Source organism: Solanum stenotomum, chromosome 7 (genome assembly GCF_019186545.1).
Source record: "Solanum stenotomum isolate F172 chromosome 7, ASM1918654v1, whole genome shotgun sequence".
Lineage (NCBI taxonomy): Eukaryota > Viridiplantae > Streptophyta > Magnoliopsida > Solanales > Solanaceae > Solanum > Solanum stenotomum.
Window position 1 is genome coordinate 3472038 of NC_064288.1, and position 72089 is coordinate 3544126.

Sequence of the window (72089 nt, forward strand, 5' to 3'; positions counted from 1 at the left end):
CAAGAGTTGAGTCCAAAGCTCCACAAAAAGAAACACCTCCCTTCAACTAATAAGAACTCTCTTTTTGACAAACCTTATGCACTCTATATTTCTTGTTGTATTGTGTGTCCCAAACCAAATGAAGACCACCACTATTTATACTAGAAGAAGTCTTCCTAGCAATGAATAGGAAGATAATGGTGTGGTAAATAGTGAAGATAAATGACCTAGGAGTTACATAGGTTACAAGGTATAATGGAGGAATAAAGAATGAGATTTCAATATGGAGGAGTAATGGTCATAGTTGACCACTACTAGTTCTGCCAGAATAATACAACGGCAATAACAATATTGTAACCATCACATAATGGCCAATAATGCCTATGAAAATTGATTAACAGAAATGAGTAATTAGGCACTAATGCCTAACGTTCAAGCAATGATAATTGTCCACTTACTGCTGAAACATTCATCATTCTTTCTAACTCCAAAATAAAGCAAATTAATATATTAAAAATATTAATATTAAAATGCTAATAAACCACAATCCCCCACTCATTTTAATATTAGATAAGAGAGTCCATTAGCTGAAGGAAGACTACTATGCATAATGAAGGTGTGCTCTGCATTGAACCTCCACTTAGTGAAACAGTAACTTTTACTCCAGAGTCGTAGTGGTCTCAGACTTGAACTATGACTGCTTAAGGGAAATAAAATATCACTGCTCACACATAATAATCAAGGTGGTGACATGAGCTTTAAAGCCAGCACGTTATGGCCATGTGCTATCCCGGTCTCATGAGTGCTTTTGAGAATAAGCCCAATTCTCATAGGAAGCGACCTACGTCCACACATCACATAGGTGAAATCTGTCGAGAGTGCTCCTGTAAGCTTAACACTCCACCCATACGGGCTATAGAAATTCATTAAGAGTTTTATCAACTTAACCTTCACAAACTACAGGAAACAATGCACTCACATCATAGGGAGGGAATAAAAAGATAGTGCATTTTTCACAACAAGTCATCATATGATTAGTTTTTCCCTTTGAACCTGGTTATAGGATCTCTAGTCCCCAGGTTGGGTTTCCTCATATATGACTCAATGGTTTATAGGCTTCAATCACATCCCCCTCGATGTGCTCCAGACCTTTTCTCTTGTTAAGGCCTTAGTAAGAGGATCTGCAAGATTATCACAAGATTTGACATAATCAACATTAATGGTACCATTTGTCAAATATGATCTTACATTACTGTGTTTCCTCCTTATAGGTCTGGATTTACCGTTGTAATAACGGTTTTGAACTCTACCAATCGCAGCGGTGCTATCACAATGAATTAAAATAGGAGGAATTGGTCTTTCAAAATAAGGTATTTGAAATAATAAATCTCTTAACCAATTTTCTTCCTCACTAACTGAAGCTAAAGCAATTAGTTCAGCCTCCATGGTAGAGTTAGCAATTATAGTTTGGTTTTTTTATCTCCAAAAAACAGCACCACCACCTAAAGTAAAGACATAACCAGTGGTAGAACATGAATCACCTGATAAAGTGTTCCAATCTGCATCACAAAAGCCTTCAAGTACAGCGGGATATTTTTTATAGAACAAACCACAATTTTTTGTTTCAAGTAAATATCTCATAACTCTTGTTATAGCATGCCAATGTTCATTACCTGGCCTGCTTGTAAACCTGCCAAGTACTCCTACTGCATATGCAAATCAGACCTAGTGCAATCAGTCACATACCTCAAACTTTCGATTATGCTAGCATATTCCTTTTGATTTATTACATCATTTTCATTTTCAACAGGAAATAAGTGAACACTTGAATCAAAAGGAATAGCAACATGCTTGCAATCAAGAAAGCTATATTTTTTCAAAATTTTCTCAACATAATGTGACTGGTCCTGGAAAATTCCATCACATGTTCTTGTTATTTTTATTCCAAGAATAACATTTGCCTCACCAAGATCTTTCATATCAAAATGACTTCTAAGAATATTCTTAGCATCATCAATAACATTCATGTTAGAGCCAAAGATCAACAAATCATCAACATATAGGCAAATAATCACATGTGAATTATTCCAAGACTTATGATATATACACTTATCACACTCATTTGTTTTAAAATCATTTTCAATCATGCAAGAATCAAACTTTTCATGTCATTGCTTAGGTGCCTGTTTCAAGCCATATAGGGATTTAGTAAGTTTACATACTTTGCTTTCTTGGCCTGCTTCAACAAAAGACTCGGGTTGATCCATATAAATTTTCTCATTTAGGTCTCCATTTAAAAAAGTAGTTTTTACATCCATTTGATGAATTTGCAAATCAAAAATTGCAGTCATAGCAATTAAAAGTCTTATGGATGTAATTCTTGTTACCGGTGAAAAAGTATCAAAAAATTCTAGGCCTTCTAGTTGTTTAAAACCTTTTGTAACTAGCCTAGCCTTGTATTTATCAATAGATCCATCCGGTTTCAATTTTTTTTCTTAAGACCCATTTGCAACCAATAGTTTTACAACCCGGTGGTAAATCAACTAACTTCCAAGTTTTATTAGAAATCAGTAATTCCATTTTATCATTTACAACCTCTTTCCAAAATATAGAATCATGTGAAGATAATGCTTCTTTCAAAGTGAGAGGGTCATCTTCAACATTAAACACATAAAAATCAGGACCAAAATCTTTTTCTACTCTAGTTCTTTTACTTCTTATTAACTCAAAATCATCAATTTCTTTATTTTTTAAAGTAGAAGTAGAAGGACTAGGTAGTGACATAATATTTTGTTTAATCTTTTGACCCCCACTATATTTATAATCAAAAGGAAACTTATTTTCATGAAAAACAACATTACCTGATTCTATCACAATATTATCTTCAAGATTAAAAAATCTATAGGTTGTACTATTTGAAACATAACCAAGAAAAGCCCAAGTAGTAACTTTCTTATCCAATTTTGTAATCTTGGGATCCATTAGCCTCACAAAGGCTAGACAACCCAAACTCTTAGATATCCCAAACTTGGCTTGTAACCTTTCCACAATTCAAAAGGTGTCAATTTAGACATTTTATGAGGCACACGATTCAACACATAACAAGCAGTTAAAACAGCTTCACCCCAAAAATTTAAAGGTGCATGTGACTCAATAAGCATGTCATTAGTCAATTCAACCAAAGTTCTATTTTTCCTTTCCGCTACTCCATTAGATGAAGGAGAGTAAGGAGGAGTAGTTTCATGAATTATTCCCAATGATCTAACAAAAGAATTAAACTCACTTGGCTCATATTCACGACCTCTATCACTTCTAATTCTTTTTATTTTTCTTCCAAACTGATTTTCAACCTCATGGAGATAAGTTTTGAAATTTTCAAAAACATCACTTTTATTTTTCATCAAGTAAACATATGTAACCTTAGAAAAATCATCAATGAAAGTGATAAAATATCTATAACCTCCACGAGTTAAAATTCCACTAAGTTCACAAATATCAGTATGAACTAATTCTAACAAATCAGTTTTTCTTTCAACTTGAAAATGAGGCATTTTAGTGATTTTGGCTTTACTACAAGCCTCACGCTTTTCAAAATTCTTTTTAATCATTGGAATTAATCCTAAACTACTCATGATTCCAACATAACGATCATTAATATGACACAAACGAGCATGCCAAAAATTGGTAGAAGAAAGCATATAAACAGAAGTAGAAACTTTATTCATTTCAACATTCAGTTTAAACATCCCATCACAAGCATACCCCTTCCCCACAAAAATACCCTTCTTCACTATTACATATTGATCAGATTCAATAATTTGTTTAAAGCCTGCTTTATTAAGAAGAAAACTAGACATCAAATTTTTCCTCATAAAAGGAGTATAAAGTACATCTTTCAAAGTTAATACCCTTCCAGAAGTAAAACACAATTCGACATCTCCCTTTCCAAGCACTTGAGTAGTGTGAGCATCACCAAGCATGATGGTTTTGGGCTCCTCAAAATGAGTATATTTCTTAAACCAGTCTTTGTCATAACAGACATGACGGTTTGCACTAGAATCAGCCCACCATCCATCAACATTCTCAACCATGTTTATGTTGGTAATCACCGCCACAAAATGTTCTTCGGTAACGTTTACCTGAGGGTTAGGATCACGTTTTCAGAATCTGCAAAATCGAGCAATATGCCCACTCTTGCCACAAACAAAGCATGGTCCCTTGTCTTGACCTTGTTGATTTTGTGCTTGGTTATTTTCACCATTATTTTTCTTGGGAGGTCTACCATTATTTTTCTTGAATTTTTTCTTCTTAGGCTTCAAAGAAGTATTTTTGTGAGATTTAGGAGTAGCATTATTTGAAGTAATTAAATTTATCTTCGTTGTGATGTTGTTCTCTTCTGTTTGTAAAAGTGCATCTTGGCCCCTTGCCTCTTCTTCCATTCGAATTTTCATTATCAAGGTTTCAAGAGAGGTTTCCTTTTGTTTGTGGCGCATAGTTTTTTGAAATTCCTTCTAAGAAGGTGGAAGTTTATCCACTATGCCACAAACAATAAGGTTATCTCCAATTTTAACCTCCTCGGACCTAAGCTCTCCAACAATCATTATAAAGTCTTGAGCTTGGTCTACCACTGATTTGTTGCCCACCATTTGGAAACAAAAAAATCTACTAACCGCATATTTTTCGCTCCAGCCTCTTCGGTATCATACTTACTCTGCAATGCTTTCCAAATTTTCTTTGCACTAGAGTAAGTTCTATCATAATAATCATAAAAATTATCAGATAGACAATTAAGAATATAATACCGACACTTAGAGGAATCACCATCGTACTTTTCCACTTTCTCTAGATGAGAAATAGTTTCATCATCATTCATAGAGGTGATGTCTACTTTATTAGGATTCTTCTCAGTTAACACATAAGAAACATTGAGAAGACTTAAGTATAAAAGTACTTTACCCTTCCGTCTCTTAAAATGGATACCATTGAACCGAAATGGCTTGTTAAGGTCTCCCATCTTGACATTCGCGTTTTTTTTCAATTGTAGCCATGGTTAATCTCCTTAAAATTGTTAGTGAAAACTTACAAGATAACAAAAACACAAGATTACAATTGAAAATAAATATGAAGAAAATAAAACTCTTCAAGCTAAGGTGCGGATATCTCGCTCTCTTTAATGAGATTCAAGCCCACTGCAGCAAATGTTTTCACCGGTCCAACAATAGTCCTTCTTGACTTGTCTCCTCCAGGATACAACTGCCTTAACACAAAGTATAACTCAACAACTCTGGACAAGAGTTGAGTCCAAAGCTCCACAAAAAGAAACACCTCCCTTCAACTAATAAGAACTCTCTTTTTGACAAACCTTATGCACTCTATATTTCTTGTTGTATTGTGTGTCCCAAACCAAATGAAGACCACCACTATTTATACTAGAAGAAGTCTTCCTAGCAATGAATAGGAAGATAATGGTGTGATAAATAGTAAAGATAAATGGCCTAGGAGTTACATCAGTTACAAGGTATAATGGAGGAATAAAGAATGAGATTTCAATATGGAGGAGTAATGGTCATAGTTGACCACTACTAGTTCTGCCAGAATAATACAACGGAAATAACAATATTGTAACCATCACATAATGGCCAATAATGCCTATGCAAATTGATTAACAGAAATGAGTAATTAGGCACTAATGCCTAACGTTCCAGTAATGATAATTGTCCACTAACTGCTGAAACATTCATCATTCTTTCTAACTCCAAAATAAAGCAAATTAATATATTAAAAATATTAATATTAAAATGCTAATAAATCAACAATTTTGTATTAATAATGTTTGCATTAGTAATGCTTGTAGTAGTTATGCTTGCATTGATTATGCATAGATAAAGTGTATAACTTATGCTGGTATTAGTTATACATAGATTGAAAATTGCACCAAATAAGGTACTAACTAATACATCAAAGGTAGTGCATATATTATTTCTTCTAATACATTCTATCAAATGACCCCTAAATTACTTAATCATTATAAGTTGAAATGTTTGTCAAAGGTGGTAGAGTCAGCCGGTCAAGATCAAGGCCTTAACATTTAGTGGTAGAGTCAAAAATTTTGTCAAAAGTGTTCAAATTTTAAAGGTGCATAATTTTTTTCAACTCACAATTCTTTTGAACAAAAGCAAGCAATAAAAAGTAAAAAAAAAAAAAAAAAAGAATCTAGGTGTGTTTGGTATGGAGAAAAATGTTTTGCTATTTTCATGTTAGTTGGTCAATATATTTTAGAAAATATTTTTTCTAAAAAAACAAGCTCCTTAAAAATGAGAAAAATTATTTTCCTAACGAAAGTAAAAAAAAACAAGTTCCAAAGTAATTAAATTATATTAACATATATAATTATAAACATAATAATCTATCATGTAAATCACTATTGACATAAAAAAAAAAAGTCAACAAAATTAACTTTAGCTAATAATTAAATTATATATAAATAATAACACATATATCAAAATAAATGTGATAAAATAATAATAATACTTTTTTTTAATCATGAAACATTAAAAAAGTTATTGATAATCTCAAAAAGAATAATAGTTGAAAGGAAAAAAATGTGCTTTTTTTCATTTTTATTGACCGAGGTAAAACTTAGAAATAAGGAGAACAATATAGACGTATTTAGTTGATGCGCATGTAGTTAACATAAGAAAATAAAAATAGAAAGATAGTAAAAGAATATGTTAATGTGTCTAAAGTTATTTAAAAGAATAATTTGTAGTGTCTAATAAAAAACCCAAAAATAAATACTTATGTAGTATGAGTAAAATATGGGGCCAACAATAAAGCGAAAAAAACAAAAGATAAGAGAATAGATGGTATTTGCCTAGCAGGGATTGAATAGCAAACCTCCAAGTTTCAACTAAACACCCTTACCACTGGACTATCACCCTCAATTTGTTAACGTGTGTTCAATTATTTAATTAACAAAAAAATACATAACATTTTATTTGTATACATAATGTAATTTTTTGACGAAAGGTGTTCAATTGATCACTCTTTGTTGGTTGTGGCTCCGCTCCTGTTACCATCATGTCAAAAGTTATAGCTGATAGCAAAAACATAACTTTATTTCTTAACTAAGAGCATGTTTGACATTGTTATTGGAATGCCATTAACACTTATTTTGAGAAAAAAACATTTTTTTTTTAAATAAAGGCATTTGGCAAATCACTAAAATTGTGCTTAAATGGAAGCAAAAACAGTTTTCATACTATTGAGAAGAAGCTAAAATTTTCTGCTTCTTTAAAAAACCAGAAGTAGAAAATTATTTTTTTCAAGACCAAAATATCCCTTCCGTATTTACATATTTACCACTATATGCATTATTAATTAATTAGCATATCTCATAAGTTTGGTTAAGTTTCATTTAAGAATTTTATTTTTATATAATAATTTTTTAATTTTATTTTACATTCATCACTATTATTTATATTTGATATTTTTAATTATATTTAAATCATCATGTTATTATTATATCAATATTTGATTTTTTTTATTTATCTATGCATAATATTGATTAAAAAAATTAAATATGTACTTTTAAATTTAATAAAAAATTTATTTTATTTTATTTTTTTATAATAACTATTTAAAATATTTTCTCTGTATAAAATTAAGAATATATTGATACTTGTCTTTTTTTGAAATTTGACTCTTAAAGGCATTTTTTAAAAAAAGATTAGTCATGAGATGTCCAACGGATTCCTGGGCCTTGATGAACACAATTTGCTTATCAGAAATATTTTTCAAATGAATTAACCAAACACAAATTGCTTTTTTTCAAAAGCATTTTTCTGAAAAACTATTTTAAAAAAGTGCTTCTAGAAATAAGCAGTCTTTAGCAGCAACGTCAAACACGCTCTAAGTCCCCCCAAGCAAGTGACATGTTTGATCATGACGCCGACCCGGACCACCCAACCTCTCGTGGGTCTTGCCATAGACAAGATGCTGACATTACCCAACAATCTTCAACCCCCAACACATGCCTCATGCAAAATGTTGCTCTTGTAAATTGAACTCACGACCTTGACGACTCTGATACCACTTGTTAGGATCAAGCGCTTACCGTCTTGATAGCAAAATCATAATTTTATTTCTTAACTAAGTCCACCAAGCAAGCGTCATGTTCAATCATGACTTCAACCAGGACCATCCAACCCCTCGTGCGCCTTTCCATAGACATGATTCGATGTTGGCATTATCCAACAACTTGGGAACCATGATAGGTGAAGGTCTCTCTTTGATTATTCCCAACAATATAATGTTATTAATAAGGCCAACATCGTTAAGTTACATGAAAATAACACTAACATATATAATGTATTGGTCTTCTCCAATCTAATGGCGTGTTCTTTATCAAATACATGATTGATTCCCCTTCAAAAGCCTCTAGCAAAAGAGATATAAAAATATGTTGGTTCCCCCCAACCACTAATGGTTTTATGTTAAATATTGATGGAACTTTCATTCAAAATAACCTGCAGATGGATGAAATTGGTGGTGTTATCAGAGACTCACACATTGGAGCCAGGAATTTCGTTAAGGATATTCAAGTAAATAATTTTTTTTCAGCAGACTAGGTGGACAAACCATTTTTTACTCATGAGTACTGAGTTCACCCAGATTTAAAATTAAATTACATTTCATTTATCTAAATCATATGAAAATTTAAAATTATAAAACTATAAATGGTATAAATCTAAACTAACAGAGAAAGGTCAACAAAAATAATTTTAGCTACTAGTTAAATTATACTCTCTCTAAGTCATTTTATGTGAATTGTTGAAATTTTTTTTTCCTTCATATTTACCATTCCTTTAATGAGATTCTTAATTATTTTACATTTTATAAGAAAATAGTTTAAAAATAATTAAACGTATAATAATGAAAAGTAACCTTTATTTTTTGTTCTTAAATGTAATTCTTAAAGAGTGTGTCATATCATAACAGTTCACTTGATATGAACTAGAAGTATAAAGAAATAATAATTTTTCTCAAAGCATTTAATGAGTTTGGAGCATTTGAATAACTTGAATAAAGAGGTGTGAATCTTACTTATCAAGTTAATAAATACATTAAATGAAGTGTAATCAAAAGTGTATGGCTAGAAAAATACTGGGCGGGCGGGGGAGGGGGGGTGGGAGGGGGGACTTTCTGTTTATTTCCTTTATTTTTGAAAAAAAAAGTTACAAAAGATTGTGTTATTAATGGAAGCATTGAGGATCAAACTCCAGACCCCAAAGACTTAACTGAGAAAGCTTACCGCTGGAGTGTGAACACCTGTTGTGACTAAATGTGTACATTTATTTATTAATATATGCAAATAGCAGTGAATATTTTATCTATATAAACAATCTAATTTTCCGATGAAGGGTGTTCAGCTGATCACCCTTGCTTGGCTATAGCTCCACCTCGGACTCACAAGGTAATTGTTCTTAGCAGAAAGATTTATGCCTTTAGTCACGTAATGACAAAATTGCGAGCTCTTGAAACTGGACTGAAACTTGCTCTCGAAAAACATATAATGTCAATTGAAATAAAAACTGACTCCACTGAGGTAATTGAAATCTGCCATCATACACATCCTAATTATCAGTTTAACGAGGAATATTACATGTTACTATTGAAGAGGTTGGGGAATCCAGTGGTAAACCATAACTCTCAACATAGGAATAAGTTAGCTTACTTTTTGGCAAATGAAGGAAGCAAATTAGGTACAACTAATGAAACCTCTATCCTAATAGCAACTTTAGTAGGTGTCAGACCTATTTTGCAAGCAGACAAAGACATAGTAATAATTAATAAACAAATTTCAGTATCTACGTGTACTAAACTAGCAATGTTTGAGAATCTAAATGTTATTACTAATGATGAAACTAGTAGATATGCTAATATTATAGCTAACAAAAGACACTAATATTGTAACTATAACTTATTTGTAATGCTCTAAGATATATAAAAATATCTCTGTTTGAAAATCATTGAATTTGACTCTAATACGTTAAAGACGTCTTTGATTTTTTTTGTTGAAGAAATATGAGTCTTTAACTCACAATTATTAATGACTCATAAACTAAAAGTTAAAAGTCATAAGTTGCTGATATTCAATTTTTAGTTTTGAACTTATTTTTGTATTTTTGCCTAAAAGCAGGAAAGGAACCAATTTGCAGTCATGGGTCACCTAAACCCCATTTAGTAGAAAATTATATTATTTATATATGATTAAAATTAGAGCAACTTTCACATATAGCAAACTCAAAATTCATATTTATATGTTAGAGCAAAGTTTGCATAATTACGCTCCATAGCAAACATAAATATGTATATTTCGCTATACATATACAAAAGAAAACAGTTGTATAATCTGCTTTGATATAAATATACAACAAGATCAATTGTATAAAGTGAGAGAGGCGAGTAAGCGAGAGAGATCTGGGAGAGTGGCGAGCGAGATCTGAGAGAGGGGAGAGAGGGAAACGAAAATATGTGTATATATATAATTTTCACGCATTTTATACATTTGCGTTTTTGTATAAAGTGGGAGAGGCGAGTGAGAGAGCGAGATCTGGGAGAGTGGCGAGTGAGATCTGGGAGAGGGGAGAGAGGGGAACGAAAATATATGTATATATACAATTTTCTCTCGCTTTATACAAACACAAACGCATTTTATACACTTGTGTTTGTATAAAAAATGAGAGAGGTGAGGGAGAGAACGAGAGTGGCGAGCGAGATTCACCAGGAGAGAGGTGAAATAGCAACAGTTTGCTATGAGGTACAATTAAATCAAACTATATTTATAGCATTTAATTTGAATTAATAGTTTGCTATTATATACAATTTTTCCTTAAAATTATTATTTTTATATATATATAGTAGATGTCAAACTCCCTTCATCTAGTTAATATGTTTATTTCTTTAGATTTTAAACTCCCTTTGAAAATCCTGTTCCCTCGAAATAAAAAGAATTAGATTATTAAAATCCAAAAAATATTTAAAAAACCACACGTGCACCGCACGAGAAACTCACCTTACAAACCAATAACATTGCTTTCTTGGTCAAATGGGACCCACCACATGATAGTCACCAACTTCTCCTCATATTCTCTCAAATCTCCTCACGCGCTCTACATAAGCGCTAAGCGCGTGTAGTCAACCTCCATCTCTGCAAGTAGGCACTGTACTACTAGAATACAAAATTCTCAGCCAACCAAAAAAATCAACGTTCATCGTTCAAATTCTTTCGATTTCGCCGGCGATGATATGAAATCCTCCAAAATCTGCAAAAACGATTTATCTGTTTATACATACAGGTAATTTCATATAGTGATGTTTATATGCTCTATGATTGGCCGGTTTTTCGGGTTCTAATGGAGCTGTTTTGATGTTCAACTTGAACTTTTTCTTTTGTGGGTGTGTTTTTAGGTAATAGTTTCGTATACCCTTTTCGTTTCTTTCAATAATTTTGATGTTTTTGGATGAAAATGGATAATCTTTTCCCAAAAGAAGTGATTTTTGATGTTATCTTTTCTTTTTGCTGAGTTTGATTGTAGCTCTAATTGGATATCTCTTGTGTGGGATAGGGTGGGGTGGGGTGGAGTGGGGTAAGTTGTCTTAGAAGACCTGTACTTTCTCTTATTAAACCTGTTCTTAGAGTCTTAGACAAGGGTAAACAGACAAAAAGCAAAGATTTCTTATAGGCATGCATACCAACTAGGTGGTATCAACTTAGGAGGGTTCCTTTGGTAGTGCTAGTAATGAGTTAACTTATTCAAGTGTTGATTTTGTGTATGTTAAACAACTTTTGGGCTGGTTAAGAAGTAAGTTATTCATGTATATTGATAAGATGTTTGGTTTGCAATTTAAAACCCGAATAAATAATGTGTTTATAAGTTATGAAGGAATTGGTGTATTATCTTATGTAGGGTAGAAGATGGAATAACTTATACCTGCATTACCAATTGACTCCTTAGTTGATAAAACTTGCCCAAGGACAGGATTTTGCTCGGAGCATTGCTAATCTAGTTAGTGACTAGGACTAAGTGTGAGATTTTTAGAGATCCTCTACTTTTAGAATTTAGAGAATCCCTAATTTGCCTTAAAAAGACAAATTATTCACCAATATTAGGATGGAATAAGTTCGTGACGAGCAAAATGAATATTAGAGGATTCAGAGAGCCCATTCAGATTAATTTGGGCTTGAGACATAGTTAATTGGTTACTTTTGCCGGGTTTTATTTAGATTAAGTTGGTTGAGATTGAAAATTTCAACATTGACTCTGTGTGTGGACTTCTTGCAACTTTATATTCAGTTTATCTGGTTGGGGTACTGAGATAAAAGCGGAAGCTTTAGGTTATAGCTGATGTCAGTGCTAAATTAACTTGACATGATCAATTCTATTCTGAGCAAAAGGAAAAGATGAATATAAGAGGTTAGCCTTGTATAAACATGGTTTAACAGCAGGTGGGTTCTTCTTGCATTCTGAAATTTATTAATCTCTTATCCCGATTTGATAGTACTACTCGACTTTTAGCCCTATCCAGTTCAGAGCTACATTAGCTTGGTAGTGTCATTCAAGTCCTATTCTCTTTTGTCATTACCAAAGATGTTATTCAAGCTTTTTTTTGGCCAACACAAGCTATGCTCACTCTTTGTGCAAAAATTGCTCCGTTTTGGCATGTAATCTCCACTCTAATAACTTTGCTCTTGTATAGTTGAATCCTTGCTATACATGTAAGACTATGAAAGCCTTGATGTCAACCTAATACCTTTCCTTCTGAATTCACAGAAGAAATCATTAATCTTTCTTGTTTTTTCAAATAGCCTTGGTGTCTAGACAACTTTCTTGCACCTCCACTAATTCAATGGGTCACCTGCTACCTCCACAGACACAGGTACCGGGTACTTAGAAAGAAATCACCCAGTGTTTTTGCCTTCACTAGGATTTGAACCTGAGTAATGAAATCATAAATCTTCTGGTTTGACTTCTCAAAGAAATAATTCTGTTGGGATTTCTAGATAAAGCTAAAAAAATGGAAGCTTGGTGCATGAAGCATCCCCGTTCTTGTGGGGTCTTGGAAAGAGTCGCACCACAAGGGGATGTGATGTTGCCATGTAGGCAGCCATCCTGACACACACATAAATGGCTAATTCTGTTGGGATTTCTAATGTGGATGTATCTGAAAAATGCATAGTATTTCCATGTGTACTGCAATGATGCGATTCATTTTTAGTTTATTTAACATTTCTTCAACTTAAAATTGTGAATATGATGTGTATCTTTGGTTGGCAAGGTTGCAATATTAGTGATAATTTACATCGAATTACTGTGGTTACAAAAATGATTCCAGTTGTACAATGTGTTCTACTTGGCAGTGCCGGGGTCTTGCATCATCTTACTGGCAAGTCATGCTTGATTTCTTTGCTTGGTTGTAAGTTAGCTGTCACAATGACATATAACTTTCATTTGTGGGGTTTAGCATGTATCTATCATGCAGTTTCTGTGTTTGCTGAATTTCACCATTGACAGAACTATGTTTAACCATCTAAATATTCCTATAATAAGGCAAGAAATATCTCGTATACTCCTTTTTAGTTGTAGTACGCTTGTTGTTTCTGTTCATAATAATCCATGTTGCTAAGCACTTAATTTTTAAAATGGTTATTTTTTCTTTTATATTTTTCCTTGGAATTGTGTCCAGTCATGAGTACCATGTGTGTTTAATAATCCTACATGCAAGGTATGTTATGTTTTGTCTTTGAGGTTCTTGGTGTTTTGATTTTGATGTCCTGCTGATGATGCAGGAATCAATCTTGGACACTGGTTACTAAGAAATTAGAAGATACTAATTGAGGAGAATATAGTAGTGTGCTGTACTCATCCACAAAGTTCAAATGGAAGCACGCCCTGCTGTGTCTGTGGTTGCAAGTCAACCCAGTAATTGTGGTGCATCAGGGGCACTTTCTTCTTCCTTCTCTATGTTTCCAACAGCCCTAGGAGAAAAGTACCCTAAGTTTCCAGACTTGCAGCAGGCTTTGATGGAGAAGGAGCTCAAGCAACATCCTGGAACTGTTGTCTCTTCTTTGCCTTCCAACAGTGGGGCTGTTGGTCTTATGTTCTCATCATCATCAGGATTTTCTGCAGATCTTCAGTTCTCATCTGTTTCACCCCAGGAAAAGCATTCAGGACCTGCACCTTTCATTTCTCCGTCAACATATAGTGAGACATCGATTCAATTACCTCATTCGGGAGTTCTTCAGTCCACAGCATCAAGCCAATATTTGAATGAAAACCATGAACCCTGGTGTATAGATCCATTGCCTAATTTCCTTGATTATTCGATGAATAACCCTGTCCAGAATAGTCAGGTAGCTTGTAGCAATAAACAAAGTGATTGGCAGGAGTGGGCCGACCTTGTACTCAATGATGAAGATGCTCTGCCTTCTAATTGGAACGACATCATTGCTGATACAAGTATTGGTGACTCGGAGCTGAAGGTCAGTTTTATTCTGCACTGACTGCTGAATTTCTATTCCTCATTCATTTACTTCTTTTTCATACGCATCTTATTGGTGTTGAAAGAACAGAAGGAGACCCATTCTTATCTTGTTGTGTGTTCAAAGATGCAATTTCAGGAGGAAAAACAACATTTGAATTTCCCAATGCAGCAAGTCCAAGCATCACAGCAAATCCCAGCTGTGCCTGTAGAAACTTCGGCAATTGCTCCTGTATCATCCCCTGCAAGTAGTGCTGCAACAAAGCAACGCATGCGTTGGACTCCAGAACTTCATGAAGCCTTTGTTGAAGCAGTCAACAAGCTTGGTGGAAGTGAAAGTGATTACTCTCCTTGCTGTGCATCACTTTTTATAAAGCTCTCCTTGTTGTGCATCATAAACCAAGTTTTAGTATTAGACTGTTGTCTGACTCAGTGATTTTACATGAGCTGCAGGAGCTACTCCCAAAGGGGTGCTAAAAATGATGAAAGTTGAGGGTTTGACCATCTATCACGTTAAAAGCCATTTGCAGGTTTGTGCTATCTCATGTCCTCAAGTTGATTCCCTTTGGAGATGGACCTGTTGTATTTCTTTATTGATCTTTTTGAACCATTTTTCTGAAATGCAGAAATATCGAACAGCTAGATATAAACCAGAAGCATCAGAAGGTATGTAGACATTTCTCACTCTTATGTGTTTGTTTACGTGTCTATCTTTTCATTCATTTTGTTTTTTTCTCTTTTCTCAAGCAATTTTAAAGAAGTGTTTTGTTCTTATTCTTGAATTAACTTTGATTGTTGTAAAGCTGTGAAAATCTTTTGAGCCAGTAGATGTCTAATTTTTGTTAAGTACTTGAGATCTGAAAGGTTCTTCTTCACAACCGCGTGCATGCGCATGTATGTGTGTTTGCATGTTTTAACTATTTATTCACATGTCAACTTATTGTTTTTGTATTTAATCTCATGTGAATTCCTCAATCCTTATATGCATGGTAGCAGATGATGAAATTATGCTTCGACAGCTATTCATATGGTAGCTTTTTAGTGCATAATAGATGAGCTTTCTCTAATGCCCAAGAAGAAATTCTATGTTGGATCTGAAAGATATGGACATATGAGTTATCAACTAGGTTTTGAAGCAATGAGTCTAGGATCAGATCTTTGTTGGTACTGTCTGTCTCAGGAACATGAACTTGTGCTCTGTTTGAGAACTTCATGTGATGTGGTATTTTTTTCCATGTTAGGGACATAATTGAATGAGATAATACTGTGCGGAAGCTATAGTGTAGGAAACTTAAAAAGTTTGGGACTACTTAAGGAAAACTGTAAATTTTGTACACAATTTCCAACATCTTGTACTTTGTTTTGTAACATCACTTCTCATAGCCTAGCTCACTACCTTAAGGTACTTCTTTTGTATGTTTCTCTTATTTAAACCTCCCTTCTCTCTCTCTCCCTCCCTCTCCTTCCTTAGCTGAATGTGTTTGCCTAACTTACACTGCATGCAGTATTTTCTTCTTAACTCCTATTTTTCTTTGATAAGACGTAATTTTATTAATATAACCCCAAGATGGTACTGCACTAGTAAAAAACAGTTTGCTGGGTATGAGTCTCTTAAAACTTCAGGGATTCCAAAAACTCCAACATTACATCAATGTCATTAGCAAAAGAAGCACTACACTGAAAATTTGAAATTCCGGATACATCTATTTTAGGTTCTTACATTTCTTTTTCAAAATAACTTCTCATACCAGAAAGTGGCAGAAACTGCTCCTCCATCTCTTCTTTTCCTGCATCCAGTTGCGGATTCAGGATTTCTGTGAAGGGGGTTCGAAATATAAACAAGTAAACATGTGAAAATTACAAGATGAAAAACTGAGCGACATAGGAGGAAACTAGTAATCTGAATCCAATAAGTTTAACTTGCCTTGTCATGCTGCGTTTGTTTTTTTTTTACTTTTATCCTATTTCATCGAGCTTTTTTAAAAAGTATTTCTTGTGTTTTTTTCTCTTTTATATTGCAGTGTTCTACTCTATTTTTTGAATTTTTTTTAAATTCAACCACTAAGATATTATAATATATATATTCATAAGATAAATAATTGACATTGTAGATTTTTTAGTCATTTAATTCAATTTACTAGGTTCGTCATTCATGAAAAAAACAAATGATGAATAGAACAAATAAGTTTAGTTTAGTTTTCATCTTTTTAAAATCGAACTGAAAAAAATAAGAAAGAAATACTATAAAATTAAGGGGGGGGGGGGATCAATTAATTATATTTTATTAAATAAAAGATTATTCACGACTTTTAAATTTCTTCATTCGATTAACTTTAATTCAATTTATTTTATATAATATTTTTTGTAAATCAATTTCAAATTTAATAATAATTCATCGTTAGTACATGGAAAGAGACTTGTGTAGAAATAAAATGAGAAGTATAAATAAGAAGAATAAAAGACAAAAGTATCTAAAATATGTCTAATAAATTTAAACAAAGATAAATTGAGAAAAAGAAAAAGCATAGAGAGAAAAATAATGATAACAAAATAATAAAGCTTTACATTGAACCAAAAACAATGAGGCATTTCATTGAGTTGGGATTTGAGCCCGAAACCAGAGCCCATTTAGCCTTCCAAAAACAATGAAATGAAGTTGGATTTGAGCCCAAAACAAGAGCCCATTCGGCCTTTTTTTTTTTTTTGAAAAGGTAACTTGTATTATAAACACAGGAATACCCAGGACGTACTCCAGTAATACTTACAATCAGAAATACAAAAGTGTTACTGTTTTCATATGAACTCATTAAGGACTCTAACATACTAGGTATATCCTCATCTTCATGAGGATATTCATGTTTACACCAAAAATAGAAAAGAGCTAAACATTTCAGCTTCATCTTCTCCATAGAGCTGCTCTTGTTCTCAAAACATCTCTGATTCCTTTCCAGCCAAATAGTTCACCAAATGCAGGCTGGGACAATCTTCCATCTCTCCCTGTTCCCCGACTGATTTCCATCCCGATTCCAACATGCCAAAGCTTCCTTTATGTTTCCTGGCATAGACCAACTGATGCCCCTTTTATTGATGAAAATTTGCCCAAGTTTCACTGTCTCCTTACGGTGTAAAAAGAGATGATTTATTGTCGCTGTCTCACATTCACAAAAAAAACATCTGGAGCACAAATCGAGGCCCTTCATACGGTTATCCTGCGTGAGAACAACCTGTTTTGCTAAGAGCCAAGTAAAACAGGCCACCTTGAAGGGCACCTTAACTTTCCAGATCATTTTCCATGGCCAGTAGCTTGATTGAGTGTGTGTCCTCTGTGAGCCCATTCGGCCTTTCAAAGCTGAAAAAAAAACAAGTGGAAAAATGTTGCAAGCGGGAATCGAACCCCAACTATCTCGGTCAACGTTGAACCCCTTTGCCGCTAAGCCATGCTTCTCTTTTGTTTTGAGGGGGTTCATTTTAATATATGTACTCATAACATCAGAAATAGACCTTATATATACAGTGTAATTTTTCGACCAGGGGGTTCAGGTGAACCCCCTGACCTCCACGTGGTACGCCCCTGCCTGCATCTGTTACTTTTTCACTCAGTGTAAATACTAAAATAGTTTCCACGGCCCCTCCCCCCTCAATTATACCCACTTCAATTGAAAATCTGTACATATTTTGTCTAAGGCTAATTTTGGGGATGAGAAAATCTTATCTGGAAGGGCATCAGTATGTTGAACATCCCTGACAGGAAATAGTGACAACTATTTTAGGATAGAAGAGTATTATGAACTTTATATTGTCTTGTAAAAAAATTCGAGCCTATCTTTTTCTGACCTGAATCAGATACTCTTCAACTTAATGGTTAATCAGCATAAAATATTTGATTGCTAAATATCCTGTGTTTCCAGGTTGTGACTAATTAATTTCTCCATCCATTCTTATCTTCTGATGATTTTGGTTGCTGACATTCGTTTCTTTTATCTCATAGCTGGGTGTTCAGAGAAGAAACAATCTTCACTAGATGATTTGGCATCTCTGGACTTAAAGACGTAAGTTGCTATTCCATGTCCACACCTCTATTGATATAATTATTACAAGTCACTTTATTATTCTATGCATAAGAGAACTTCCACATTATATCTTTTATGAAGTTATAACGTAAGTGTTCCCCTTCTCTCCTCCGTTTCACCTTCTATCCTGACCCTAACCCCCACCCCAAATGGAACAAAAGAATATCTCTGGTTGGCACAGTATATAGGAAGAGTGACTTCTTCTTTCCTCTCGCCAGAATTCTATCTTTTACAGAAGACCCTGGCACTGAATCTTAACTGCTTCTTTGTTTTCCAGCATAAAACTTTCTTCCACAGGCAGCATTTTCTCTCTATCCTCTAGCTACTATTGAAAAATTACCAGTTTTCTCTTCCTCACCTAAAATAACAGATTATCAAATTTGGTGCAAGGGCCAACTTGAGTTTCCAGTAATCAGGGGTTGGCCCATCATCATTCCAGAATCTCCTCTTCATTGTCATCTTTTATTTTCTGGCTCTGCTGGATTCTTCCTTCTCAAAATTCATCTTTGAATATGTTATCCACAACCTCTGAAGAACAGAGGCTGGCATCCATGGCAGCTTTAGTGGTGTCGCTGTCTTTTTTTGATGAAGTGATGTCTCTGTCTTCTGCGATGAGCCAATTCTTTGACATGCAGAATTGTTTTCTCTTGGGCTTGGGATTGGGCTATTGATTATGTAATTTGAGTCTTGGAGATATCTGTTTCTTGGTCTTGGGATATGGGCTAGTTTTGGTGATAGAAGTTTCAGTTTCTGGTTTTGTGGTCTGGGGCATTGGTTCAGATAAGGATTTTGGGATTTTAATCTTTCTTGTTTTGTGTTTGACCCCTGTCTGTATTAATGTTTTTAGATTGTGGGAGTGGTTTAACCTGTTAGATTTTGGGTGTAGGCATTGTAGGTTTTGATGTTTTTAGAGGGATGGGTGTTGTCTTTTTCTTTTTCCTGTGATATTGTACTTTGTTATTAAACAATTCCTGGGCCAACAAAATGCTCACATAATTATCATGCACATACTTGATTTTGCCATCTTTTGGAAATATCCTTTGCCTTGTTAATTTGGATTTGCTTGTTTGTCCTCAAATTTACAAGAGAATTAACCGACTATTACCAGATTTATCTTCATCATTTGCAATCACAACACAAGTTTTTAGAAACAGTTTCTACTGAAGTATTTAGAACAGCAATAATGTGGAATGTTTGTCCACCCCCCCCCCCCCCTCTCTTTCCCCCTATCCTATCCTGCTTCGTCCTCAATGAGGCTGTTCGTGATGTGGATACCAGAAAGCAGTGTCCCGGAAATGCATTTACATAACCATAGCATGTGGTCTGTCCCCTTTTCGTTTTGCATTACATGATGCTTAGGTTCTGTTTAATTAACTTTCTGGTTTAGCTTTCATGTAGGAATGTGATTTGCAGGTAACCTATTGATATCATATACATGTTCAGTCTCAATTTAGTCTTTTTTTGTTTCACCTTTTGTAGATGAAGTTAGCAATTTTTTAAGGGACTTGAATAAATCACTATCTATAATTAAAGTTACCTGTTTCCATCTTATACGGGATTAAAGATTAAATCTCATAATGGGTGATTTGGTTTGAAGACTACATATGGAATATGGAATGGCGCTGAAAATGCTCCCAGGCACTTTTATCGAGACTTCCTTTTAAAAGACCCCTTCAGGGTCTCTGATCCCTTTTCCGGTGGTCTTCAACCACCGGAATCTTCCCTATCCTTCCTTTTCTTTGAAAGCCTTTTTTTCATCATGGAAAATCGTATTTACTTTAGACTAGGTGGGAAATCTTTTGACATTACAGAGACTATAATGATTTCTGATACATGGTTTGAATGGGTGGAAAACTCTAGGTACTACACCAGGAGGATGACTTTAAGCAAAGGGGCTATGGTTTGGCTATGCAGAAGGTTGCGAGAAGCATCAGAAGTCAGGGGTAAAATGTTTAAGACATGGAGAGGCAGAGATGTTTCAACTAATATCTTTTGCTCCTTGAAGTTCAACAAGTTTGGATGGCCAAATGAGGTCTGTTGTTATTATTCCAGAAAACAAGGACAATGAGGGGTGGTTGGGACTTGTCAGTCGGATTGAAAGCTTCATTAATAGGAGATCTTTAATGCAAGCTGGTACTCCAGCAGTAGGGGAGATAAATCATCCTTCAAAGAGGGGAGAAGGTAGCTACAAGGATGCTCTCTATAAGAACAGATGGATGGTGCAGGAACCAACTATCTCCAAGGTACAAGGCACTGTGACAGCTTCTTCACACCATGATGGAAAGGATCTTTTACAGAGATGCCTAGTAGGAAGCTTTCCAGATTTCAACGAGATGCCAACAAGAAATGATGTGAGAAGGTGGATCCAACAAACTTGGAGAGGAGTTTACAATATCCAGGTTTTCGACATGAATGGCATTCAATTCCTGTTCGAATTCCAGTCGAGGAAAGATGCACAACACATTCTTCTTGGTAATTGGAAGAGACAGGGCAAACAACTTGTGCTTGACTGGTGGTCTCCGACATCTGGGGCTTATCCAGCCCACACCACTTTTCAATGGTTTTGGATTCGAGTACTTGGTCTACCTCTCCAACTATGGTCTGAGAATATTATGAAAGAGATAGGAGATCAATGTGGGGGATGGCTTGCAACAGAAGAAGAAACCACGATAAAAAACCATCTGCGATGGGCTCGAATCAAAGTGAAAGGCCCTATTGAAAATATTCCCAGGGAAGTTGAAATTCAAGATGGTGGTTTGATTTTTTCCCTTCCAGTTTGGGTTGAAGCTCCGGCAAGATTTCGCAGATCTGAGGTGGTTGAGCTTGACAGCCAAGAAATCAGTCCTAGGCTAGAAAAGGAAAGGGATAAAGCTGCTAACTCCATAAAGCAAATGTTGACTTCCCAGGAATTAGGGCAAAGGAGAGAGAGAAAGGATCTTGTGGATAATGATATGCATTTAAGGAATGTTGTGGGGTCCAGTAGCCATGTGGATAAAGCTGCTGATGCCATAAAGCAGATGTTGACTTCACAGAGAATTGGGCTAAGGAGAGAGGGAAATGATCTTGTGGATGTGATGGGACATGCATACGGGGGCCCCACTGTTGCAGGTCCAGTGAAACCCCAATCAAATTATTTGGGCCAGCCGACCCATTTAAATAAAAGCCCAACAAAAGTTGTTGAGCCTTTTATTAAAGATATTAACATTTGGCCAGTTAATACAGAAGCCCAAAATACTCTGTCAACATGCATAGAACAGAGTATGTGGAGTGAAGTGTCAAGAAGAGCTAATCAGACGAAGTCTCTGCAGCTGGACAATATAGAGAAGCGTCATTCAAAGTCGATTATGTCGGAAATAAGGGAGACAAGTGATAAAACTAAGGAAGGGGAGGTACAGGGGAATTCTCAACAATTAATTCCTCTTAGTGATCCGACACCTCTCAATTGTGATGCCTCTGAATGCAGCAAAGAGGCAGAGGGGAAAACAAACCAATGGGTACAAGACAATATCCTCCGACTCAGCCAAATGTTTGGAATGTCTTTTGATGGTTGTTCTGGGGAAGCTTTGACCCTTCTGTTAAAAATTGATCAAAGAAGGGAAAAGGAAGGCTCCTTAGCCTCGAGTGCGACAGAACATAAGGACAATCAGATAATCCCTAAAGAGCTCAAAAATTTGATCTTCGATGTGAAGTTCAAGGATGGGGAACCTAGGAGTGAATCTAGAAGCAGGGGGAGAAATTGTGCCACCCAGTTACAATGAATTTAAAGATTCTATCATGGAATGTTAGGGGTTTAAACATGGAGAATAAAAGAAATTTGGTGAAAAGCAGAATACAACAGGAGGGGGTAGATATTATAGTTTTGATGGAGACAAAGCTAAATGGGGCAGTGGGGGATTATATACAACAATTAGGGGGGAATAGGTGGATGGGGGGAATATGGCTGGAAGCGATTGGCAGCAAGGGTGGAATTTTAGTTATGTGGGACAAAAGATCATGGAAAGGGGAGATGGTGGAATATGGGAACCAATCAATTACTTGTAAATTATGTGGAGTTAATCAAGAACTAACTTGGTTTCTCACAGCAGTCTATGCATCTTGTGATAGAAATGAAAGGATGGAGTTGTGGGAAGAATTAGGAGCTATGAGGAGTCTATGTGAAGGACCCTGGGTAGTGTGTGGGGATTTCAATACTACTAGGTTTCCTTCCGAGAAAACCAACTGTATCAGGCTTTCTAGAGCCATGATAGATCTGTCCAGTTGTATCAACGAATTGGAGCTGATTGACCCCCCTTTATTTGGGGGATCACACACTTGGAGAGGAGGGGCAAACCATAGGAATGCCTCCAGGATTGACAGATTTTTGTACTCGTTCCCATGGGATGAAATGTTCCTTCAAATTAGGCAATGTACTCTGCCTAGCTTGGGGTCTGACCATAATCCGATTGTCTTAACATGTGGGAATACGGCCTTCATGAGATCTTATTTCAAGTTTGAAAAGTGGTGGCTTAATGTAGAGGGTTTCAAAAGTAAAGTTCATGAATGGTGGAGCTCCTTTGAAGTGTCGGGAAGACCGGACTACAAACTAGCTACTAAGTTGAGGCTGCTTAAAACAAAACTGAAGGAATGGAGCAGAGAGAATAGGGGGAATTGGAAGGCAAGGAAGGAACAAATTTTGAGTCAGATAGGGGACATGGAAGTTACTCAAGAGTCTAGATCTCTTACTGATGATGAACAGATACTAAAGGTACACTTGGCCATGGAATACGAGGAGGTGGCAAAAAATGAAGAAATTTTTTGGAGACAGAGGTCCAGAATTCAGTGGATCAAGAATGGCGATAAAAATACGAAGTATTTCCACAGAATGGCAACAGCTCACAAGAGAATCAACACCATTGAGTCATTAATGATTAATGGAGAGTTATCCTCTGAGCCAGTGGAAATCAAGAACTCTATTGTGGATTTTTACCACCATTTGTATAAGGAGGAAGAAAACTTGAGACCCTCACTAAATATTCATAATGTACAGAGAATAACAATGGAGGAGCAGAGCTGGTTATCTAGAGAATTCAGTGAGGATGAGGTGCTAGAAGGGATAAGATTGTGTGCTTGTGATAAAGCACCTGGGCCTGATGGTTACACCATGGCCTTTTTTCAGGCATTCTGGGAAACCATAAAGGAAGATCTGATGCAGACCTTCCAAAACTTTCACTATCACCAAAGTTTTGAGAAGAGTTTCAATGCTACCTTTGTGGCTCTAATTCCTAAGAAGGTGGGGGCAAATGATCTAAGAGACTTCAGACCAATCAGTCTCATTACTGGGGTTTATAAAATAATTGCCAAAGTGTTGGCAGAAAGGTTGAAGAAGGTGATAGACAAGCTAGTCAACAAAAATCAAATGACTTTCATTAAAGGGAGACAAATAATGGATGCTGCTTTAATTGCTAGTGAATGTATTGATACTAGGATTAGAGGAGATGTGCCAGGGGTAATGTGCAAATTGGATATTGAAAAAGCCTATGACCATCTTAATTGGGACTTCCTGATCAACATTCTTAGACAAATGGGTTTTGGCCCTACATGGCTCAAGTGGATTGAGTTCTGTATTAAAACCACCAGGTTCTCCATTTTGGTTAATGGAGAACCTGTAGGTTTTTTTCCTGCTGAAAGAGGTCTTAGACAAGGAGACCCTTTGTCCCCTTTCCTGTTTATCATTGCTATGGAAGGGTTGGACAGTTTGATGAGGAGAGCTTCTCTAAACAACTGGATTAGGGGTTTCAGAATCAAAAACAGGGTTAATGAGGTGATGGATATGACTCATTTATTGTATGCGGATGACACAATAATTTTTTGTGAAGCAGAGCAGGAACAACTTTGTCACATCAGAATTATTCTGGTAATTTTTGAGGCATGCTCTGGACTTAAGGTGAACTGGAGAAAAAGTAGCATTTTTCCTATTAAAGAGGTCCAACAGATTCAAGCTTTGGCCAATATATTGAAGTGCAAGATAGAGAGGTTGCCTACAGTTTACCTAGGTCTGCCATTGGGTGCTAAGCATAAAGCAGTCAGCATCTGGGATGGTGTACTAGAAAAATCAGAGAGGAGACTGGCACTTTGGAAATCCCAATATCTATCCTTGGGGGGTAGAGTCACTTTGATTAATTCTGTTTTGGACTCTTTGCCAACTTATCTGATGTCACTTTTTCCCATTCCCGGCAAGGTAGTCAAAGCTATAGACTCTTTGAGGAGAAACTTCCTTTGGCAAGGTAACAAGATTGAGAAGAGCTACAACTTAGTTAAATGGATGGCGGTTCAACAGAGCAAAATGTGTGGGGGTTTGGGAGTAAGAAATTTAAAGATACACAACAACAGTTTACTTACCAAATGGTTGTGGAGATACAATTTGGAAGATCAAGCTCTATGGAAGGAACTCATTCAACACAAGTATGGTCAGGAAGATCAATGGTGTTCAGAGGAAGTGACAGAAACATATGGTGTGGGAGTATGGAGGACTATAAGAAACCTATGGCTGGCATTCAGAGACAATGTAAGGATAAAGGTTGGTCGAGGAAATAAGGCTTTGTTTTGGAAGGAAGACTGGACTGGTCAAGGGTCCTTGGAAAATTTATTCCCTGGGTTGTTTTCCATTTGCCTGAATCCTGACAGCAAAATACAAGAGGTTTGGTCCCCACAAGGATGGAATTTTCTCTTTAGGAGGTTTCTTAATGATTGGGAAATAGAGTGGGTATCGGATATGCTAGCTTTGATTGGAGATTTTCCTGGCACAAATCTGGAAACAGATAAATTGCTATGGAGGCATCATACTGATGGTCAATTCTATGTGAACAGATTGTATAAAAGGGATCTAGCCACAATTGCGGGGAAGAAATCAGGGCCATGGAGTACTATATGGAAAAGTGTAGCCCCTACTAAGGTGAAGTGTTTCACTTGGTTGGTAACTAGAAGGGCTTGCCTGACACATGATAAACTTCAAAAGAGGGGAAAAATTATTGCCTCAAGATGTTATCTTTGTAAAGAGGCTCTAGAAACCAACAATCATCTGTTTCTCCACTGCAAAGTAACAACACAAGTATGGGCTCTATTCACCAATATAAAGAGCCTAAATTGGATTATGCCAGAACATACAGCAGACCTACTAAGTTGTTGGGTCAGAAGGGGAGGCAGTAAGAGCCAGAGGAGGTGGTGGAGAACAGTACCTGCTTGTATCTGGTGGATCATTTGGAAGGAGAGAAATCAGAGAATTTTTGTAGGGAAAGAATGCACTATAGGGAAGATTAAGTGGAAAGTAATTACCACTTTAGGTTTTTGGTGTAAAGAAATGAACATAGAAGAAGAAATTCAACTAGTGGATTTCATAGGAGCTTTGTAAGTAGTCCTGTTTTTTTTGTTGGTTTTTCTATGTAACTAACACTTTTGGAGGTGGCCAGCATAGCCCTTAATGCTGAGGAATACAATATTACCAGTTTCAAAAAAAATAATAAAAATCACTATCTATAACGCTAAATTTAGAGATTAGGAAACTGAAAATTCTACAAGTTTGAAAACTCTTCATTTGAAGATATTCAAATAATTACAACAGAAATAAAATAGTTAATATTGACTGTTAAAGCCAAAATCGACCAGTTTTCTGGAGGGTAATACTGAGCTAATTCTCTTGCACATAAAAATGAGAGGAATTCCTACTTCTACATTAATGGGGAGTATAATCTAATTATTACAAGTTACTGTATAATGGACTTCGTTAAGAGTACTATTTATTTACGCATATGCTTGGAGACCAAGATCATATAATAAAAGAGAACCTGAACAAAATATGGTGGGCTCAAATTATTTTCTTGGATTTCTACGCCATAAACCCTTAACTTATTTACACCTGTTATTAGGAAACATGGAATGTACTTAGTATGACAAATGTTTAAGCTTCCCTCAAAAAGAATGACAAATAATAGTAAGTAGTAGTGGATGATGTTTAGCTGAAGGATCTATTTGTTCCCCATAGGAGAAAGTTGGGGGAGGGGGCAGAGAGAGAGAGAGAGAGAGAGAGAGAGAGAGAGAGAGGGAGAGAGAGAGGAAGAGGAGGGTGGGGTGCATGAAGGTTCTGCAATTGAGGCCAGATAGCTGGAGAATTTTGTGCATGTATTATCTAACACAGGTCACTACTGGTGCTCCGATACAATGACTGGGTGGTAGCTTCGGGGGCTCTATTTATGTAATTTTGAGTTACCTGTTATATCTTATTGTCGTGTATACTTGCACACTTGCTTCATTCAAATCTGGTGTGTTGGGCTGACACAGGGGAATTGAGATCACTGAAGCATTACGATTGCAGATGGAAGTTCAGAAGCGTCTCCATGAACAGCTTGAGGTATGGCTTCTTTCTGTTGAGCTAAAAAATACTAGCGCTTTGATTGGTGATCATTGCTGGCGTCTTCAACAAAGAACTGTCTGTTATATGAGAATATCTGCTTGTCATGTTTTAATTTTCTTATGGATAGCTTTTGGCTGCTTATGGCCTTTTAGAGTCTTCCAATCGTAACTGATAATTCTGAAGATAATGAAAAGTGCACGTTAGATTTTCTTGTTGTACATTTTCTGTTTAATTTATAATGTAAGCAATTTCTGTAGTTTTCTCTTCCTTGTCAATCTTTTTGATAAGTCAATTTTGAGTTAATCATAGTTCAGTCTTGGGGATAAAAATCTTCTCTATCATGGGTAATAGAATAGCTTTCTTATGCTCATTGATATAATGAATAGCCAGCTCATCCAATCTCGTATTTGATTGTCTCGTGGTAATCTAACTTGCAGCACTTGTGATGTTATGTGCACTTATATTGTCATGTACTTGTCCAGATTCAAAGAAATCTGCAGCTTCGTATAGAAGAACAAGGGCGATACCTCCAGATGATGTTTGAGAAGCAGTGCAAGTCAATGCCTGGCGCAGACTCGGCTAAAGGCTCATCATCTTCCACAGCAGATGATGCCTTTGCACAGTTGTCACAGGTTGACACTGCTAAAGAAGTTGATCAAGAGAAACAGAAAGAGCGGGAAAGGGAAGTTCTTGGAGATCCTGAGACAAATATAACCAGCACATCTGATTCACCTCCTTTGAAGCGCTCTAAATTGGATGAATAAGCATTTGTAGGTTCAAAACACCATTGGTAGACTGTAGAATAGTAATATATTGACGCTTGGAACATCAAATCCTTGAGTAGTACGGAGTTGGCTCGTGAAGGAGCTAAAAATACCATGATATTCTTTTCATAGACAATATCTCGAGGGGCCATGGCGTGTCCTCTCATTTGACATAGATCATAAAGAAATATCAAACCTTTGATGTTAGATTTGTGACATTTCAGAGTCATCTTGGAAGGAAAACGAGGAACTATTGGTCGTCCTCGTCGTGTCAAATTCCATCAACTGAAAATGTAGCATGTCTGAACATGAATTGTTCTGTTATAGTCTTATGTATCAGGAAGGAAAATAGTTCTTATTGCTTGAATTCTCATCAGTCACATTATGTAAATATAATCTTTGGCTAAGGATGCTGTTTTTTTCTTTTTATAATCATGTTCAAGTAGGCTTAGGAATTCCAGAGAAGTGATTAGTCTTCCTTGTTATCTCCCTTCATCATGTAAGTGGAAAAAGGAAAAAAAAAACATAGAAGAAAGGCAAAAAAGATCAGTACAACAACAATATACCCCATATTCAACGGGTAATCTCACAAGTGGGGTCTGGAGAAAAAAAATCCAGAAAAAACTATCTTACCACATTTTGGTGCGTCAAGATATATGTATCTCAGGATACATGAGGTCAAAATTAGGTGTGATTTGTTCTAAATACATGGATCTAGTGTGATTCACATGTATACATAACAAATCTCGCTTGCCTCTCTACCTATTTTAGTATATCTGGTAGCAAAAATACATGTATCTTCCTCAATATATAGGATAAGAAACTCTTAGTTAGTGGTAAGATACGTAATGTTTTAAAAGTATAAGTAATAATAATATATATGATAGTGAAAGTTTCTCAATAAAAATACTATACCAGATAATGTACAAACTTACTTTTTTCACAGTCATAAGAATATAGTTTTAATTAGAATGAATAATTTATAATGAGTTATAATTGGCCAACCTACAAGTATGTTAGGATTCTGAGTTTGGATACCTTTGTATCAAAGCTATCTATATACTACCTAATCACACATGATAAATGATCATACACAATATCATCTTAGTATTAAAAAATATTAGAGAACAATATAAGATTTTTTTAAATTTTTTTAGTGTGTCCAGAGAATTAAATAGGTTGTGGAAGAAGCAATGTGTTCCTACCTGTCCAAGTAACGTGTCTTCTAATCAAACCAATGACATTTCAACTATCAATTAGGTGAAAAATCTCAAACTCCCACCAAAAACTACATATTCTCTTCTTAATATTAATACGCTCATTTTGCCTTTGTGCCAATATCCATCTAACACCATGGCTGTTGCTGGTTCACATTCTCGGAGTGAACTTCATGTTTTTCATACAGGAGACGATGTACGTCTCTCTTATTTTACATGACACTTTCTACACGTTCTGAAGTCTTTCATTTTCTATTAAATTTCATGTTCAGTCAAACACAAACGGATAATTTTTGCTTTGCTTAGGCTTTCTTGCTTGCTAACGATTATTTTTTTGTGTATATATAGCAACGACCTCCAACAGAAACGTCAAAAGAGTTTGTCGTTACGTTGAAGAAGATATGCAAGATTTGTAGAGATGAGATTGAAGTTAAGGAAAATGGAGAGGTATTTGTTGCTTGTGGGGAGTGTGGATTTCCAGTTTGTAGGCCATGTTATGAGTATGAAAGGAGTGAAGGGAATCAGGCTTGTCCTCAGTGTCATACTCGATATAAACGTCATAAAGGTACATTGCCCCCTCTCACTTATAGTAATCTATCTATGCAAGAAAAAATAGAATAATAACTCGCTATAACAAGTTAAATTGTACGATAAATTGTTTATATGTTGTGTGTATGTACAATCATTTCTCCTTTGAAATACATGCTAGCTTATGTATTTTGAGATATGTTTGTAAGATGATAGATGATACGAGGAAATAAGATCTTTTTTCCTCTTACGATTTGAATAGAAGAAAATGACCTTTTCAGACTGTTAAAAATGAATCTCTCTTATTAAAAAGTCATAATGTGAAGGGCTAAAAAATCATTTCTGCCGTGGTATATATATATATATATACATTGTTGAATTTCTTGAACTTAAAAGTGATTGTTAATTGTGGAATATTGGCAGGGTGTCCTAGAGTTGTAGGTGATGATGAAGATGATATTCATGATGATTTTGAACAAGAATTTCAGATTAAGAATCATCATGCTTCTCCCAACCACCACCAATCGGTTAGTAATTCATTTCTATTTCCAACAACCTACTAAAAGTATTAATACTATACTAATTACCAAAAATAATCTTTAACAACAATTTTTATCGGCTATTAGCACTCTTTGTAAATGTCTCTAAAGCCTATAGCAAGATTGGATCTAGTTTCAATTAGCTAATGTCGATAAAAGCTTTAGCACTCTTTGTTAATATGTATATTCAATACCGCTAAAAACTATTTTTGTTGTAGTAATGTAATTAGCTACAACATGGTGCTATCCCATAGAACTAGAGATAATTAACTTGCCTTGAATTATCATGTCTATCAAATTCTCGGAAGAAAATAAAAAAAATAACTATTATCATGCCGCATAATCTTCATTGGTACTGGCAAAATCAATTTATAAAATTGCAACTAAATATCTACTTTTTTATACTATATATATATATATATATATATATATATATATATTTATACATATAATACACATAAATACTTATACACTGCATATTGAATCGAGTTATATTGATTGTGTATACTTTGTTCATGTTGGTAAACTAGACGAACAAAATGTACTTCAGAAATTGAAGATGTTCGCAGCAATTATGTAAATTTGGAATAATAGTAGTAATTATTTAGTAGAACTATCTAATTATACAAACATTACCATATTTACTAATTTTCTCTATAATTATTTAAACTAAATTACATATTATCTCATTAATTAATAATTTCATAACACATTTCAAGTCAGATACACCTAAATACGTGTGTTTTTGTGAAACTATCAAATACATTTAAAATTACAAATACATAGGGAGAGAGGTAAGCAAAATAGGAGGGAGGTGAGCAGAGAGTTGGTGTATCGCATATACATATGAAACACATTAGATACATGTGAATCACACTACATATATATGTGATATCATATAATGAAATACAGATACACAAGGAAAGAAACGCGCGAGAGAGTTGGTGTATCTTACATACATGTGAATCCGCTTAGATACAGTGTACACTGAAACAAATTTACAACTTATTTTGACCTATAAGAGATACATGTATCTCGACAAGATAGATACATGTATTTGAGGACCAAAATCTGACACGAATGGTAATTTCAAAAACATATGACAAGAAATGTAATTAGCCTTAACTAGTGAGATTTGGGTTGTTTGCCGCCCAAATGCTGTCTTTCATTTGAACTGAAAGCAAGTTGTATTATGTTTGACAGGAGAATGGAGAGTATAATCACAACACCAATGGTGGTGGTGCTTTTAATCAATCAGTTGTTGGAAGCGGTACAGCTATATCGATCTCTATTACTTAATTTCCAAATGAGTAATTGTTGCACTTTATATATATGTGTCACTCAAAGTCATGATTTTGTTTTATTTCAATGGAAAATCACTTACAGTTGCTGGGAAGGAATTGGAGGATGAGCAGAAAGAAAGTTATGGTGATGCAGAATGGAAGGAAAGAGTTGAGAAATGGAAGAATCGTCAAGAAAAGAGAGGTCTTGTTAATAATGGTGGAAATGATCAACCTGATGAAGATGATGACTTTCTGTATGTACTCTTTCTTTTCACTTAACATCTTGTTTACCCTCGGTGTAATCCCACGAGTGATGTTTGGGAGGGTAAGATATACCACACCTTAACACTACCTTTGTGGGCCGGGGTAGATTTACTATTTCTGATAGACCCTTAGCTTAGAAGTGGAATTTAATAACTTGGTTTAGAAGGGGAATTCAACATGATATATACACCTCAAGTGAGGTTTGGGTGGGTAAGATATACCACACCTTACCCCTACTAGATTTGCTTTTTAGATAGACCTTTGACTTAGAAGGGGAATTTAACATGTTATTTGACATATATTCTTAGTAGTGGACGGAAATATTGATAAGTTTGTTTGATTATTCAAGCTAATTCCCGCCTCTCTTTGATAGTGTTGAAGTTATATCGTCGCTAATATGAGAAGATTTTATGTGAGGAATCATCGAGAAAACAACATAGAAGGAAAAGGAAAACATGCTATAGAGATACTTTAAATTTATAACAAATCAGTCAACCTGGTCTTTGGATTTGTTCATAACGATCAAATTATATCTGGTCTTGTTTCCACCTTCTCCTCATTCTCCTTACAACTTTTAAATATTGGATTTTCGGTTATATATCGTCTGTCACTTGTAGTTATGTATCACTCAGTGACTGACTGGTATAGTTAAATAATTTGAACACTTCTACATATAATATTATTAACAAAATGAATCAGATACTACAATGTTTCAACATGAAATGAGTGTGTATGAATTGAAACAGATCAAGTTTAAGCATATAAAACTTGCAGTATATTTCAATATTATAACCACTTAACTGATTTCCAAGCAGTTTGGCTGAAGCTCGGCAACCACTCTGGCGAAAAGTTCCACTTCCATCAAGTTTAATCAGTCCATATCGGATAGTCATTATCCTCAGGCTTGTAATTCTTGGATTCTTTTTCCATTTCCGGATCTTAACACCAGCCTATGATGCCTATCCATTATGGATTATCTCTGTTATATGTGAAATATGGTTTGCATTATCATGGATACTCGATCAGTTCCCCAAATGGTCACCAATAAACCGTGAAACTTATTTAGATCGATTGACATTGAGGTTTGAACGTGAAGGCGAGCCTAATCGATTAGCCCCAGTGGATGTGTTTGTGAGTACTGTTGATCCTCTTAAGGAGCCTCCTATTATCACTGCAAACACTGTTCTGTCAATCTTGGCTGTTGATTATCCTGTCGAGAAGGTTAGCTGTTATGTATCAGATGACGGTGCTTCCATGCTGTTGTTCGATTCATTAGCAGAAACAGCTGAATTTGCCAGGAGATGGGTGCCATTTTGTAAGAAATATAGTGTAGAGCCTAGAGCACCTGATTTCTACTTCAACGAAAAGATTGATTACTTGAAAGATAAAGTTCAGCCTACCTTTGTCAAGGATCGCAGGGCCATGAAGGTATGTATCTATTACTTCCTTCGTCTCATGTTATACGACTATATCAGAGGAGATGCAGTGCCTAAAATGTTGACTGAATCATATCAAGGTTTAAAAAGAAGTTGTAGAAGGAATCGTGTCGAACATTTTAGGACGTGCCCAAAGTAAAGAATGTCATATAAGTTGGGATAGAAGGAGTATCATTTATCGGGTGCTTAAGATACTTTGGCTTAAAATAAGATTTTTTCTGCAAATTGAAAACTCACTCTCTTGTGGCAGAGAGAATATGAAGAATTCAAAGTAAGAATTAATGCATTAGTAGCAAAAGCTCAGAAAAAACCAGAAGAAGGCTGGGTAATGCAAGATGGAACTCCGTGGCCCGGTAACAACACCAGAGACCATCCTGGTATGATTCAAGTTTATCTTGGTAGTGAAGGTGCACTTGACATTGAAGGTAAGGAGCTACCTCGCCTTGTCTATGTTTCCCGTGAGAAACGACCGGGCTATCAACACCACAAGAAAGCTGGTGCCATGAATGCTTTGGTTAGTAATTAGTATATTAGTTTCTGGTTTGCTTCCTTGACATTCTATTAAGTCCTTTTCTTAATGTCATGTAATTTGTGCTGTTTTGCTAAATAGGTTCGAGTCGCTGCAGTCCTGACGAATGCACCATTTATGTTGAACTTGGATTGTGATCACTACCTTAACAACAGCAAGGCAGTTAGAGAAGCCATGTGCTTTTTAATGGACCCACAAATTGGAAAGAAGCTATGCTATGTCCAATTTCCCCAGAGATTTGATGGTATTGATCGCCACGATCGATATGCCAATCGGAATGTTGTCTTTTTTGATGTAAGTTGATCTATATATACAGCAATGTGTTGACAAAGGATTTATTCCCGGTATTAATATGCTTTTTTCCCTTCATGGTGGCAGATCAACATGAAAGGCCTGGATGGAATTCAAGGACCAGTTTATGTTGGAACAGGTACTGTCTTTAACAGGCAGGCGTTATACGGCTATGATCCACCTGTTTCAGAGAAGCGTCAAAAGATGACATGTGATTGCTGGCCCAGTTGCTGTTGTGGCGGTTCAAGAAAGTCCAAGTCCAAGTCCAAGAAGAAGAGCATCAAGGCCTTACTTGGACTTGGAGGACTATACAGCAAGAAAAAGAAAACAATGAATGGAAAGAACTACACTAGGAAGCCATCTGGACCTGTCTTTGATCTTGAGGAAATTGAAGAAGGCCTTGAAGGATATGATGAGCTTGAGAAGTCGTCTCTCATGTCCCAAAAGAACTTTGAGAAACGATTCGGGCAGTCCCCCGTTTTCATAGCTTCCACACTTAAGGAAGATGGTGGACTTCCTGAAGGGACAAACCCAACAACACTCATAAAAGAAGCTATTCATGTTATTAGCTGTGGGTATGAAGAGAAAACTGACTGGGGCAAAGAGGTTAGCATTATATTTCATGAATAAATTATGAGTTATGGGTGTTCGCTTAGCTAACTTCTAATAAATTGGTTTTCATTTTTCTTGTTTTGACAGATTGGATGGATTTATGGTTCTGTCACAGAGGACATTTTGACTGGATTCAAGATGCATTGCAGAGGATGGAGATCGGTTTATTGCTGTCCGAAGAGAGCCGCTTTTAAGGGATCAGCACCAATCAATCTATCAGATAGATTGCACCAAGTCCTGAGATGGGCTCTTGGTTCTGTCGAAATCTTCATGAGTCGTCATTGTCCCCTTTGGTATGCCTGGGGTGGAAAACTCAAGTGGTTGGAAAGGCTAGCATACATTAACACTATTGTTTACCCATTCACTTCCATTGCTCTGCTAGCTTACTGCACCCTTCCAGCTGTATGCCTTCTCACTGGAAAATTTATCGTCCCCACAGTAAGTGAACTGAAGTAATTTGGTTCAGTAATATAAAGATTTGATTTAGATTTTATAAATCAAAATCCATGTTTGTTTTGTAGCTTAACAACTTTGCAAGCATTTGGTTCATGGCTCTCTTTATCTCCATCATAGCCACAAGTGTACTCGAGCTGCGATGGAGTGGAGTAAGCATTGAGGCCTGGTGGCGTAATGAGCAATTTTGGGTCATCGGTGGTGTTTCAGCACATTTGTTTGCAGTTTTCCAAGGCCTTCTTAAAGTTCTTGCTGGTGTAGACACAAACTTCACTGTAACATCAAAAGCAGCTGATGATGCTGAATTTGGGGAGCTTTACCTCTTCAAATGGACCACACTTCTCATCCCACCAACCACTCTGATCATCTTGAATATGGTTGGTGTTGTAGCTGGTGTTTCGGATGCCATCAACAATGGTTACGGTTCATGGGGTCCTCTCTTCGGAAAGTTATTTTTCGCCTTTTGGGTTATTGTGCATCTCTATCCTTTCCTAAAGGGATTGATGGGCAGGCAGAACAGGACTCCCACCATTGTGGTCCTCTGGTCAATCCTTCTTGCTTCAATCTTCTCACTCGTTTGGGTTAGAATAGACCCATTCCTACCAAAGCAGAAGGGACCTATACTCAAGCAGTGTGGAGTGGAATGCTAAGTACCATGCCTGGTATCTGTGTGATGTATTCTTTGCCAAATTTTTGTTAGGTTGCTATTTTTATTGCAAATGAACACATTGTATCTTTCTGCAAGTGTTTTGCCTAGCAATAAAGTGAAAGCTAGGATAAGGGCATTGTGCAACTTTGTAACATTCATACTTGTCCAAATTAATATACCAACTTTGTAGCATTCATGATTAACAGGATGATATTATTTCTTTCTTTCTAGGGAAAAGTGCTTCTAAAACATACTAATTTGAATAGATCCATTACAGCACTAAAACTCTACAGCCTGTACATTTCACACCTGTGCATGAGGGCCCTATCTTCTCATTATTTCTGAAAACTTATTAGTTTGCTCATTTCTATTGTCCCCAATGGCTGTGGAAGGAAAGGCAAAGTCTGAACAGACAATTCTTGTGCTACAGAACGCATGGTTGGTCGCGATTCAGGAGTGGTACGTGTACATGCCAAGGCAATCGTGATCACAAAAACCACTGCCTCTGCCAGGTGGCCGGTGGGAGGTGGAAGTCTTTGGTCAAGAACATCCTTCAAAAGTATTTCTGGAGACAATGTTGTTGATGCTGATAATGAAGTTAAAAGCTCCCCTGGATGCCTTCCCATCATAGTCTCCATCGCTACGACTCCAAAACTATAGACATCACACTTTTCTGTAACATGCATGGTAAGTGCAAGCTCTGCACAAGAAGAAAGACACAATATTATTGAAGTATCCTTCCAATGGATATACTACTTAATCAACAGAAATATGGATGCATTAGGTAATGAGTATGTAGCATACCTGGTGCCATATAGCCATAAGAACCAGCAACTGTGGTCCAATTTGATGAGTCTGAAGCTAACAACTTTGCTGTGCCAAAGTCAGAGAGTCGTGGCTCGAATTCTGATTCAAGCAAAATGTTATTCAATGATACATCACGGTGAACAATGGGCGGAGAGCAGTCATGATGCAAGTAAGCGAGTGCATGAGCTATTCCTTGCACAATTTTCACTCTTGTACCCCATCCAAGTTCCAATCCCATCTCATTGTCATATAGAACTTTCCCCAGGCTACCTCTTTCTATATACTCATAAACCAAGTACATGCACCCATTCTTGGAACAGTAACCAAAGAGCTTAATTATATTCCTGTGTCTCACCTCTGTCAAAGTTCTAATCTCATTCTCAAAGCTTCGACGATTAGTCAATGGAATGTCACTTGAGTCTGACATGTTGAGTCTTTTGACTGCAACAATCTGCCCAGAGGGCAAAACAGCTTTATAGACACTTCCAAAGCCTCCTCTTCCAATGCAGTTCTTTTCACTGAAATCTTCAGTAGCTTTCACTATGTCACCAAATGTAAACTTCCCTTCTCTTTCCCAAATCAGAGATTCTGTATTTTCATGTATCTGGCTAGCTTTGATCTCCTCATCATATTGCTTAGCCTTCCTTCGAGACACAAGACATGCAACAAACAGGATTGCCAAAAGTATGAGGCTGACCACTGGTACAAGTACCCCAATGAGGATCTTTTGATTATTATTTCTGGACTTGTCATTTCGGGTATCCAAATTACATGAGGATAATCCTTCTACATTTCCACACAAACCAGAGTTGCCAAGAAAAGAACTAGCGGATGCTCCTTGAAATACTCCATCGGTTGGGATTGGTCCAGAAAATTCATTGTAGGAAAAATCCATCTCCTGAAGACTGATCATCTGAGCTAATGCTGGAGGAATTCTACCTGAGAGGTTGTTATGTGAGAGGTTGAGATGCATTAATGAGGTGAGCTTGGCAAAGTTTTGTGGAATGGTTCCCGTTAGCGAATTGCTACTTAGGTCCAAAAGAATACTCAACTGCATCAAATTGCCAAGGTCAGATGGAATGCCACCTGATAATGAATTGTTGCCAAGATTCAAGCTCAACAGGCTCTCACACTTCCCAAGATCTACTGGTATGTTACCACTTAACTTGTTTGTCGACAAATCAAGATACTGGAGCTTAGTTAAATTGCCAACAGACTGAGGGATGCCTCCAGTAAGATTGTTTTTGCTCAAGCTGAGATTGTACAGCAGGTCTAACCTTCCCAGTTCAGAAGGAATTTCACCAGTCAATTCATTTCCTTCCAAAGCTAACACGCGCAACGCTCTCAGGTTCCCTAGCTCAGCTGGGATTACACCAGAAAATTTGTTTCCATCCATTCTTAGACTTGTGAGATTTTCACATTTCCCCCAGTCAGGTGAGAGTTCACCTGAAAGTTGGTTGTCACTAAGAGAAAGGAAAACAAGTTTCGGGTGCACTCCAAATGCATCTGAAAGATTACCAGATAAATTGTTGCCTTCAAGCCGTACTCGTCTTAGCAGTGTGCAGTTCTTCAAGCAATCTGGTAACTTCCCACTGAATTTGTTCCCATTTATCGTCAACTCCTCAACATTCGGGCTACACAATCCAGCAGGTAGTTCACCAGTGAAGCTGTTATTTGCAAAGCTGACACTTGACAATTGAGGACTGTTCTTTCCAAAGTCCTTAGGGACAATGCCTGAGAAATCATTAGTATATACAGAAAGAATCTTCAGCTCACTGAGGTCAGAAATGCTGTCCGGCAGCTCACCACTTAGTCGGTTGGTGTTGATGTCGATGGTTACAAGGGATATCAATTTTCCAATCTCAGGAGGAATGGTTCCACTCAGATTGTTGCGAAAAAGTTGCAACGTCTTTAGATTGGTCAGATTTCCAATGGTTGGAGGTATTATTCCTGAAAGCTGGTTATCAGAAAAGTCTAATTCCAACAAGTTTTGCAAGTTCCCAATCTGATAGGGAATGGAACCAGTGAAATTGTTATGATAGAGGTAAAGATATACAAGGTTTGTCAATTGACTGGTTTCGGGTGGGATTTTCCCTGTAAACATATTGTTTTGAAGCTGCAAAGATGTCAACTCAGTCCAATTGGTGATGAAATTTGATGAGATTTCACCAGAAAGACTATTATCAGACAACCCCACATCAGATAACTTAGTAAGAGAGGAGAATGATGGAGGCAATGACCCTTGCAGGTCATTTTCTGCTAGAGCTAAGAGAGTGAGTTTAGTACAAAAACCAAGCTCAGAAGGAATAGTTGAATTCAAATCGTTCTTTCGAAGATCCAACTGTTGAAGATTTATGAGTCTACCTATAGAAGATGGAATCTTTCCTTCAAATGAATTGTTGAAAAGTACAAGAACTTCAAGACTAGTAATCAAGCCAATTTCATCAGGAATTAAACCAGAAAACATGTTAACACCTAGCTGAAGTTCTTTTAACTTAGACAACTTAGTAAAACTTGGTGACAATGAACCTTGAAATGAATTAGATGAAAGATTAAATCTTTCAAGGTTGATCAAGTTGGTAAATACTGTTTCAGGAATCGAACCATTGAAATGATTTATCGATAAATCAAGATATGTTAGATTATGACAACGAAGTACGAATTCAGGGAATTCTAACCTCAGTTCATTATAACCAAAGCTTAGATACGTCAACACAGGCATATTTTTCATCTTCAACCAATCAGGAGTTTCTAAGAAATTTGATCCAAGATCCAAGTGCATTACCTTCTGCAGATTGCTAATCTGATACGGAATCACACCTTCGATATTGTTGTTATAAAAACTTAGATACTCAAGTTGATTCAATTTTCCAATCTCTTCAGGTATGACACCTGATAAGATATTGTTACTCAGGTCCAAGAAAGTAAGCAATGAGGCATTGCCAATACTCGAAGGTATCGATCCACTGAAGTTATTTCCATTAAGATTGAAATTCACGAGACTCGGAAATGAAGTGAAATCAAGGTGATCAAGTGAGCCTGAGAGGGCTGCATCAGAAAGATTGATCTCAGAAATTGTTCCACCATCATTACACACAATAAATGTCCAATTGCACAAGTTTTCGAGATTCGAAATGGACCATGAGTCCAAGAAAGAAGTAGAAGGTAAATTTCTCTTCCATTTGACAAGAGATTCAGCTTCTGTTCTTGCTGAAGATGTGATACTTAATGGAAGTGAAAAAAGAAGTAGCACATACAAAATGTAAACTAAGGTAGTATGAAATGTTGTCATGTGTAATATTTGGTTTTCAAGAAGAATTAATACAACATTTTTGTGCTTTTATAGATGAAAGGGTTGTCAATATATAAGTGGAGAACAAAAAGGGAGTATATATATTAGTACTGGAAAAGCAAACATAAAAGTTTTAGAAAAACAGAGAAGAAAAAAAGGCAAAGATGTATTATACCACCAAAGGATGTGGTACATTACCCTGAGCTATGGTGCAGTGGTGAGACTGCTTCACCCTTAACTAGAGGTTTTGGGTTCAGACCCTGATTATAGAGAAAATCTTGTTGGAGCGCCACCCCAGCCTTGCAGTGTGCAATTCGGATTTTGTCGGAGCTCCAATGTAGGCTCCGAACACCAGGTAGAAAACAAAAAAAAATGTGGTTCAATGGATGGAGCAGCTCATCGCTTAATCAGAGGTTTGATATGGAAACGTCCTTATTAGGAAGCAATTTCCCTCTGAACGGGGCCCTACACAGCACGAATTTGAAATAGTTAAACTTCAATGCAAATACGGAATACCAGGTGGAAAACTAAGAAAATAAAATAAAATGTTGTAGTTTTTGTAGTTGGAATACAGAGCTTAATAGTCCAATAGGATGTGACAAAAACACGGTTTCAACTCATTAATAATCTTGAAGTTTTTTGTCAAAACTATATGTCAACTTGACATATAATGAATAAAAGATTGAGTGGTGAACAATTTAGTAGGATAAGTATATTAAAAAAAAAAAACTTTGGTTCAAAACCAATATTAAAGAAAAATGAAATCAAGTCAATGATTATTTTTTTGTTTACTTCAACATGTGATAGTGTGAAAACTGACGAAAACGTTTACTGAATATTTTTATTAAATTGTTGATTCCGTGACACCAATAAACAAACCAACAAACAAAAAAAATCTTGAAATAATTGTACATCCAGAATGAGGATTTTCATTTATCAAGAGGGTTTAAATATAAGAAGAATTAAATACATAAAGAAGTCAATCGAATTCCCTCTGTCGAAAAATTGTACTATCAAATAAGTGTATAAATGAACTTTTTTTTTATTATTATTATATATATGACCTATTGAATCTCTTTTTTTTAACACATAAGTGAAAGATTCTAAATTTTTAATACTAACAAAGAAAGTTAAAAAATTACTTTACATCACAAAATTTTTAAATCCTAAGTGTGAATTTTAATATTTTCTTAATTCCTCTTGTATAAAAATGACGTTACAATAAATGTTTGTTTGTATATGTAGTAGCTGGATGATTGACCTTTCATAGGTCAGTCAACAAGTTAAAATTTGAAAAATCTTTTATTGGAAAATACAGGTTTTCAAAAGGACATACATGAGCTGGTTGGGGGTCAAAATTGATGGCTATATTTAATATATACATTTAAATGTTCAACTACTCTTTATTCCTACCTTGATTTTCTCTTATGAAGTTTTTTATTATTTCAACGAGAATTTATTTTTTATCATGTATTTTTTTTAGTGTGTTGGTTTAATAGCAAATTATCGAGTGGAAAAATTATGTTCTATAATATCAATTTGTCATTGATTTACAGTGGGAAAACTTTGTTTCTAGTAATGAAACCAAAGAGAACTATTAGGAATCGTTTGACATGTAGAATAGATATAATAATTCCGGAAAAAAATTGGAATTAAATTTTTCTCATTTTTGGGGTAAGATATCAGTTAATTTCAAAACTATTTTATTTCAGCATTTATATTATATAATAAAATTATTATTTCATATGAAGGGTGAGACAAAACAATTTCATAAAATATTATTATTTATCGACCCGTTACGGTCGAAAAAAGTCACTATTGGCTGATTGATAAGGATATTGACTAACTTTATTTATACTAATTAAAAAATGAAATGGTACTAGTCTTTAACTACGTAATTATTATATGACTTAGTGAAATGGCACGATTTTGCTTTAACTAAATCATGTCTACCTTAATATTTAATACTTAGCTTGTAGAAAATGTACAATAAAAATATAAAATATTAGTTAATGTTAAATGTGTCACTTATAGTGATGTTTCCTATTTTTCTTTGACATAATTCAGTGACAATGGATTAAAAAATATATAGTAAATATCAAGATCGAGCTTGCTTTTTTAAGAATTTTTTTTTTCACTAGATCTCATAATTAGTGGTGTCATGGAATAAACATAATAAAATAAAATGTCAATTGCTATTGATTGATTGTTGAAATCACTTTTGTGGATAAACCATTAAAGAAATTAAGTATTAAATAAAATAATTGTTGTTAGTTTTTGGTGCTCCCAATATCAAATCAGCTGCCATTTTTAGCGGTCAGAGTTACACTGCGTATAATTAACCTAGATGTTATTTTCACGTGAATTTAATAAATTTTTATGTAGAACATAAATTTATATGTAAATATTTATTGTAATTATAGTAAATTACTAAATATAAATTTATAACTTTCAAATTTAAATCTGAATCTACAGCATCTATTCTTCTTCAACCTGATTTGCTTTTATTGCCTATGATGTGATGCATCCTTTGATACTATATTTCGAACAATTGCATAAAAATGATAAATAATCGAATTGTTAAATGGACAAGTTGGATTGAATTTGAATAAAATAAAAATAAAATAGGTTAAATTAATAAATTAATAAGTTAATGATCTGCTCAAAAATTACTTTAGCTGAATAAACTAAGAAACTATTTGGATTGACTTGCCAAAATAATTTTAAAGCACTTTTACAGTATTTCAGTAAAATTAAAAAGTGTTTGAACACTTATTTTTAAGCCTAAATAATAAAAATAAACTATAAGTTATAGTCATAAGCTATAGCATCCAATCAGGCTCTAAATAGCGGATCATAATCTAACCAGCTTAATTTTTATTAAGTTTTGATTTATTTATTGTACTTTTCTTATTGAACTAGCTATTGTTTGCAGGTAATACTGACACCAAAATGATGCTAGCTCAATATTACTAGTAATATTTTTTCGTTGCCAAAACTTAATATTAAATTTGGTTTAGAAAATAAATATTCTTAGTGTAATCTTTTTAACTTTAGAAAAATCTTAATTGACTAGTTGACTAGATCATGAACTTTATGAAAAAAATCACGTGACAATGTATATTTAATCCCAATATTAATTCAATGTATATATATATATACACAGTAAATCAATTCTTTTCAAAACTTAGATGTATACACATACGTCATTTTCAAAAAGTAAACACAAATTAAGTTTTCAAATCAACACCAAAGAAAATAAGTGATAATAAAGTCAAAGCATTCAAATGGAAAATATGGGCTAATTGAAAAACTAGTTCCCACATTTGAAAAATGTGTCATTGTCTCAACTCTCAATTGATGGCGAATGAAGTTATTTGAACTTGAGTCTTGACTATAAAAATTTTTTTGGTATAAAGTATTTTTTCTAAATTTAACCTATGCAATATGAATTTAGAATAATTGAATTTTAATGTGAATATTGGACATCGAGTGAAAAATCAAAAAACTTTTGTAAAAGTAAACATATGCACTCAAAGTTGAAACTTGCATATTATTTGTCTTTGAAAGTTTTCAATCTTTAAAACAAAATATTTATCAACCTCAATCATAAAAATATATGTCTAAGCTATCCTTTAAATATTTTTGAATTCATCATTACTTAAAAGGTCAATAAATTTTTGAAAATAGGTGAATGGAGTTCTTATTATTATTTTTAAATCAGAAAAGTCACTTATAATTTTTTCACCGAAAAAATAACTTTTTTTTCTGTTGTACCGTAAAATCATTTATCTTTCATTATTTCTAAAAAAAATTACTCAAGTCGAAAAGTGATATATTGGATCATTTTAATGATGTGAAGCTGACGCCTATTCTTTTTTGAGTAAATTCTTGGCAATATAATGGTATTTGAAATACGTCATAATTTTGTTTAAGTGATTATACCATCAACAATTGTAATCTATTTGTGAATCTATTGCCATTTTTGTGGCGCGTAAATAAGGTTTTCTCATTTTCCTAGTACCTAGTACTCCACTTATATTATTCAAAAAATAAATGATGTAGTGCATTTTCTGTTCCTCTTGATAAGACATCACCATAGTCCCATTTTCACAAATAAATAAATAAATCATATTAGTGAAGAAAATAATGAGTGGGACAAATNAAATCAACACCAAAGAAAATAAGTGATAATAAAGTCAAATCATTCAAATGGAAAATATGGGCTAATTGAAAAACTAGTTCCCACATTTGAAAAATGTGTCATTGTCTAAACTCTCAATTGACGGCGAATGAAGTTATTTGAATTTGAGTCTTGACTATAAAATTTTATTTGGTATAAAGTGTTTTTTCTAAATTTAACCTATACAATATGAATTTAGAATAATCGAATTTCAATGTGAATATTAGACATCGAGTGAAAAATCAAAAAACTTTTGTAAAAGTAAACGTATGCACTCAAAGTTGAAACTTGCATATTATTTGTCTTTGAAAGTTTTCACTCTTTAAAACAAAATATTTATCAACCTCAATCATAAAAATATATGTCTAAGCTATCCTTTAAATATTTTTGAATTCATCATTACTTAAAAGGTCAATAAATTATTGAAAATAGGTGAATGGAGTTCTTTTTTTTTTTAAATCAGAAAAGTCACTTATAATTTTTTCACCGAAAAAATAACTTTTTTTTCTGTTGTACCGTAAAATTATTTATCTTTCATTATTTCTAAAAAAAATTACTCAAGTCGAAAAGTGATATATTGGGTCATTTTAATGATGTGAAGCTGACGCCTATTCTTTTTTGAGTAAATTCTTGGCAATATAATGGTATTTGAAATACGTCATAATTTTGTTTAAGTGATTATACCATCAACAATTGTAATCTATTTGTGAATCTATTGCCATTTTTGTGGCGCGTAAATAAGGTTTTCTCATTTTCCTAGTACCTAGTACCTAGTACCTAGTACTCCACTTATATTATTCAAAAAATAAATGATGTAGTGCATTTTCTGTTCCTCTTGATAAGACATCACCATAGTCCCATTTTCACAAATAAATAAATAAATCATATTAGTGAAGAAAATAATGAGTGGGACAAATTAATTGTTAATTTATCATGATTAAGCTACTTAGCTAAAATAAGTTGTTCGGACTTAATCTATGCATCAAATCAGGTTAATTTATCATGATTAAGTAACAAATTTCATAGCACACATGCCATGCATGTATTATTTTGATGCAGGCATCAAGTTTAAATAAATATTTTTATCTTCGAGCATGTGGTGTAGGTAATGCTAACACTAAAATCAAGATAATGCCAACTTAGTCTTGAAACTTTTCCATATTTAGTAACCTTATCTAAACAGAACATCATCATTTTTAAAAACTAATAAAATTCAAAATCAAACGTTAAATAATTACGCTCTTCCTCCTTCTTCTTATATTAGTTGTTTATATATATTAAAAATAGCTATCCAAATATTTATCAATCACAAAATTAAGATAAAATCAATTAGGTTAATTTTATTTTATCCTTATAATTAATTAAGAATAAGTAAAACTATCCTTTTTGCTTTATAATTTGAACAACTAATATAAGGATGCCACGCAATCAAAAAAAATTAAAATAGTTTCCCACTTTGGAAATATGTGCCACCATCTCATGATATAAGATTTGAATTTATAGACGACTAACCAAATTTGGTCAAAGTAAACGTTGTTATTTAAAAGTTAAAACTTGGTTTTTTGCAAGTTAGAATAAGGCCATGAATAAATTGGAGAAGGGTTAAAAATGTTCCTGATGAATTATGTGAAATTGAACAAAGATATCATTAGTTAATTGTTTGGTCTAAATATGCCCAGTGTCACTAGTTTGGTTCTAAAATACCCCTAATTAGTCAAAAATATCATTTTCCCAAATAAATATTGTATTTTGTTTGTTTTAAAACATATTTTTATAATATTTTATTAGCAAATGTCTATCCTAATTCAATTCAAAATAGATTATGAAATACAAATATTTTTAAATTTATTAGTTTTTTTAATCGTTATCAAAATGAAATTAATGATAGGGTTACTATGATCTTATATATATAAGACTTATATTATCGTTAAACAGATACATGTAGTTATTCTGTTTTAGTTGATAAAATGAAATTAAGAAAAAAAAAAGAATATCTCCTATTTATTTGTTCAAGTGATTTTAAAAGAAAAGAAACAAGAATAGATCTTTTAAAAGTAATAATTTTTATTAGGAATAAAATGTGTTTAGAAAGAAAGAGAAATAATATGTTTATTAAGAAAAATAACATTTTTGATCCATTAAGTTCAACAAATATATTTTTGGACCAAACTATTAGCAGTAGAGACATTTTTGAACCAAACTATTAGTGATATGGATATTTTTAGATCAAACTATTAACAATGGTTCACATAGTTCAAAGATATTTTTAACCTTTTCTGCTGAATAAATAAGGGTTAGTATGGACCAAGTACCAACCATAAAAGCTTTGTGGGCTCTGAAAGCATCCCAAAAAAGTGTGTTATCTTAAAACTACTTGTTAGAATCAAACAAAAGCACCAGAATTGTCATCCAGTTCCAAAAGTGTGGCTGTAACAGAATCTCTGTCCTGCCACGTAATCTATGTTGCTCGAACTCTTCAAAAATGTCAACATGTGCGTATCAGATTCTTCACTATTTTTGGAGAGTCTGACACGGATGCAGCCTCGAAAGTGAAAAGTCCGCACAACTTAGCACATAAATACAGTCTGGTTGTCTCTTCACCAATGATACCTTCATGGTCTAATCTATCTTACTTTCATTCATCATTTTTTAAGGAAGCAAAAGTCATAACATGAAAATTTGAAGGGGAAAACACAAGCAATAAATAAATTCACTGCATCACCACTTATCATAGTTACAAAGAATTACAACAAACAGTTTTCCCATAATTCATACACACGACAAATCCATGAACTGTATAGAAATGTAAGCACACACAATAGTAACAAGAAGAGTCTCACTCGCTTCACAAACAGCGGTGCCTGTTTAGATATACAATAATCTATCAAGCTATAGAGGCTTCTGTGGCACCTTCTTTCAAGGCTTTGTCTAATCTTGCCTCAAATGGAGTAGAGTGCCAATTAACTCTCTTATCCTGCATTAACATGAGCACCACTTAGTACCTAGTGATTGTGTTATAAGTGAGTTGCAACAGTAACGAAAAAAAATTCATACTCTACCTCTCTGTACTTGCTCGTCGAGTTTGGTATGCCTTTAAAAGAAGAAACTGACCCAGAGTCTTTAGCAGATCCTAAGGGATTCCAGTAGGTGCCAACAGTTCCTATAATAGGCATCTCATCAGGGCTTCGACAGGGTGATTTCCTCGGGGAGGAAGTTGCTGAATGCTGTTTCAGCTGCTCAACTGTTAAGACACCTAAAATTGGCCTGTCTTCAAAGCTCATCATAGAGTTAGAACCTTGTGACATGCTTTTTTCTGATGTAACAGTCTCAAGCGCGCTGGAGCCAGCCTTCTTGGTGGTGTCAGGTGTAACCAACCAATTTGAAAGACTAGCATCAACCTCAATTTCTTGATCTTTAGGCTTTGTCTTGAAACTAAATGATGATTGCTTAAATGTAGGTTCTAAACTGAACGAAGCACGAGGCCCTTCTACTTCTGCGGTACAATTTTCCTTCTGTGGCAGTAGCTTCATAGGTTCTGCTGCTTTTGATTTAACACTTTTCCACTGACTGAGGTTCTCTACAGGGTTCAACACAGGATGGATGTAAGCACTCCTATCTCTCACATATCCTTTTGTTTCACCCTTTCTCATTTCCACTTGATAAAAGGACTTATCAGTCAACACTGATTCAGACCACACTTGTCCACCTTCACAATCGGAATCCCCGTACTCTTCATCATCATCCAGATCACATTCTTCGTCCACGTCACTGTCACCAAACTCCTCAGCTTCATCATCACTGTCTCGACAGTTCTGATACCTGTGGTTTGTAGGATATGATTCTACACTAGATACGACAGAACCCCCTTCAGAGGAAGAGTTGGACTTGCTTGATTTAGCAAGAGATCCCTCTTCCTCTCTTTCTTCTTCACCAGATTTCTTGGTTTCAGGTAAAGAATCTGTACTATCATAGATTGAAACAGGTTCATATGTAGTGATCTTTGAATCAAATGTAACTTTTTTTCTAGCACTCAAGCTAAGTTGTTCCTCAGGCTTGTCTCTGCATGTCACAACAACCCATATCATTTAACTTTGTAAGACAAAGTGGAAAAAAGAGAAAAAAACAAGTTCAGTAACTCACTGCGCCTCGGTAACCAAGCTCCCAGAGGGTTCCTCTGTGATGCTTTGTTCTGTAGAGATAATGCTTCTCTGAGCATCCTGACAAATATGTTTCTGCAGCACAATATTGGATTTTCACATTGTTTGTTAATATCCCAAACGAAAAGAAATACAAAACCATAGCTCGACTAATTTATCCCCCCAAAAAAAACTCCAGGAACAAATGGTACACTCAACAACAACAACAACTATACAAAGTGGGGTCTGGAGAGGGTAGAGTGTACGCATACTCTACTACCACTACCTCGTGGAGATAGATAAACTATTTTCGAAAAAACCGTCAGCCAAAATTCTCATCATCACCAACTAATTAAGAAACTCCCATCGTCGTTAACTAAATTAACCCTAATACCAGTTAAATCAACTCCCAACCATGATAAAAGCTGGAATGTTGCTCAAATACAAGACAAGTTCAACAATCCCCTTCCCAAGAAATTCAAAAATAGAACTTCGGAACTGGAAAAAATGGTACACTCAACAACAACATATCTAGTGCAATCCCACAAGTGGTTTTTGGGGAGGGTATAGGGTACGCAAACTCTATCACTACCTCATGGAGGTGGAGAGACTGTTTCTACAAGAACCTGAGCCAAAATTCTCATCATCATTAACTAAATTAACCCTAACCCTTGTTAAACCAACTCCCAATCATGATAAAAGATGGTATCTTGCTCAAATACAAGACAAGCTCAACAATCCCCTTCCCAAGAATTTCAAGAATAGAACTTGGGAACAAGAAAAAATGGTACACTCAACAACAACAACAACAACATACCCCGTGAAATTCCACAAGTAGGGTTTGGAGAAGGTAGAATGTACACATACCCTACCACTACTTTATGAAGTCATCACCAACTAATTAAGAAATTCCCATCATCATCAACTAAATTAACCCTAAACCTTGTTAAACCAACTCCCAATCATTATAAAAGCTGGAATTTTGCTCAAATACAAGATCAACAATCCCCTTATCAATAATTTCAAAAATAGAACTTGGGAAAAAGGTAACAACTAAGGAGTAACAACTTGGGAACAAGAACAAATGATACACTCAACAACAACAACAACATACCCAGTGGAATCCCACAAGTAGGGTCTGGGGAGGGTAGAGTATACGCAGACCTTACCACTACCTCATGGAGATAGAGAAACTGTTTTCAAAAGTCCAGCAGCCAAAATCCCATCATCATCAACTAATCAAGAAATCCCCATCATAATCAACTAAATTAACCCTAACCACAGTTAAACCAACTCCCAATCATGATAAAAGCTGGAATCTTGCTAAAATGTAAGATAAATTCAACAGTTCCCTTTCCAAGAATTTCAAAAAATAGAACTTGGGAACAGGAATAAAAATGGTACACTCAACAACTACAAGCCCACTGAAATCCCACAAGTGGGTTCTGAGGAGGATAGAGTGTATGAAGACCTTACCACTACCATGTGCAGATGGAGAGTCTACTTTCGAAAGAGCCTCGGTCAAATTCCCATCATCAACTAATCAAGAAATTCCCGTCATCATCAACTAAATTAACCCCAACCCCAGTCAAACCAACTCACAACCATGATAAAAGCTGGAATCTTTGCTCAAATACAAGACAAATTCAACAATCCCCTTCCCAAGAATTTCAAAAACAGAACTTGGGAACAGGGTAACAACAACTAAGGAGTAAACATAAATAAGAAAAGGGGTTATTCAGAAACACTTACTTGGTCTCGAGGGATGACCTTTTTCCTGTTTTTCCGGCATTTCTTGTCCTTATCACCTCCAAAACACCCAAGAAAACAACCCATCTACGCAGAAAAAAAGGATTCAAATCTTGGTTTTCAGAGTGGGGGTGGGGGGATTGTGTTTCTCTTCCAGCCAAGAATGGTGGAGAAAGAAATCAACCGAGAACCCTCATGATTACAGAGGAGGAGGAGCGTTTGGATTGAAACGGTCAAGAAAATTGGTAAGGGTGGAGGGGCTTAGGACAAAGGGGGAAACAGGGGTTTATTTACTTTGAAAAAAGAGGCAAATGTGACCGTTACTGATCATAGCTGTTTATTTTGCCTTTTTATTCTTAGTAAATAAATAAAATAATTATTATAATGGTGGGGTTTTTGCTTCTTTTTTTTTGAGTTTAAATTCTTGATTATATAATTGGGATAGTGAATTTAATAGAACAAAATTCATTATGATAGCCATATTTCATTAAAAATACTCGTCCATTCATTTTTACGTGTTTATTATTCGAAAAATAGATTTTTAGTGTTAGTGGTCGCTTTTAACATATTAAGAAAAATAATTAGTATTTTCATGTTTTATTCTTAATACTAATTATTTAATTTCTGAATCATATTTTAAGATCTAATACTAAATAACAATTAATAGGGGTGATGTGGTAAAATAACAATATCAATCATTATTTTCTGAATGGGTTAGTCAAATTGAAATGTGATAAGTAAAAGTGAACGGAAGGAGTTCTATTATCAATAATGAGATGAGTTAATTTTTTAAAGTGCGTTGTTTGGTCCAATGACAAAAAAAAATCTTTTCAGACCTTTAAAAAAAAATGATAATGTCTGCATATACTTTATCTTCTCTAGATTTTTCTTTGTAGGATTACATTTGATATATTACTGTTGGTGTTATGAATATGTTTATTCTGATATATTTAAGATCAAGTTTTTAGTCTAGATGGGTCAGCATAATTGAACATAATATTTGCCTGAAATGACAAGAGGGAGCTAGAAGTGGAGCCAATCTTTTACAATTTTATGGTTCTTTGACTGATTTTATGGTTCTTTGAGCAAAAAAATTATTAAATTCGATTAGAGATATTCAAACTTCTAGCTTCACCCCTTAGTCATAAATATCATATAAATTATAATTCTTCTCGTATTAAAATGACAAATAAATACAATCTTAAATGTTAGTCAAAACTCTTTTAATTTTTCAAACATTTTAATATAGAGAAAGTAATAGTGCCACCCACTTACTTCCCTTAAAATTAGGCTCCCTTTAAAAGACACACATACTTTTCAATTATATATACTTTTATTCTCCTTCAAATTTTAAAAGGATTTTCAGTATTCTCTTTCAAATCTTTCCAGATTTTGCATTATAAATACATCTTTGAATTTTCCAATATTATTTGTGCAATTAAGAGAGGGCATGTTTTTTAATATACGGTATCAAGTTGCATAAAGGTCAATTAAATTAAATTAATGGAAGTTAATAATAGCAAAGAGTACGTCGATTTGGGTGTTATATTAAAATTTTCCAAAAATGACATTACTGATTTTCTATTGAACATGTTTTTAATTTGTATGAATTCCATTGGGGGGAGTTTTCCAATTTAAACTTATTTTTATGCCATTTTCCCGCCCAACAACAACATATTCATATTCAATATTATAATTTTACAAGTGAGGTTTGACTTTTGAGAGGATGATGAATATGCAACTTTACAACACCTTGAAAAGGTAGAGAGATATGTAAATCATATTCTAAATCAAGCATATAACAAATATAGTGGTGAAAAAAACATGCTGAAAACAAATGAAGAAGATAATAGTAGCAATAACAAATAATACAATGACAGAAATCAAGAAGACACTAAAATCAAAGGACAAGATATATAGTAGGAGAGTAATAAAAACAATTCTAATAAAAAAACTATACAATACACGACTACCTCCTAACATTCTATCTTAATCATCTACCTTTCTACCTCCAAATATCCCAAGTAAAAGAAATTTCACGTAGTTATGAATTTTTTTAAAAAGTACTTTTGACTCTTAGCAATAATAATATTAAGAAAAGTTCTAAATAACATTAAGAACGCTAGACTTTCACATATATTTAGGAAAGAAAAAAAATGAAACTAAAAGAATAAAAACCAGTGAAGGTAAATATTTAATACAATCACTTAATTATTCATTCGATGTTACTCTCTCTTTTGCATGACTCTTCTTTAATTTCTTGTATTTTTCTTAATTATGATTATACTACTTCTGTTGTGAATCGAGTTGGATTCGTAAGGGCCTATTGACTAAAATTAGAGAAGGAGATTGATTTAGTTGGGATTATTGAGCCGAGTAAAATATTGGAGAGTTTTGTGTAGAATCCCAGCCCAATTAGGAACTGATTAAGAAAAATTGTGCGTTAGAAAGAAGAGCTTCATGCCTATTATGAAGAAATTGTGTGTTCCTCTCCTCTTCTTCTAGAATCTAAGCTTCTCATCTTTATTCTTATATCTCTATCCTTCGTAACTTGTTATAATTTAAAAATGTGATTTTTGGCCTAGGTGATGGTTATATTTTCCTCGAGTTTATATCTAATTTTGGCATTTCATCGATGGAACCTTGGAGCTATATAAGGTTTTAACTTAATTATCATAATAATTAGGTTACCTTAGAAATGATATATAATCGTTAATTAGATTATAATACTCTTGATCAGTTGCTAAGTTTTTATAGCTCCCTCCCATTTTCCCTTCTCCTATATTATTTCCTTTTTAAAAAGACTAATATTTGAGATTGGCTAGAGTAATTTCAACAAATTTTATTCAAAAATACAAGGCAAGGTTTTACAAGATTTAATACATAGTCATTCTCTTAAATTTTCTAGCAAATTTCATTTTTAAACTTTAACTATATATTATTTGTTCCAATTGAACATATGTACACATGATAAAGTATTTCAATTTATGATTTGAGAAATTCTTGCACGTGTTCTCAAGAGTCTATTAGATTGTTAAATTAAGGAAAAACTACACAAGAAGGTAAACATGTGATATAAATTACTATATACAACTATAATTTAAAAGGATTACGATTCGTAGCTATAGTTAGGACTTTATGACAAAACTCTCTCTCTAATACAATACAATTGGTAACAATCAATGATGCAATTGGTAACAATCAATTATACAAATGGGAACAGTCAATTAACAATCACTTATAAATACAAATGGTAACACAAAATATAATACACAAGGCAACACATGAATACAAATGCACATAAATACAAATACAATTTATTACGAATTACAACAATGACACAACTGTATTTGTTGATACAATTTACTACAATTGTATTCATCGATACAAATTATATTCGGTAATATATGTAATACAATTGATTTGCATTAATGAATTGAATATAATAGTCTTTGATATAATTGTATTCATTGATACATATCAATTGTATTTGCGAAATAATTATTGGACATATATACAATTATCGATGAGATATACAAATCAATTGAATCTCTCTCTCTTCCACATCTCGCTCGCATCTCTTCTTCCTCTCCTAATCTCGCTCGCCTCTCCTCCTTTCGACCAATAGCTAGTCTTTTTTATACAAATAAATTAATTTGTATCAATTGTATTTGTGATACAATTAATAATTAGATATACAAATCAATTGAATCTCTCTCTCTTCTCTCTTCCGAATCTCGCTCGCGTCCCTTCTTCTTCCCCCAATCTCGCTCGCCTCTCCTCCTTCCAGTAGCTAGTTTTTTATGCAAATCAATTAATTTGTATCAATTGTATTTGTGATACAATTATCGATTAGATATACAAATTAACTGTGTCTTCATATCTCGCTCACCTCTCTCCCCCCTTTGTCGCTCGCCTCTCTCCTCCATCTAATATATAACTATGATCATAATTAAGCAAACTATAACTAAGAAGCCTGATTAAGTTTCTAGTCTTGGTTGTTTTGAAATGTCCTACTAAAATTAACCACATAAAATCCCATTGCAATCAAAGCTTGGCTCTAGTTGATAGACTAGCAATAAGCTTGATTACAATGAAGCACGAAAGAAAGGGCCTTCATCTTCTTTATATATATATATATATATATATATATATACCAACCTTAATTAGGAAATACAGCTCACAAATTTTTACGACTTACCGGGACAAAACACAACTTAGTTCAACACTTAAATTACATGGGCGTTTAAATACCTCCTTAACATTTTTGAAGTGAATTAAATACAATCCTGAGAATAGAATACCACTCTCATCTGCCACATCAAAGCTATGTAAGCACCACGTCATTAATTTTCAAATTTTTTTTTTTGCTTATTCACCTTTTTTCTTAAACATTTTTTTAAAATTCAGTACACTAATCAATTAATTAAAAATGCATTTTTAAATCAAAATTGCCCCATCTTCTTCCACCCCCCTTTCTTCTTTCTTGATTTTCACCATTTTCAACCTTCACTAGCTTTTTTTCCCCTGAATATCTAGCCTTCAATAGTTGTTTTCTTCTTCAACATTCATCATTTAAAAAAAGATAAAAAAATAGCATACTTACTTTTTCTTCTTCGAACTCTCTCTCTCTCCCACAAATCTATCCCACGGAGAATAATATTTTTTTAAAGTTATTTTTTCTTAACAACTCAAATGAAATATGAAGGTTATGTAAGAAAGTTGATAGACCCACATTTTTTGCATCACAGCTAATGAAATTCAAAATGGGTTACTTAAAATTCAAGAAAGTTTACATTCAATAATATGAATTAGGTGTTGGGTTTTGTGATTAGTGAAGGAAAGGTGAGGTGAGGGATGAAGATGAAGGATAATTTTTAGTATGGAAGAAGAAAGGTATAAAGAGTGCTTCAATGGGGAAGAAGACATTGGAGGAAGACAACAAAAAGATTAAGTATTTTTTTTTAAAAAATTGAACCCATAAATTTCATTTACTTTTAAACAAGAAATTTCACATTTTTTTAAAAAAAATTATTAGTTGTATATTGGCCAATAAAAAAATGCCATGTGTATGATTTTACCTTTCAGTTTTTTTATTTTTATTATTTCACACGTTTTGAGGAGAGTGAATATACTCACTTTCCCATGTCAGCTCTTAGGGTGGTATTTAATTAGTTCAGAATTGTTAAGGGGGTATTTAAACACCCGTATAGTTAAAGTACTAAAGTAAGTTTTGCTGTCAAATTTATGGGGTTTTTTTTTTATGTATGTTCTCTTTATGTAATTAATTCAACTACCTAAGAGACTCTTGAGAATAGACATAAATTTATCATGTCTTATTAAAGCACTTCATCACATATTCAGATACTCAATTGAAACATATCATAATTCAATATCAAAATGAAATTTGATGACAAGTTCAAGACACCCGGACAACCTATGTATTGACCCTTCTACATATTACTCTCATCGTCCAACAATAATTGTCTACTATACTATTTTGGGATGCCCAATAATACTAGTTCGCTTTATGAAATCAATAGATAATTTTACACTTAGTTCCTAATTTACCTTTACAATTAATTATAGTCATTTCTCTATTACAATTTTCAAGACATTATATTTATTATATTCAACGGGTGATATAATAAAATTACTATTCTATTTATAGTTTCTTAAGAAGCGTGCAAAGTCAATAATTGACAAGTATGATTGGTTATCGGAGTAATTATTAATTCCACGGTAAAACGGGACATCATACTATAAAAAAACAAACAAAATATATTCATAAACGAAAAAAAATAAAAATAGAATTAGTTAGGTTAGTAACAATAGTAGTATTTATTTAACCATTTAACCCAAAAAAAAAAGTATTTCAGTTTTAGTTGGAATAGGATTTTGAAGTGTGATTCTAAATCTGCCCTAAATCTGGAAAAAAAATTGTTCAATTTGATATTTTTGATCTTCCTTTTCCCAAACCCTAGCCATGAATTGCACAAAAGCTTTGTTTACCCACAGAAAATACATACGTAAACTGTAACATTACACAGCAGAGGAGCGCTTTTTTTCTTCTTCTTTTTTGTTGTTGTTGTTGTTGTTTTTCAGAATTTGAAGAAGATGGATTCCGATGAAGGAAAGCTATTTGTTGGTGGATTAGGATGGGATATTAAGGAAGATAAGCTAAGAGACTATTTTACCCATTATGGAGAAGTTACCCATGCCATAATCATGCGTGACAGGGTTACTGGCTTATCGAGAGGATTCGCCTTTGTTGTCTTCTCCGATCCTTCTGTTATTGATGCCATTCTTCAGGAGAAACACACTATTGATGGCCGTCCGGTAAGTAACATTACCAATTTCATGATCATCCATATGAATTTTGATGTTTAGCTACAAAATTTGTCGTCTTGAATCTGCCTGTTGCAAATTTCCTGTGGGTGTTGGTTTATTTTATCAGTCTTGTACATGTTGCCTTAAAGACGGTTTTGATTGGCATATTGGAAGTGGTTTTGGCTTTTAAGCTTTTTTTTAAAATTTTTTTGGTGGTGTTTGAAAAAGACATAAAAAAGAATGACTTTTTGTTTTAGCTTATAAACTACATTTAAAAAGCCAATCCAAACACCCTCTTAGTCCTTACCCTTTTTTACTTTTTAAGATGACATAATACATAAATTTGCCCTTTACCTTGACTTTAGCTAGCATTTATGTCCTCCAATTTTGAGTGTGCACATTTAAACTTGTATAAAATTGAAAAAGTAGACGCACGTGTCCTGCGTGGCATGTTACACGTAGGACGCCATGTAGGACACAAAATTGCGATGTAGGATGCCACGTAGGACGAATATGTCTATTTGTTCAATTTTATATAAGTTTATAAGTGCTTGCTTGTGGACACCCAAAGTTAGAGGACATAGATATTCGTTGAGACCAAGTTAAAGAACACATTTATGTATTATGCCTTTTAAGATTGATCCCAATTGAGTTCTTTTTTCCCAACTGATATATGTTTGAATGCTTTCAAAGTTAAGTTGTTTCCTTAAGGCAGTTTGGAATTTTGTCATTAGTTGCATCGGGAAGTGTTGTGTCTAGGCGTTTGCAGTGACTTCAATTTCGTCTCCCAGTGTTTATATAACGTGTGTATTATATAGACCATGTTGTCTCTAAATTTTGAATCCATTTTTTGGTCAGTTTTCTCAGATGGTGGGTATGATTAATGATGTATTTTTCCTGTTTCGGAACTAGAGGAGTGTGAGTTGTTCTGGAATCCTAAATTGGGATTTAGGTGCTCGTGGTCGTCTTTCCTTTTCCCATGCTTAGCTTATCTGTCACTCTTTTCACTTGTAATTTATTCTTTAGGTTGTTTGATTTAAAGCTGTGCAATGCTTTTGTGAAAACCATCACATTTGTGAAGGCAAGGGTCAGGGTAGGGTATTGTTTGTTTAGCTTTGCCTTTGCAGGGTGGTGAGGACAAATTTCCTTAGATAATGAAGGATTCTGTTTCTTGTACTTCCCATTTTTTGTAAAATATTCATTCAAAGAAAGGACCCAACTTCTGATGATGTGATGTTCACTCTTTTGGCGAACATTGATTAGATGACTTTTTGTTATTCTGTTACTTGATGACATCCCACTTGCGCCTAAGTCGTCAACTCTATGCAAAGTTAAAGGAGTAATCTGTTAGATTTTCTTGTTCTTTATCGGATATGTTTATCTGAGCCCGAAATCATTCAAAGACATGATATTTTAGTGGGTATGCTTGAGTCACATGAATCTTTTCCTTGTTCTGAAAGTTCTCAGCAGTGTTTAAAGTTGACGAAAATCCTGCGTGGCAGCTGTGATGGTGTAGCTTGGCTTCAGCTAAACCACATCTGAATTTCTTGCTGACGAAAAGCCTGTTTACTTGTCTTTCTATTTTCACTTTAGACTAGGGGTGCGCATCGGTCGGTTCGGTTCGGTTTTAGGTGTTATTGGTTCGGTTTATCGGTTTTCGGTTTGTAAATACTTCAAACCGATAACCAAACCAATAACATATTTCTTATCGGTTTTTGGTTAATCGGTTTATGGTACTTAACGGTTCGGTTTTCGGTTTAACCAATAAGAAAATACTTATATATATTATATACACAATAAGAAAATTTTCAAATAAACCTTATGATTTTTCCAACATTTGGCATGAAAGTAATAATCATAAAAGTAACAATCATTTTTCTTGCAAGTTTAGACACTAGACACATTCAAAGGAAAAAGTGTGAAAGTAACAATTGTTTAACCATTAACAAAAAGTGTGAAAGTAACAATCATTTAACCATTAACAATAAAACTAGTAAATTTAGTATAGTCTTATTGGGTTATCGGTTTAACCATTAACAAAAATTATAAAACCGAAAACCGAACCAATAACCCAATAAAAAAATTTGCAAAACCGTTTAAAAACCATTAGCCCAATAACCCAATATCAATAAACCAATAGTGTTTTTTTCGGTTCGGTTTATTGGTTAAATCGGTTTTTGCACACCCCTACTTTAGACTCAAGTTTTTCCATTCAGGTTGAAGCTAAGAGGGCTTTACCAAGAGCACAACAGCAGAGCTTGAGATCGCGACTTCCTCATGCCAGTGAAGATACAAGACTGGTAATGCGCAATCTCAACAACAGAACAAGAAAAATATTTGTAGGTGGGCTACCTTCATCCCTTACTGAAGAAGAGTTTTGCCAGTACTTCCAAGATTATGGTAATGTGACAGATAAAGTTATTATGTTTGACCCAAACACTGGTCGCCCGCGAGGATTTGGTTTCATCACCTTTGACTCAGAAGATGCTGTTGATAGAGTTCTTCATAAAACCTTTCATGAACTGAAAAATAGGATAGTGGAGGTAAAACGTGCCCTGCCAAAAGAAGCAAATCCTGCTGGCAATGATTATGGTGGAGGTTACCTGGGTTATGGTTCTTCTGATCCCTATAGGTTTCCGCAGCCCGCTTTTTGTGGTTACACTCCCTATAACAGCTACGGAGCTCTGAATTATGGTTATGGTTATGATCCTTATACTTGCTACGGTGGGGCAGCTGGAGTATATATGAATCCATCTTTGGCCAGCATTGTTTATGGTAACAGCTGGCCTGGTGTCGCAAGAAGCCAGTGGAGCAGCCAGAATCTTGGGCATGGTGATTTCTATAATTTAAATGCAAGTTATGGCGCTTCTAGTTTGTGGGGTGCTTCATCCATTCGTGGTGTTATTTTGTCATCAACTAGTACATCTCAGGGTCATGCTTCTCAAAACAATAATCAGGGGAATGGTTGCAGCATCTACACAGAAAATGAAGGCCCTATCACTGATTCTGATGGTAACGAGACTGGTGATAGGCATACAGGTAGTGCTCCAAACAGCAGCAGTGGTGAGGCAACTGCCCAGGCAGGGCAACACGAGGCAAATGGGTGCAACACAACAACAGTCTTTGACAGCAGTAATGGTTCTCCAGGCTTTCCTGATGCAGATTTAGTTTCCGATAAGTAAGAAACTCCTGTTTACTGTGGTTAAACTGAGGGAATACTGACAGCACTAACCATATCATTATATTATCAGCTTCTAAGAATCACTCAGAGAAAAAGTAACCCTGTTAACACCACCAGTTCGGTCACAATAGATCCGATGACTGGTTGAATTACTGCAGTCTACTTATTATCGTGTAACAGTTACATTTACATTCCTACAGCTGACTAGTGTTGGTTTAAACTGGTGTTACAGCATTTTTACATTCGTGCAGACGATTAGTTACATTGACATTCCTACAGGTTGCTTCTACTGTTGAAGGTATTGCTCATACCTGAATGATTATGTTTCTTTCTTTGATCTCATACCTGAAGTAACTATTTATGTGAAATCTACTCCTACAGTTGGTTACTTGAAAATGATTTTAGTTTCTACATATTGGCATATAAAATTTGCTTATGATAATAATATAGAATAGTTTTTATACTTATTTGTTTGGCTGCTGTATGGTGCATGATTTAGACACTAATGGTCAGTTCTACAGATATGTAGACAGTAGGAGAAAATCTTAGTGTTATTACCCTTTGTGTAAGAAGCATAACAAAACTGGATATGCCTGTGGCTATCATAGTCAATTAAATAACCCCCTTTATAAAATGTGTTTAATTTCTGTACGATGACGGTGCATACGTCTCTTACATCAACTGTAGTGGTGGAGGCAGGATTTTCAGAAAGGAATCCAAATTTGTCATGATCTAAAAATCGAGACAGCCATGATGTTACCTATCCGAACCCAGTAGGTAAGCAAGTAAAGTGATAATAGAAAATAAGCCATCTATAACAGTGTTTCATAACCAAAGTATGTGAATTGTTCCATCCATCCCTGCAAGTCATAAATAGCAAAATAAAGTTACACAAAGGGTCTTCTAAGGAGAAAAGAGTTCTAAAACACAACGACTATATGAGTCGTTATTAATATAAAGGAATAAACACAAAAAAATGTTAAGGGGGTTTAACACACGTGCGCACTCACACACTATATATAATTTTTTTTAACATTATATGTAGTATAATTTTTTGACGAAGAGAATTTTGATGAGCCCCTCTTGCCCCCTTAACTGAGCCCATGACGGTAAATGTAATCATATATGTAACTCTTCATAACAAGCCAAATATAATAGGAAAATTTACACAAATTCCATAGTGAAACGGAAATAATAAAAAAGCCGGTAAAGTCCTGTAGTTCAAAGTGACATGTTATTTAGTGTTTAAGGAAATGGTCCATACACCATTCTATATTGATATTTAAGCAAGATATTATTTATCAATTTTTTTTTGTGGGAACAATATGTTTGTTTCATTGATATCAACATTTATAATACTTAAAGCAAAGTATTATAATAAAATTAATGGGGGTTCTTTCTTAGCAATCTTTATCTTTGTCAATTAATTCGTACTTATATATATCGTATGCATTTTGTAGCTTTCAAAATTCTCCATGCTAACATCATAGGTAAAGACAAGTTTTGAGGCTGGTAAATATCCATGATGTGACTTATTATATTGCAGTATATTAACAATACATAATCATTGATTAAATCAATGAATTCAAAATAAGTGTGATTTTATTATNATTATATGTGTCGCCACAGAATGTTGTCACAAAAAGTCCTGTTTCTTGTAGTGTATTAATTTGTATAAAATTAAATACATATCATGCATCTATATATAAATTTCGAGCCAAGCAATGTGTTTGGATGAACACATAATTAGCCCTTAATTTTCTTTTGTATATACAGGATTAGATTGTCATTTCTTTAACAAGATTGTTTGTAGCTACAATTTACTGAATTTGTCTGCACTTTGCACGGTCGTCATTTTTTTCTCTAGGTGATGAGTGGAATGAGGAAAAGAAAAAAGATTTGTTCTTCAATTTTTTTTGTTCCAAGCAAAATCCCAAAAGTTCTTTGGTGTAGAAATAAAAAAAGTTTAAAAAATGGTCAAATCTTTTTCAATTCATGTAAACTAAGCACACCGGATTCTCCCTTCAATTCATATTAGGTGATTCTTATTCAAAAAATAAGGTTGTGCACCAAAAACTTCTATTTTCTAGAACCTGATTTCAAGAGTTGTATTAGAATAAAAAATAAACGTTAAAAATAAATAACACATGATTTACCGCAAAAATCTTTCTTACTTCATGAAGTAAAAATCATGATTTACTATGTGTAGTACTTCAATTCAACAGTTGACTCTAACGGTTTTATCTGCTCTCAAGAAGATGAACTTTCTTATTATATAATTTTCAAAACCTCACCAAGTTTGAACTATAATAAGAATAGTTACAACTTCATACCATCCTATTACAGTCGTGGAACTAATAATAAATTAAACATTTGTTAAAGGAAGTTGTTAAGTTTTTCTTCACCTTCGTAAATCCACATGTAGGCAGTCCTATTCTTTTAGAAAGAAAAAATTATTTTATGTGTTAGTCTTTTACTTAATAAAGTTTATTTAGGATTTTTCAAACTACGCAATTTTTTAATTTATGTTTAACATTGTAAGTAGGTAGTTTTTCTTGGATAAATATATATGCATATTCCTAATTGAACAATAAAAAAAAAGAAATTTATTCCTTAGAAAAAAATATATTTTTTACATCATAAGTTACTATCATTTTACAAATGAACTTACTAAGAGATATTATATCAAATAATGACACACAATATCTTATGGTGATCTAGGCAACCCAATTAATATTGTGAGATCTGTTCAAACCCTTTTGAAAATAAGTAATTTCTTTTCCTTTTTTGTTATTTGAGTTCATTACCATAAAATAATCTGATGATTTTATCACTATAAATAAACCCTTGATATTGAGATTCGACATCATTTTTTTTAATCTCAAATTAAAGTTTAGTCATGGTTGGAGCGAATACTCCACCCAATACTGAAGTTCCAAACCTTTGAAGAAAGCTTCAAGCAATGAGAATAGAAGATTCAATTGAAGAACTCAACCTTCTTCCACTTCAAGAATGGAAGGAAACCAAGATAAATGAAGCATCGTGTAGCATTCCCCAATCGTATCCTTGGAGGTATCCTGCCGTCTCTTTGGAACAAGGAAATCTTTTCGCCTGATGTCGATGCTGGGCCATCTAGATCTTAACGGGATCTAGCTAACCCATCATCAAAATCAGACAAAGGATTCTGCCTAGTTCCAAAAGGAGACAGGGAACATCCAATGCGGGGAATGGGCACGAAGCTCCTTTTTGTGAGCAACATGCTTTCAACTTTCTTTATCTTTGTTTTTTGAGTTTCCTTTAATTCTCAAAGTTCAAGAATGTTGAGTTTTTCAATGGGATCTTCCATTAAAATTGCTTGAAACATTCTTCAATGGTTAGAAACTTAAGGATCTCTCACCTCTCACCTCATAAACCCCAATTACATATGTTTTTTAGTGTTTAAGGAAATGGTCCTACATCATTCCAAGGATTTAAGTAAGATATTTATATCAATTTGTATTATTATTTTTTTTTATATGATCAGTTTGTTTTTATTGATATCAACATTTATAATACTTAACAATCTTTATCTTTGTCATTTGTCAATTTATTAGTATTTCTATTGTATGCATTTTGTAGCCTTCAAAATTTTCCATGCAACATCATATGTAAAGACAAGTTTTGACGCTGGTAGGTATCTATGATGTGACTCATTTTTCAACAGGACTGTTTCTGGCTATAATAGTAATTAGTGAATTTATCCGTTCTATGCACGACCGTCAAAAATATATGTAAATTTGTAAAAAATAATCTCTCTTTTTTTTTTTTTTATTATATTAAATAATGATACACAATATCTCTTTTTTTTTTTTTTAAATATCCAAAAATAAAATTCTAATTAGGAAAAATATTGAATATGTTATGGTGATCTAGGTAACCCAATTAATTATACGATCTGTTCAAATCCTTTTGAAATTAAGTAATTTTTTTCCTTTTTTGTTATTTGAGTTCATTACCATAAAACAGTCGAATGATTTTATCACTATAAATACACCCTTGATATGGAAATTCAACATTATTTTTTTTAATCTCAAATTAAAGTTTAGCCATGGCTGGAGTGAATACTCCACCCAATACTGAAGTTCCAAACCTTTGAAGAAAGCTTCAAGCAATGAGAATAGAAGATCCAACTGAAGATCTCTCACCTCTCACCTCTCATCTCTCACCTCTCAACTCTCACCTCATAAACCCCACACACATCCTATAAAGCACCTTTTAGTTATTATTATATAAGTGACAATGTTTCTTTTACGAGAAATATAATACTTCTTGAATAGTATAATAGATACAAATGCACTCTTCTTTCGCACAATTAATTTTTGCAATATCATATGTAATTAAAGAGAAGTTTTGATGCTGGTAGATATCTATGATGTGACTCATTTTTCAACAAGACTGTCTGGCAATAATACTAAGGGAAAACGACACTTTTAATCCCTGTGTTAAGGCTATATTCTTATTATTGTCCTTGTGTTATCTAACTTAGCACTATTAACCTTCAATTATATCAAGTGAGTGATTTTAATCCTTCAACTAACAGATCCAAAAAAAAATTAACAGAGAGTTCACTACTAATAGGGGCAATTTAGGTATTTAAAAGTTATTGCTTGAGAAATAGAAAACTTAAAAAAACTCATTCGCTGCATAACCTAGTTCAACCCTAGTTCTGCACAATGAAAAAGTCTCGATCTATTTGGTGTGGATGTGCAATGGAATTACGTTCTAAAAGTGGGTTGAAATCCACTCTATCACGTGAGTACTCTTTTAACAAGCAAATGTCTTCTTGCTAATTTGGATCTGTTGTAAAAATCTGCTTGTAAAGTGGTTCAAATCCACTCTCTGCCAATGTCTTGGCTGTCAATTACATAAATGTAAGAATTAAATTCATTAGTAATAACTTTCTAAGGCTTGTTTTAACTGCAAGTCCCAATCAAACGATTAAAACGGAAAAGTAGCTTTGAAAACTACACATATATCTTGCCATTTGGACATGGAAAGTAGCGATCGGGAGATCAATTCATTTAGCCAATTAAAAAGGGATGATAAATTTACTTTCTTTGAATTGTTTTAGTAACTTAAAAATGGCCAAAAGTTGCAGCAATACAATTGAACAACATGCTTTAATTAAAAAAATCCCTATTTATGAATTGAAAAACCTAGCTCAAAATTATGAAAAATCAAGAAGAGACAACAAGATTTAAATAAATCAGAGCAGCAACATACCAAGAATCACAAATACATTATTGATGTTTCAGTAGATCCAAGTTGATTTTGTTCAAATGTAGCTTAGATGACTTCACGTTCGTCGGATAAAGAGAGAAATCTCATGCCTATCAAGTGGGTTTTGTTCAAATGTGTCACGCCCTGAGCTTACACCCTGGGTGGGATGACACATTGTTGGCCCCAAGCGAACCCTTGACTTGGCTTACTTACTCAGCGGAAGACTTAAACATAAGAAATAGTCTCAAAATATAACTCATGGAATAACTTAAGAGATAATAACTTAGCCAAAAAGGCAACTCAAGTCTTAATGAATACAACTGAAAATGGAAAGACTAAAGAACTATAACTACTCGTCTAAGAAGCCTCTAAAACAAGGATGGATGTCGGGACAAGCCCCCGATCATCCTAACAACTGAAATACTAGAAAGCAATGTAAAAAGGAACCCTTCGGAAAGCAATGAGGCTCACCAACAGACTTTGAGTACTCAGCTGGATCAACGAGGCGCTGGATACTGATCCTGGTTACCTGTGTCTGCATCATTAAAGGATGCAGGCCAAATGGTATTAGTACATTGAATGCACGAGTATGCAAGGGGAATACTAAACATAACAAAAACTTGAAAGGAATCTGAGAGAAACACTTACCTTAGCTTTACTCAACTCATGAACAACTTAACTCAAATGTAAAGTACGCAACAATAAATAGGGTGCAGTTGTACAAAGCATTTAAAACAGTAGGTAACAATTCAATTTGTTAAAGAAATGCAATAACAACTCAATTTACTCATATAATAAAGTAACATAGTTTCTGTGGGAGTTTCTCTAACCGACAACCATCACTATGAGTCTAAGTGATGATATAGCGTCTTGCCCGTGCTGCCAGAACTTTCCTATACTTTGTCGTCATATAAGACGCCTTAACTAAGTGGATCCACTAGTCTATGCTAAAAAACACTAAGGAATCATCTAAACAGTATGTTCCTTTTCTATCCATGATGGCTACATAGTTTATGGAGACTTGAGTTATTATGAACTCGTATCCCCATATCGGTGCTCAATACTACTCCCAAAAATATACTTAGCTCATATGTTTTTAAAACAAAACTCTTTCTTTGGTTTGAGATAATTACTCAAACTTAGCTTAAAAGCTCTCTTGGAAATCGATATTTCATTTCTTGCTCAAATGTGAAAACATTTTAACTCTTGGGAATACTTAGTTCCCGTATAATCTTTGAAGAAATGAACTCTTACTCTTATTCTTTAGTTAACTCAAAGCTTAAGTCTTAAGACGAAGTTAAAACGTTTGTAAAAGACTTTTGAAAAACTTTTATGAACTTTTCTTGACTTGATTCTTAACTTCTTAGCTTGACTCTTAACTTTCCTTGAATTGAATTATGGATTCAAGGTTCATGATCTCATGTTTATGGATGATTTCATGAAGTTTAGACGTGCCTTAGAGTGTTGGTATCAACTAGGAAACATAAGCATGTTGCTAAGGAACTAGTATAGAAAAAAGAGGGAAGGATGGGAAAAACTGGCGTCCCTGACGCTCTTAGAGGCGTGGGGCGCCAGCCCTTAAATTTCAGAGGCTGGGTTGGGGTGCTCTGGCTGGCACGGTGCCCTAGAGCCCAAACTTCAGAGCCCCAGTTGGGGTGCTATGGCTGGGGAGGCGCCCCAGGCCCCTGCCCATATGAACTCTGCCTTTTCTTCTTCGTTTTTCAACTCTAAACCCCCTATTTAAACTTAGTTCTTTCCCCAAACACTTAGAATCGACTATACCCTCAATATATACAAGATTCAACTCGAAATCACACCTAAATAAATGAATCAACATCAAGAAACTTCAACAACAAGAACCGACAAGATTTCAATAGAATTAACATCAAGAACTCATAGGATTTGCTTTCAAAACAATACAACTTCACTGAATTGAATAATGTTTGGCGCGTGGTTGAACTAACCCAACGCTATGTGATCTCACATACCTCGTAGGAATTAACCCTTGGCGAAATCCACACGCAATTCTCCAAGAAATAAACGAATCCTTGCTTCTTCTCTTCTCTCAAAACCCTAACTCTTTTCCAAAAGCGTAAACTGACCAAGTTCAGTTTAGACCCCAACTAATTACCAAAAAACGAAATTAAAATAATAAGGTATGGAAAATACCATAATGCCCTTCAAAAATCCGAATGACTTTTCTTATTTGAACAACCCAACTTCAAATGGGCATATCTCACTCATACGAACTTGGAATCGTGCAAACTCGGCGGCGTTGGAAAGATAATTCATAGATACTTTCCTACGGTATCTGGAAGCACACCTAAATCATCCTGAGATAGGATTTATGGTCATTTGAAGTTGACCCAAAACTCAAACTTACCATAACTTAACAAATTTTCAGATTTTTCATTCTTTCCTAAAATGACTATTTCCAATTCTAACTCTTTCTATCTCTTTCAAATGGCGAGGTGTTACAAAATACAGCTCAAATGAGCTATCGTTCGTCGGTGTGAGAGAGGGAGGGTTAATGCCTATCAAGTTAGTTTCGTTAGAAAATGTAGCTTAGATCGATGAGCTTGTTCTTCAAGATAGAGACAGGGAGGACTTGAGCTTGTTCTTCAAAGAGAGAGAATTAAAATGAAATGCCCGAATTGTCCCGTTTAGTAGTGAACTCTCTGTTAATCTTTTTTGGATCTGTTAGTTGAAAATTAAAATCACTCACTTGATATAATTGAAGGTTAATTGTGCTAGCTAAGTTAGATAATACAAGGACGAAAATAAGAATATAGCCTTAACAAATGGACTAAAAATATCGTTTTCCCTAATATTAATTAGTAAATTTGTCCATTCTTTGCACTGCCGTCAAAAATATATGTAAATTTGTAAACTTTTTTTTCTCTAGGTTATGAGTGGAAAGAGGGAAAGAAAAAAAGTTTTGTTCTTCAATTTCTTAAAAAGAATTGTTCCAAACAAATCCCAAAAGTCCTTTGATGTAAAAATAAATTTAAGAAAAATGTCAAATATTTTTCAATCCCTGTGAACTACACACTTAATTCTTCCTTCGATGAAATACATATGCAACTCTAATCAGGTTAGGTGATCCTTATTTAAAACATAAAGTTGTGCGCCAATAACTTCTATAATCTAGGAACCTGGTTCCTATAGTTGTATTAGAACAAAAAGTAAATAACATCTGATTTACTATGAAAAGCAATCTTGCTTATGGAGGTAAAAAAAACGACCTACGATGTGTAGGATTTTCAGACAATTTCATCAACTTCAATGAGCAGATTCAGATTACAGCTCTATAATCAAAGGGACTAATTCTAGTACCTCAACTCAACCATTAACTCTAACGGTTCTATGTGCTCTCAAGAAGATAAACTCTCTTCGTATACAATTCTAAAAACCTCACCAAGTTTGAACAATAATAAGAATAGTTACAATTAATTCTATACCATCCTATATTACAGACTCGAAACTAATAGTAAATTAAACATAACCATAGATCCACATGTAGGTAGTCCTACCCGGATTCGGAGATTTTTTTCTTAACAAAAGAAAATTTTATTTTATGTATTCAATTCTTTTTTTAATAAAGTGTATTTATGATTTTCAAACTACGCAATTTTCTGATTTATGTTTGACATGGTAAGTAGGTAGTCTTTCTTGGGATAAACATATATGTATATTCCTTATTGAACAATAAAAAAAAGATAGAAATTTATTCCTTAAAAAAAAATATATTTCACATCATAAGTTACTATCATTTTACAAATGAACTTACTAAGAGATATTCTATCAAATAATGACACACAATTTTTTTTTCTAAAAAAATATCGGAATATAAAATTCTAATTAGGAAAAATATTGAATAGGTTATGGTGATCTAGGTAACCCAATTAATATTATGAGATCTATTCAAACCCTTTTGAAATTAAGTAATTTTTTTGGAATATATATGACAAGAGGGGTTATTTACCTCGATTCTTAAGATTGATTTAGTGTAAGCACGGAATATACAAATATGAGTTTTTCGTCCAAACTATTCAGACTTACAATTAATTTTCAGCATTTTTTTGCAGGGACGGATATAAAATTTATTGTATGGGTTTGATAGTAATTCAATAACTTCAACCAAGATTCTGGATTTGTTAACAAGCGACTAACCCAATATCATAAATGCGTTGAGGTTCAAAAAATGAGTTAGACGCTCGGTGGCAAGTGACAAGCCACATGAATATATAAACTTCAAATGTTGAATTCGCTCCTGGGTTTTTATAGTGAATTAATCTTTTCTAGTGAAACTGAAATAATCAAAGACGATAAAGCTAGTAGTTCAAAGTGACATATGTTTTTTAGTGCTTAAGGAAATGGTCCTACATCATTCCAAAGATTTAAGTGAGATATTTATATCAATTTGTATTTTTTTTGGTATAATCAATTTGTTTCATTGATATCAACATTTATAATACTTAACAATCTTTATCTTTGTCATTTGTCAATCAATTAGTATTTCTATCGTATGCATTTTGTAGCTTTCAAAATTTTCCATGCAACATCATATATAAAGACAAGTTTTGATGCTGGCGATGTGACTCATTTTTCAACAAGACTGTTTCTGGCTATAATATTATTCAAAAATGTATTTAAATTTGTTAAGTTTTTTTTCTCTAGGTGATGAGTGGAATGAGGAAAAGAAAAAAAAGTTTTGTTCTTCAATTTTTTAAAAAGTTTGTTTAGAATTTTGTTGGGTTTTGAGCCCTTTTCCCTTCCTAGGTGGATAAATAAAAGGGCAAATTGCAGAAATCACATACTTTTAAGGAAAAATTACAATTTATCCCTTAAAAGTTTATAATTACAAAAATCCCTCAAACGGATACAATAATATAAGCGCTGATACATTAATCTGATGCGCGAGATACATTAATCGTTAAGTAAGATACATTACATTTTATACATGATACACTAATCTGATGTACATTTTATATATGATACACTAATCAGATGCGCGAGATACACTAATCTGATGCGCTGATACATTAATCTGATGCGCAAGATACACTAATCTGATGCGTGAAAATGAGGAATTTTGGAGATTTGTAAAACTTATAGGGGATAATGGTAATAAGTAAACTAAAAGGTGGATTTCTGTAATTAATCCTAAATAAATGTCCAAGGTTTTGGGTCTTCCTTCCTTTTCTTTGTGGATAAATTTAGCCCAAATTTGACTAAGCTAGCTCACTTTGCCCAATATTATGGTGCATATGTAAGACTTTCTTTTAGGTCTTATTTAAAAGAGAATCACAAGAGATTGAGAGCAGTCATATAGAAAGAAAAGTGAGAAAGTGCAGATTTTCGCACAAGCCCTAGCAACCAATTTCAAATCGTGATTCCCACTTTGTTTCTTGTCCGATTGAGCTGATTTTTGGACAACTTGTTCCTTTCAACTTAATCTTTGATTGGGAACTGAGAGAGGGTGATTTGGAGTCCTGTAGCTCCATATTTTTGCTCGTGAACAATAGCTGCGATTTGGGTATTTTAGCTCCTTTTGTTTCTCTAGTTTTGGTGCTATCTTGTAGTTGTGTTGCTCATTGTTTGGCACTTCGTTGGTGACCATTTTGGAGAACACTTGTGTAACTCTTGTTGATTGTAGTGGAGCTTTGGCCTTGTGGATTTTACTCTTCACACTGAAGAAATTTTCTACGTTAAATTTGGTGTCTTGTGTGTTGATTTATTTTTCTTGTTTGGTTGATTTGTTTGCTGCCCCAAACTATTTTATTCTTGCATTATTTTGTCTTCTCTTGGTTCAAATAGAAGGGAAAATTTTGACTTGAGTTTTCTTCTGCTATAGCCCTGTCGTGCACATTTATTTTGTGCTTGCCTTTCCCAACAAAATTTTCAAACTACGCAATTTTCTGATTAATGTTTAACATGGTAAGGTAGTCTTTTGGGTTTAATCATCCTTATTTTTTTAGGAAAATATTCCTTGTTCCAAAATCTGAAGAAGGTTTTTTATTGCTTCTTCAAAAAAAAATGTAATCATTGTTAAAATAAATAAATAAAAAAACTTTTTATTTCTTCTTTCTAAAAAGCGTGTGTTTTCACTCGCATTCTTTGCGAACTACGCATACCAGATTCTTGTCCCCTCGATGAGATACGTATCTCTCCTTAGGTTCAGTGATTTGTATTAGAATTTATATATATATATATATATATACCTTAAAAGCATGAACTCCTAATTTGAATTTTAAATTACTATAATATTTCTAACTTAGGTTGTGACTTTTTCGATGAGTTGTGATTTTTCCGACAAGTTGTGACTTTTTTCAAATGGTTGTGATTTTTTCGATGAATTGTGACTTTTTCAAAGGGTTGTGATTTTTCGATGAGTTGTGACTTTTCCAAAGAGTTGTGACTTTTTCAATAAGTTGTGACTTTTCCAAAGGGTTGTGACTTTTTCAATAAGTTGTGACTTTTCCAAAGGGTTGTGACTTCTCGGAAAGGTTATAACTTTTTAGATAAGACATAAAAAACATTTGTTCATACTACCCTTTGTTGAATATAAATACAGCGGCTTCCTCTCATTTTTCAACCACATTTTTTTTAATCTTCTACCCTTCTTCTTTTTGCATTTTAATTTTTTTTGTGTGATTTATTGTCGTTGAGTGAGTTCGAAGTGTAGCGGAATATAAGGTACCACTATTCTGATGAAGTAAGTCATTCTATCCTAAGCGAGGGTATATTTCATAACCTCGAGTAGTTGAGGAAAATAATTTTCTTGATATAATAATTATTTTTTTGCTTGATATATACATTAGTATATGTAATGTTCCAATATACGAAGTTAACATGATGTAGTCTCAATTCATTTGTTTTTGTTAACAATCTCTCTTGTGATGTAGATATATACTTCTGAATATCTATTTCCAAAATTTAGAGAATTGTCACGATTTATTTTTGATGCTCAAGACAAAAGAATGACTTTATTTATCAATGCTACTTATGTGATTTAGACTCTCAGGAAGTTTGTTTCAAAATAACTGTTACTATATAAACATTGCCCTTTTGTTTTACTTATTTACTATTTCTTAATATTTCAGTATTTTGAATGAAGAAAAGTTTATATGACTTGTAATAACGCCAGTTGAAGTTTGTATTAGTTTAATTTTTATTATTTATTTAATAGCTAATTTTATGAGATAAATGTTTTAATTAATGTAAATATATATTTATATTTGGGTAGGTATTTGTATTTAAATTAAAGTATTATAGACGACACAAATGTATTATCAAGTTAACAAGATCTTCTAACTTCAAAATATATTACTTTAAAATGTTCCGAGTTCTTTTTTTATCCAAAAAAAATTCACAACAAATGTGAAAATATGTAAATATATAAAATATAGTTGTTCTCTTCACATGTTCATTTGACATCTAAACAAATTAACGTGAAATACACATGCAAATCACATGTGTTAGATGACAAGAAAAATACAAAACAAATAATGTCTATAAGATAATATTAGTGAGATAAAACTAATTACATGATTGAAACTCATCAAATTGCAATAAATATATACATTATTGCATTTAACTAATAAA

General features: G+C 34.0%; 5 protein-coding genes across 10 annotated transcripts; 3 read left to right on the forward strand and 2 right to left on the reverse strand.

Annotated features, from left to right (window-relative positions):
- Window positions 1-11174: 11174 nt before the first annotated feature.
- LOC125870986 (protein PHOSPHATE STARVATION RESPONSE 1-like) lies at window positions 11175-28165 on the forward strand. Of its 6 annotated transcripts, XM_049551550.1 has the most exons (9): window positions 12472-12490; window positions 12851-12921; window positions 13832-14524; window positions 14651-14861; window positions 14977-15053; window positions 15150-15189; window positions 18512-18572; window positions 26907-26976; window positions 27462-28165. In XM_049551550.1, exons 3-9 carry the CDS (start codon window positions 13922-13924, stop codon window positions 27741-27743), a joined length of 1344 nt encoding a protein of 447 aa, XP_049407507.1. In that variant the 5' UTR covers window positions 12472-12490; window positions 12851-12921; window positions 13832-13921; the 3' UTR covers window positions 27744-28165. The 6 variants fall into 6 exon arrangements, with proteins under 6 accessions (XP_049407509.1, XP_049407508.1, XP_049407505.1 ...); XM_049551552.1 differs by lacking the exons at window positions 12472-12490; window positions 12851-12921 and adding an exon at window positions 11175-11339 and having other exon boundaries at window positions 14696-14861; XM_049551551.1 differs by lacking the exons at window positions 12472-12490; window positions 12851-12921 and adding an exon at window positions 11176-11339 and having other exon boundaries at window positions 14663-14861.
- An 883-nt stretch (window positions 28166-29048) lies between these two features.
- Window positions 29049-35747, forward strand: LOC125870980 (cellulose synthase A catalytic subunit 4 [UDP-forming]). Its single transcript, XM_049551536.1, has 11 exons — window positions 29049-29156; window positions 29309-29525; window positions 29912-30015; window positions 31231-31297; window positions 31414-31564; window positions 32390-33002; window positions 33261-33524; window positions 33621-33833; window positions 33918-34436; window positions 34530-34880; window positions 34964-35747. Exons 1-11 carry the CDS (start codon window positions 29097-29099, stop codon window positions 35543-35545), a joined length of 3141 nt encoding a protein of 1046 aa, XP_049407493.1. The 5' UTR covers window positions 29049-29096; the 3' UTR covers window positions 35546-35747.
- On the reverse strand, window positions 35681-39746 carry LOC125870978 (MDIS1-interacting receptor like kinase 2-like). The gene is made up of 2 exons (XM_049551535.1): window positions 36349-39746; window positions 35681-36244 (listed from the first exon to the last, which is right to left on the reverse strand). Exons 1-2 carry the CDS (start codon window positions 39641-39643, stop codon window positions 35880-35882), a joined length of 3660 nt encoding a protein of 1219 aa, XP_049407492.1. The 5' UTR covers window positions 39644-39746; the 3' UTR covers window positions 35681-35879.
- Window positions 39747-46514: 6768 nt separating this feature from the next.
- LOC125870988 (protein JASON-like) lies at window positions 46515-50000 on the reverse strand. The gene is made up of 4 exons (XM_049551554.1): window positions 49715-50000; window positions 47967-48058; window positions 46886-47885; window positions 46515-46800 (listed from the first exon to the last, which is right to left on the reverse strand). Exons 1-4 carry the CDS (start codon window positions 49796-49798, stop codon window positions 46711-46713), a joined length of 1266 nt encoding a protein of 421 aa, XP_049407511.1. The 5' UTR covers window positions 49799-50000; the 3' UTR covers window positions 46515-46710.
- A 5597-nt stretch (window positions 50001-55597) lies between these two features.
- LOC125870990 (heterogeneous nuclear ribonucleoprotein 1-like) lies at window positions 55598-59618 on the forward strand. Its single transcript, XM_049551559.1, has 2 exons — window positions 55598-56050; window positions 58258-59618. The coding sequence occupies exons 1-2, from the start codon at window positions 55829-55831 to the stop codon at window positions 59221-59223; spliced, it is 1188 nt and encodes a 395-aa protein (XP_049407516.1). The 5' UTR covers window positions 55598-55828; the 3' UTR covers window positions 59224-59618.
- The last annotated feature ends 12471 nt before the right edge of the window (window positions 59619-72089 follow it).

Bases quoted from the DNA above. Each gene is read 5' to 3' on its own strand.
- LOC125870986 (XM_049551548.1), top strand. From the start codon at position 13,922: ATGGAAGCACGCCCTGCTGTGTCTGTGGTTGCAAGTCAACCCAGTAAT. The intron at 15,054-15,149 runs GTTTGTGCTATC...TCTGAAATGCAG, and splicing joins ACGTTAAAAGCCATTTGCAG to AAATATCGAACAGCTAGATA. The intron at 15,190-18,511 runs GTATGTAGACAT...TTTATCTCATAG, and splicing joins TAAACCAGAAGCATCAGAAG to CTGGGTGTTCAGAGAAGAAA.
- LOC125870980 (XM_049551536.1), top strand. From the start codon at position 29,097: ATGGCTGTTGCTGGTTCACATTCTCGGAGTGAACTTCATGTTTTTCAT. The intron at 33,834-33,917 runs GTAAGTTGATCT...TCATGGTGGCAG, and splicing joins GGAATGTTGTCTTTTTTGAT to ATCAACATGAAAGGCCTGGA. The intron at 34,881-34,963 runs GTAAGTGAACTG...TTTGTTTTGTAG, and splicing joins GAAAATTTATCGTCCCCACA to CTTAACAACTTTGCAAGCAT.
- LOC125870978 (XM_049551535.1), bottom strand. From the start codon at position 39,643: ATGACAACATTTCATACTACCTTAGTTTACATTTTGTATGTGCTACTT. The intron at 36,245-36,348 runs GTATGCTACATA...CTTCTTGTGCAG, and splicing joins TTATGGCTATATGGCACCAG to AGCTTGCACTTACCATGCAT.
- LOC125870988 (XM_049551554.1), bottom strand. From the start codon at position 49,798: ATGGGTTGTTTTCTTGGGTGTTTTGGAGGTGATAAGGACAAGAAATGC. The intron at 47,886-47,966 runs GTGAGTTACTGA...TGTGACATGCAG, and splicing joins AGCTTGGTTACCGAGGCGCA to AGACAAGCCTGAGGAACAAC. The intron at 46,801-46,885 runs GTAGAGTATGAA...ATGTTAATGCAG, and splicing joins CGACGAGCAAGTACAGAGAG to GATAAGAGAGTTAATTGGCA.
- LOC125870990 (XM_049551559.1), top strand. From the start codon at position 55,829: ATGGATTCCGATGAAGGAAAGCTATTTGTTGGTGGATTAGGATGGGAT. The intron at 56,051-58,257 runs GTAAGTAACATT...TTTTCCATTCAG, and splicing joins ACACTATTGATGGCCGTCCG to GTTGAAGCTAAGAGGGCTTT.